At 30.8% G+C, this 67,607-nt stretch overlaps 2 protein-coding genes, 2 long non-coding RNA genes and 1 other non-coding gene across 5 annotated transcripts; all 5 read left to right on the forward strand.

Annotated features, from left to right (window-relative positions):
- Positions 1 to 12,419: 12,419 nt before the first annotated feature.
- LOC131177283 (uncharacterized) lies at positions 12,420 to 13,230 on the forward strand. The gene is made up of 2 exons (XR_009146862.1): positions 12,420 to 12,645; positions 12,865 to 13,230. It is a non-coding gene; the product is annotated as an uncharacterized LOC131177283 (long non-coding RNA).
- Positions 13,231 to 34,034: 20,804 nt separating this feature from the next.
- On the forward strand, positions 34,035 to 34,141 carry LOC131177285 (small nucleolar RNA R71). The gene has a single exon (XR_009146864.1). It is a non-coding gene; the product is annotated as a small nucleolar RNA R71 (small nucleolar RNA).
- Positions 34,142 to 38,910: 4,769 nt separating this feature from the next.
- Positions 38,911 to 40,041, forward strand: LOC131177279 (putative receptor-like protein kinase At3g47110). The gene has a single exon (XM_058142246.1). The coding sequence runs from the start codon at positions 38,911 to 38,913 to the stop codon at positions 40,039 to 40,041; it is 1,131 nt and encodes a 376-aa protein (XP_057998229.1).
- A 78-nt stretch (positions 40,042 to 40,119) lies between these two features.
- Positions 40,120 to 42,066, forward strand: LOC131177280 (probable LRR receptor-like serine/threonine-protein kinase At3g47570). Its single transcript, XM_058142247.1, has 3 exons — positions 40,120 to 41,066; positions 41,183 to 41,532; positions 41,627 to 42,066. Exons 1-3 carry the CDS (start codon positions 40,120 to 40,122, stop codon positions 42,064 to 42,066), a joined length of 1,737 nt encoding a protein of 578 aa, XP_057998230.1.
- A 17,763-nt stretch (positions 42,067 to 59,829) lies between these two features.
- On the forward strand, positions 59,830 to 60,521 carry LOC131177281 (uncharacterized). Its single transcript, XR_009146861.1, has 2 exons — positions 59,830 to 60,055; positions 60,275 to 60,521. It is a non-coding gene; the product is annotated as an uncharacterized LOC131177281 (long non-coding RNA).
- The last annotated feature ends 7,086 nt before the right edge of the window (positions 60,522 to 67,607 follow it).

A 67,607-nucleotide genomic window follows, 5' to 3' on the forward strand; every position in this document is an offset into this window, starting at 1 on the left:
TTTAATTGAAAAATCAAATTAAAAAACTAAACTAAAATAATTTAATTCAATTTTTTTATTATAATCAATTTTTACTCACTTCTATTAAAAAAAATGTGTGATGTATTATAATTGTATACTATGTATGAGTGTATAATAATTAAAGTATGTGATAATTATTTATTAATTTAATATAATATAATAGATTAAATGTAAAATATTTGATAATTATTTGTTAATTCAATATAATATTCTTAACGCTGTAATTGAAAACCAAATAAACAACTCAACAAAGGGACGTAAGCTTCAATGAACATAAAACATATAAACTAATTATAATTATTAATAAACTTAGCCTCTGAATCTGCCAAGTAATTAAATCAAGTTAAACATAAGCAATCTGCATATTTGTAGATTTGAAAATTCTTTTGTGAAGAAATTGGGTGGTCCAGAGTACACAAATTTTCCTTATTGTCCATTATTGCTTAGATTTGTTGACCTTCAAAGATTCCTGACGATATTTTTTTATTATGTCTCTATCGTGAATTACGATATTGCATTGCGAAAAGGGTAGCAAGGGATGTTGACAAAAATTGACCTGATCATGATTCACTAGTAACTATTGAGACGACAAGTTGATATGTAATTAATAAATTTAATTTAATACTATTAAAATTATTTTTAAAATTGAAAACCAAATAAACAACTCAACAAAGGGACGTAAGCTTCAAGGAACATAAAACATATAAACTAATTATAATTATTAATAAACTTAGCCTCTGAATCGCCAAGTAATTAAATCAAGTTAAACAAAAGCAATCTGCATATTTGTAGATTTGAAAATTCTTTTGTGGAGAAATTGGGTGGTCAGAGTACACAAATTTTCCTTATTGTCCATTATTGCTTAGATTTGTTGACCTTCAAAGATTCCTGACGATATTTTTTCATTATGTCTCTATCGTGAATTACGATATTGCATTGCGAAAAGGGTAGCAAGGGATGTTGACAAAAATTGACCTGATCATGATTCACTAGTAACTATTGAGACGACAAGTTGATATGTAATTAATAAATTTAATTTAATACTATTAAAATTATTTTTAAAATTGAAAACCAAATAAACAACTCAACAAAGGGACGTAAGCTTCAAGGAACATAAAACATATAAACTAATTATAATTATTAATAAACTTAGCCTCTGAATCTGCCAAGTAATTAAATCAAGTTAAACATAAGCAATCTGCATATTTGTAGATTTGAAAATTCTTTTGTGGAGAAATTGGGTGGTCCAGAGTACACAAATTTTCCTTATTGTCCATTATTGCTTAGATTTGTTGACCTTCAAAGATTCCTGACGATATTTTTTCATTATGTCTCTATCGTGAATTACGATATTGCATTGCGAAAAGGGTAGCAAGGGATGATATTGCATTGCGAAAAGGGTAGCAAGGGATGTTGACAAAAATTGACCTGATCATGATTCACTAGTAACTATTGAGACGACAAGTTGATATGTAATTAATAAATTTAATTTAATACTATTAAAATTATTTTTAAAATTGAAAACCAAATAAACAACTCAACAAAGGGACGTAAGCTTCAAGGAACATAAAACATATAAACTAATTATAATTATTAATAAACTTAGCCTCTGAATCTGCCAAGTAATTAAATCAAGTTAAACATAAGCAATCTGCATATTTGTAGATTTGAAAATTCTTTTGTGGAGAAATTGGGTGGTCAGTACACAAATTTTCCTTATTGTCCATTATTGCTTAGATTTGTTGACCTTCAAAGATTTGACGATATTTTTCATTATGTCTCTATCGTGAATTACGATATTGCATTGCGAAAAGGGTAGCAAGGGATGTTGACAAAAATTGACCTGATCATGATTCACTAGTAACTATTGAGACGACAAGTTGATATGTAATTAATAAATTTAATTTAATACTATTAAAATTATTTTTAAAATAATATAATTTTAAGTTTAAATTTTAAATTATTTAATTTATTTATTAAATTTTCTGTTAATTAATATTTATTAAATTATTATTAAATTTTTTATTTTAATAAAATTAATTAATTAAATTTAATATTTTAAAAATATTATTATTTAATCTCTTTATTTTAATAAAATTAATTAGTTAATTTCTATACTTTCAAAAAATAATATTTGAAAAAAAGTATTTCTTGATAAAAATAAAAATAAATTTTTTTTTTAATTATTGAAGTATTTTCATTCAATTCCCCTAAGTATTATTTTTATATTTTATCTATAATTTTTTTAGATTGTTACCTTGATTGCATGTAATTTAGAGGATTTGATTTAGAAATTAATTTCTATTAAAAAATTAAAAAAAAAAGAAAGAGAGAGAGAGAATGGCGTTTAGAGAGGAAGAAATATGATGAGCGATACACAGAAGGTAAGAGAGAAATAAGATAAGAGAGTCATGCTAATTTAGATATAAAAAAATAATAAAATAGACCAAAAGATTAATTGAACAAAATTATGGACTACCTAATAGGTTTTTTGAAATAAATGGATTAATTAATTATTTTTATTAAAATAAGAGATTAAATAATTATTTGACTAGTATTGAAATCATTTAACTAATAAAAAATTTAATAGAGGATTTAAATAACTTAATAAAAATAAAATACACAATAAAGATTAAATAGTTAATTTCACTAAAATCTATAGACTAAATAATAATTTCCTTTTTCATAAATGGTATCTCGCGGCTAAGTCTATCAACAAATAAATTCAACTCCGCCATTGCTAAGCTTCTGGCATAATGCTTGTTGGTGATGCTTTAGAATTCTTGCTGAACTTGCATGGAGTTTCAAAATAGTTGAATAATATTTTGACCATGGCAAGTCTCATCAAAAGATGAAGGTTCTCTTTTAAAAAGGTTACTGAAAAGGGAGGGAGGAGAGCGAATGGGTAGGTTTTTTTTTTTTTTTTAATTATTACATGGAAAATGAATCTTATAGGTTAATATTAAAATATAGCACATATGAAATTTCACGTAAGCTATGTAAACTCTCTCAAATTAAATTTAATTTGGATTATATCATAATTAATATAAAAGATTTAATTTTTAGTGTAATTAGAAAAAAAAAATAGAAAGAAAAAGAAAAACCCATATAGTAACCCGAAAGTTACATATCAGTGAGAAATGTGATGTCGAAGCCTGGCAATTCACTAGTTTGGAGGTTGAAAGCAAAGAATTATGTGGGAGACGTGCGTTGACGGGAGGCTTCTACAAGTCTTCCATAACTGCCAAATAATTCGGAGTCCACTCAGCTTGATGTTGATGGGCAAGAGTGGAGCAGTATAGCATTTGGCTGGGAGGTCCATTTCTCCATTCCAATGACAGCCAATGTTCCCAATATTCTGTCCCGTATTAGGACTTCGTCAAAAATCGTAATTTATCACAGGTTTCCGTCGCGAAGGATACAAAGAGAATCGAAGACTTTTCAAGTCTTTCCAGTGCCCCATATGCCATTTTTCCACACCATCCTTGTCCAAAAATATATATAAAGATTTTTCCAGAGCATTTAATGACGACTAACGAATCCGTGGGCATACTTCCTTCGGCTCAAGTCTCTATTCAACACCATCCTTGTCACATTGATGATACATCTCTTTGTCAAAATATTATTCAACTATTTTGAAACTCCATGCAAGTTCAGCAAGAATTCTAAAGCATCACCAACGAGCATTATGCCAGAAGCTTAGCAATGGCGGAGTGGAATTTTTTTATTGATAGACTTAGCCGCAAGATACCATTTATGAAAAAGAAAATTATTATTTAGTCTATAGATTTTAGTGAAATTAACTATTTAATCTTTATTATATATTTTATTTTAATTAAGTTATTTAAATCCTCCATTAAATTTTTTATTAGTTAAATGATTTCAATACTAGTCAAATAATTATTTAATTTTTTATTTTAATAAAAATAATTAATTAATCCATTTATTTCAAAAAACTTATTAGGTAGTTCATAATTTTGTTAAATTAACCTTTTGGTCTATTTTGTTATTTTTTTATATCTAAATTAGCATGACTCTTTTATCTTATTTCTCTCTTACCTCCTGTGTATCCTTCGTCATATTTCTTCCCCTCTAAACGCCCTTCTCTCTCTCTTTTTTTTTTTTTTAATTTTTTAATAGAAATTAATTTCTAAATCAAATCCTCTAAATTACATGCAATCAAGGTAACGATCTAAAAAAACTATAGATAAAATATAAAAATAATACTTAGGGGAATTGAATGAAAATACTTTAATAATTAAAAAAAATTTAAATTTTCATTTTTATCAAGAAATACTTTTTTTCAAATATTATTTTTTGAAAATATAAAAATTAACTAATTAATTTTATTAAAATAAAGAAATTAAATAATAATATTTTTAAAATATAAAAATTAATTAATTAATTTTATTAAAATAAAAAATTTAACAATAATTTAATAAATATTAATTAACAGAAAATTTAATAAATGAATTAAATAATTTAAAATTTAAACTTAAAATTATATTATTTTAAAAATAATTTTAATAGTATTAAATTAAATTTATTAATTACATATAACATGTCGTCTCAATTGTTGCTAGTGAATCATGATCAGTCAATTTTTGTCAACATCCCTTGCTACCCTTTTTCGCAATGCAATATCATAATTCACGATAGAGACATAATGGAAAAATATCTTCAGGAATCTTTGAAGGTCAACAAATCTAAGCAATAATGGACAATAAGGAAAATTTGTGTACTCTGGACCACCCAATTTCTCCACAAAAGAATTTTCAAATCTATAAATATGCAGATTGCTTATGTTTAACTTAATTTAATTACTTGGCAGATTCAGAGGCTAAGTTTATTAATAAAATCCTGAGGATAGCCAGTAGCTAAAAAGCAAATTATTATTTGGCATATTTTTATTTGAATCATCGCTTCCTCAATTTCCTGCTGACAAAAAAAAAAAATACAAGCAGGCCAAGAATTCCTTTGGTTGTTAATTGTAATATACTGAATTTTATATTTTATTATATATTTCGATGTATAAAAATTTTGAAAAGTTATTAAAATTACAATGTTAAGGACAACAGAAAATATTAACTACAATTAAATGGCTGTTAATGAATATTTTTTTGACATAAAAGAGTTTAGGCACTTGGGTTGGGATTGATGGGTGAAGGTGAATTGAAATGAGCTAGCCCAGAAGGGCACTGTGACGAGTGTTCTAAGCTTGAGGATATTTCTGTAGCTTGAGCAATACAATTGTGTTTTTTGTAAGAGGATAAGTCCTAAGTATATGAAAAACTCTACTAAATTTTTAACATTACCTTAAGACATCTTTTTATTTCTATTAATTTATTTATAAGTTATTCTTGATATTTGCCTTATACTAGACTATTATTTTTATTATTATTATTATTATTATTATCGAGAAAACTTCCATTGGAATTGTACTATAAATAGGCTGACTAAGGATTTTAGTGGCCTTAGCTTTTTTAAAGTTGTAGTATTGATTTAACCTGAGATGGTGGCGATAAATTCGGAATTAAAGCTTAGGTTATGGAGTCCTAAAAATCAAATTAATGAGAGGATAGAAACAAATGCAGAATTTAAGATGCATATATGTATATTTAAACATGCTTTCAACTATTTTTTTTTAATTTCTTTTCAAGAAAACGTGATGATAGAAAATAAGATAAAAAATGAATAAAAAATGTCATTATTCTAGTAGAGGAACAAATTTATGACACGGCTTTAAGTCATTTGAAAAGATCTTGAAACCAAAAGCATTTATGATAGAAGCAACCACAAAGGGAAGCAAGAGGTGAAAGGCCTTAATTGCCACAAGAAGAACAACAACCACAACCACAGCAGTCAATACCACATCAACCACATTCATATGGTGTCTCCTTAATGGATCCCACTTTTTAGTTTAATTCGATGAAAAACATTTTCTTGCGCAATTATACAGCCATTCAAAATAGAGTTGTATATAGTTTCTAGGTCCCGAACCGTGCCATATATAACGTATAGGAATACAAAAGATTCGTTACTTTAAGAAGCATACCAAATCGAATTTATATTGATTGTATTGATTCAATTTTGATTTATCGAAGACCTAATCGGAATCATACTAAACTGAAAAATCGATTTTATGTATATATTTTTTTTAATATTTTTTTAGATATATGTTATAATTTCAATAAAATTATATATATATAAAGGAAGATTTAGTAAGCAGAGGAATAACACAGTCATGAGCTCAACACTTATATATCTCTCAGTCATCCTATATTTTTTCGATGTAGAAATTCCATACTTGTATATTCCTAACATATCTTTTATTTTTCTAACTTTTTAAAATAATTTTAATCTTAAATACATTAAATCATCTTATTATAATCTTAATTATATGATTAAATCATATATTAGTTATATAATATATTTTTTAATTCTTAATTATATGATTAAATCACATGTTAGGTACTATTGTTTGGAAAGCTCTGTGGAATTGGTTGAATTATCAACTTGAATCCAATTACCATTGTTATTTTTATATCTAAATTAGCATGACTCTTTTATCTTATTTCTCTCTTACCTCCTGTGTATCCTTCGTCATATTTCTTCCTCTAAACGCCCTTCTCTCTCTCTTTTTTTTTTTAATTTTTAATAGAAATTAATTTCTAAATCAAATCCTCTAAATTACATGCAATCAAGGTAACGATCTAAAAAAACTATAGATAAAATATAAAAATAATACTTAGGGGAATTGAATGAAAATACTTTAATAATTAAAAAAAATTTAAATTTTCATTTTTATCAAGAAATACTTTTTTTCAAATATTATTTTTTGAAAATATAAAAATTAACTAATTAATTTTATTAAAATAAAGAAATTAAATAATAATATTTTTAAAATATAAAAATTAATTAATTAATTTTATTAAAATAAAAAATTTAACAATAATTTAATAAATATTAATTAACAGAAAATTTAATAAATGAATTAAATAATTTAAAATTTAAACTTAAAATTATATTATTTTAAAAATAATTTTAATAGTATTAAATTAAATTTATTAATTACATATCAACTGTCGTCTCAATAGTTGCTAGTGAATCATGATCAGGTCAATTTTTGTCAACATCCCTTGCTACCCTTTTTCGCAATGCAATATCATAATTCACGATAGAGACATAATGGAAAAATATCTTCAGGAATCTTTGAAGGTCAACAAATCTAAGCAATAATGGACAATAAGGAAAATTTGTGTACTCTGGACCACCCAATTTCTCCACAAAAGAATTTTCAAATCTATAAATATGCAGATTGCTTATGTTTAACTTAATTTAATTACTTGGCAGATTCAGAGGCTAAGTTTATTAATAAAATCCTGAGGATAGCCAGTAGCTAAAAAGCAAATTATTATTTGGCATATTTTTATTTGAATCATCGCTTCCTCAATTTCCTGCTGACAAAAAAAAAAAATACAAGCAGGCCAAGAATTCCTTTGGTTGTTAATTGTAATATACTGAATTTTATATTTTATTATATATTTCGATGTATAAAAATTTTGAAAAGTTATTAAAATTACAATGTTAAGGACAACAGAAAATATTAACTACAATTAAATGGCTGTTAATGAATATTTTTTTGACATAAAAGAGTTTAGGCACTTGGGTTGGGATTGATGGGTGAAGGTGAATTGAAATGAGCTAGCCAGAAGGGCACTGTGACGAGTGTTCTAAGCTTGAGGATATTTCTGTGTAGCTTGAGCAATACAATTGTGTTTTTTGTAAGAGGATAAGTCCTAAGTATATGAAAAACTCTACTAAATTTTTAACATTACCTTAAGACATCTTTTTATTTCTATTAATTTATTTATAAGTTATTCTTGATATTTGCCTTATACTAGACTATTATTATTATTATTATTATTATTATTATTATCGAGAAAACTTCCATTGGAATTGTACTATAAATAGGCTGACTAAGGATTTTAGTGGCCTTAGCTTTTTTAAAGTTGTAGTATTGATTTAACCTGAGATGGTGGCGATAAATTCGGAATTAAAGCTTAGGTTATGGAGTCCTAAAAATCAAATTAATGAGAGGATAGAAACAAATGCAGAATTTAAGATGCATATATGTATATTTAAACATGCTTTCAACTATTTTTTTTTAATTTCTTTTCAAGAAAACGTGATGATAGAAAATAAGATAAAAAATGAATAAAAAAATGTCATTATTCTAGTAGAGGAACAAATTTATGACACGGCTTTAAGTCATTTGAAAAGATCTTGAAACCAAAAGCATTTATGATAGAAGCAACCACAAAGGGAAGCAAGAGGTGAAAGGCCTTAATTGCCACAAGAAGAACAACAACCACAACCACAGCAGTCAATACCACATCAACCACATTCATATGGTGTCTCCTTAATGGATCCCACTTTTTAGTTTAATTCGATGAAAAACATTTTCTTGCGCAATTATACAGCCATTCAAAATAGAGTTGTATATAGTTTCTAGGTCCCGAACCGTGCCATATATAACGTATAGGAATACAAAAAGATTCGTTACTTTAAGAAGCATACCAAATCGAATTTATATTGATTGTATTGATTCAATTTTGATTTATCGAAGACCTAATCGGAATCATACTAAACTGAAAAATCGATTTTATGTATATATTTTTTTTAATATTTTTTTAGATATATGTTATAATTTCAATAAAATTATATATATATAAAGAGAAGATTTAGTAAGCAGAGGAATAACACAATCATGAGCTCAACACTTATATATCTCTCAGTCATCCTATATTTTTTCGATGTAGAAATTCCATACTTGTATATTCCTAACATATCTTTTATTTTTCTAACTTTTTAAAATAATTTTAATCTTAAATACATTAAATCATCTTATTATAATCTTAATTATATGATTAAATCATATATTAGTTATATAATATATTTTTTAATTCTTAATTATATGATTAAATCACATGTTAGGTACTATTGTTTGGAAAGCTCTGTGGAATTGGTTGAATTATCAACTTGAATCCAATTACCATTGTTATTTTTTTATATCTAAATTAGCATGACTCTTTTATCTTATTTCTCTCTTACCTCCTGTGTATCCTTCGTCATATTTCTTCCCCTCTAAACGCCCTTCTCTCTCTCTCTTTTTTTTTTTTTTAATTTTTTAATAGAAATTAATTTCTAAATCAAATCCTCTAAATTACATGCAATCAAGGTAACGATCTAAAAAAACTATAGATAAAATATAAAAATAATACTTAGGGGAATTGAATGAAAATACTTTAATAATTAAAAAAAATTTAAATTTTCATTTTTATCAAGAAATACTTTTTTTCAAATATTATTTTTTGAAAATATAAAAATTAACTAATTAATTTTATTAAAATAAAGAAATTAAATAATAATATTTTTAAAATATAAAAATTAATTAATTAATTTTATTAAAATAAAAAATTTAACAATAATTTAATAAATATTAATTAACAGAAAATTTAATAAATGAATTAAATAATTTAAAATTTAAACTTAAAATTATATTATTTTAAAAATAATTTTAATAGTATTAAATTAAATTTATTAATTACATATCAACTGTCGTCTCAATAGTTGCTAGTGAATCATGATCAGGTCAATTTTTGTCAACATCCCTTGCTACCCTTTTTCGCAATGCAATATCATAATTCACGATAGAGACATAATGGAAAAATATCTTCAGGAGTCTTTGAAGGTCAACAAATCTAAGCAATAATGGACAATAAGGAAAATTTGTGTACTCTGGACCACCCAATTTCTCCACAAAAGAATTTTCAAATCTATAAATATGCAGATTGCTTATGTTTAACTTAATTTAATTACTTGGCGATTCAGAGGCTAAGTTTATTAATAAAATCTGAGGATAGCCAGTAGCTAAAAAGCAAATTATTATTTGGCATATTTTTATTTGAATCATCGCTTCCTCAATTTCCTGCTGACAAAAAAAAAAAATACAAGCAGGCCAAGAATTCCTTTGGTTGTTAATTGTAATATACTGAATTTTATATTTTATTATATATTTCGATGTATAAAAATTTTGAAAAGTTATTAAAATTACAATGTTAAGGACAACAGAAAATATTAACTACAATTAAATGGCTGTTAATGAATATTTTTTTGACATAAAAGAGTTTAGGCACTTGGGTTGGGATTGATGGGTGAAGGTGAATTGAAATGAGCTAGCCCAGAAGGGCACTGTGACGAGTGTTCTAAGCTTGAGGATATTTCTGTGTAGCTGGAGCAATCAATTTGTGTTTTTTGTAAGAGGATAAGTCCTAAGTATATGAAAAACTCTACTAAATTTTTAACATTACCTTAAGACATCTTTTTATTTCTATTAATTTATTTATAAGTTATTCTTGATATTTGCCTTATACTAGACTATTATTATTATTATTATTATTATTATTATTATTATTATCGAGAAAACTTCCATTGGAATTGTACTATAAATAGGCTGACTAAGGATTTTAGTGGCCTTAGCTTTTTTAAAGTTGTAGTATTGATTTAACCTGAGATGGTGGCGATAAATTCGGAATTAAAGCTTAGGTTATGGAGTCCTAAAAATCAAATTAATGAGAGGATAGAAACAAATGCAGAATTTAAGATGCATATATGTATATTTAAACATGCTTTCAACTATTTTTTTTTAATTTCTTTTCAAGAAAACGTGATGATAGAAAATAAGATAAAAAATGAATAAAAAAATGTCATTATTCTAGTAGAGGAACAAATTTATGACACGGCTTTAAGTCATTTGAAAAGATCTTGAAACCAAAAGCATTTATGATAGAAGCAACCACAAAGGGAAGCAAGAGGTGAAAGGCCTTAATTGCCACAAGAAGAACAACAACCACAACCACAGCAGTCAATACCACATCAACCACATTCATATGGTGTCTCCTTAATGGATCCCACTTTTAGTTTAATTCGATGAAAAACATTTTCTTGCGCAATTATACAGCCATTCAAAATAGAGTTGTATATAGTTTCTAGGTCCCGAACCGTGCCATATATAACGTATAGGAATACAAAAGATTCGTTACTTTAAGAATCATACCAAATCTAATTTATTTTGATTTTATTTATTCAATTTTGATTTATCTAATACATAATCTGAATCTTACTAATCTGAAAAATCGATTTTATGTATATATTTTTTTTAATATTTTTTTATATATATGTTATAATTTCAATAAAATTATATATATATAAAGGGAAGATTTAGTAAGCAGAGGAATAACACAATCATTAGCTCAACACTTATATATCTCTCAGTCATCCTATATTTTTTCGATGTAGAAATTCCATACTTGTATATTCATAACATATCATTTATTATTCTAACTTATTAAAATAATTTTAATCTTAAATACATTAAATCATCTTATTATAATAATAATTATATGATTAAATCAAATATTAATTATATAATATATTTTTTAATTCTTAATTATATGATTAAATCACATGTTATGTACTATTGTTTGGAAAGTTCTGTGGAATTGGTTGAATTATCAACTTGAATCCAATTACCATTGCTTGGACAATTCTGACTACCAACAACATAGACTTTACTCCTCACTTGTTTTTCTTTCTTTTTTCTTTTGAACGTTTCCTTGTTCAATCTGTAATTAATTACAAGTTAGGTTTACAATAAAATGCCAGGCTGACCTTCCTTGACTTTGTCAACTTATCATATTATTTTTCTTTTCTTTTTATTTATAAAGAAGTGACAATTTTTTTCATATAATTTATTAAATTAAAGATCGAACTCAAAATTTTATAACTATATAACTGATTATAATATTTACTGAGTTAAAATTTATTAATAAAAATTAAAAACATTTCATTTTCTTTTGTTCATTAGATTTTAAAACATAAAAAATGATAAAATTAAATTTTTATAAAATTTTAATTTTAACGGAAAAAATTTGAAGAGGTATTGGCTAATTTACATTTTTGACTTTGAAGAATATGCTTCCAGGTGGTCAGAAGTCACAACAAAATGTTATTAAAGATAGAAAAGGAAATGACTTGGCTTGCTTCTCTTCACCGACACCTTTGTTTATCATGCTGTTGGAAAAGTATTAGAGGCAAGGTACTCAATATTGGAATTGAAACGAAGAAAAAGAAAATAGTAAAATATTTAATTTAGCTCTGTATTTATTAAATAAGTTTAATTTAATTTATTTTTAATTTCTTATTTAATTTAATTCTAAAATTTTAATTTAAGATTAATTTAGCTAAAAACTTAAACTTTATGGGCTAAATTTTTTATTTTTTGATTTAAATAAAAAATTATGAAATTTAGTTTTTTAATTTTAGGACTAGTTCTTATCCTAGCGGCCAGTGGTGTCTATAAATAGGAAGAATGATCAACACCGAGTACCATCCTCATTATTCTTTGGTCTTTCTTTCTTCTAATTAGCATACTTATAATGGGCGTTTCAAAGAATTTGCAGGTCATGGCTATGGTGGTTTTCATAACAATCAGCTTGGTTCTTCCAGAGGTCGCTTCATCAACTGCACTTGTCACTGATGCAATCCCAAAAACCATTCTTGGTTCGTCATCTAGCTATATTATTTCTGGCCATTTTTTTCTATTCTCATGAATTAGTGAATGATTTATTTTTCATTTATAAATTTTAGGCATGATGAATACTTAAGCTACTACTTAGCTTGTGTATTTTTTATTTTTCATTTTTAAATTTTAAGATTTATTTATTACAAAAAATCCATTATTATGTTAAAAATTAAGATAAGCTTTGTTAATTGGCACAGGAAGGAAGCTTCTTGATGATCCATCGCTTCCTCCTACATATGAAGCCTGGCCAGGAACTGGAGGACGTCCATGTTGCGGAACTCCCCCATAAGGCGGTGGCGGCTGCATGGGATGCTGCTGCACTAGCTCCATTAATTATGATTGGAAATTTAGATCACCTAGAATCACCGTAATATATGAGAAAAGAAGGGTTTATCTAAAAAATGATTAATAAAAAAAAAGCCCTTAATCTCTTTTCCTATTAAGACACACTTATTTACTTGGGTATTAGTCCATTGATTTTTAGTGTACTAGCAAAGAAAATAAAATGCAGTCATAATTCATTGTAATCGATGATTCTGATTATATAATAAATTTTATCTTAACATTAAAATTTAGAGAGTAAAAATTTATTGATATCTAAAATTATAAAATTAAAAAAAAATAGAGATGAATATTTGAATCGTCCCTAACAAGTTAATCAAAATATTTTAAGCAGATGATTAAATGTTTTTTTCATATACAATCCTAAATACTTCCAATTATTTTCATAACCTCTACATCCATAATTTGCCATTTACACCAACACAATTATACATGAAGCATATTAAAAAAAAAATTAGGGAACTTGGTTAACTCCTCGAATCAGAAGACTAAAGCTGCAAGGAGTTCACAAGGTCTAAATTTCTGGAGCAGTCTGCTAATACGTTTTATCATCAAAGCTTCAAACTTAAGAATTCATAGGAATTGAAGATCTGCCGGTGCTTCCACGAACTAGATTTTTTTTTTTTTTTAATTTCCATGGTTGATCCAAGTACCCACGTCAATGAAGTAACAGACTAGCTTAAGGTTTTTAGCCAATGGATTTAATAGTCGGTAGAAGTCAGGAGCTGTGGTTCATCCAAAAGGACAATAACAGTTCAACAAAATTTTATTTGGTAAAATGTTCAATTTAGTGTCTATACTTATTGAAAAAAGTTTAATTTAGTTCATTTTAAATTTTTTGTCTCAGTTAGCTCAAAAGTTTCAATTTAAGTTTAATTTAGTTTAAAAATTAAATTTATGAAAAAATTAAAATTTATAGACTAAATTTTTTAATTTATTGATTTAAATAAAAAATTAAATTAATTTTTTTAATTTTGGGATTAAATTTCTTGATTTTCATGACTTTTGAGCTAAATTGAACTTAAATTGAAACTTTGAATTAAATTAGACAAAAAATTCAAAATAAGCTAAATTAATATAAAAGTATAATTGAATTTTAAGTCAAAATTATTTTATCCTTTATGACAAATGACTCTCTTGTAATACAAACAATCGGCCTTTAATTCAAGAAAAAAAAAAAAAAAGGGGGAATATACATAGTCTAGTTCAGCTATAAGGGACTCATGAGAACATTTAATCAAAGTTGATTGAGGGTTTAATCTTCCTGGCAAGTTAGTTAATTCTTAAATTTCAGCTTTCTTTGTTATTTATTTTTTCGGTAAAAAGAGAGAAAAAAAACTATTTAATTTTTATATTTGAACAAAATTAACTACTTAATATTCGCATTTTTAAAATACATTATTAATCTTTGTATTTTATTTCTATTAAACTGTTTAATTTCTCTATTAATTTTTCTTTGGTAAACAGATTTTAATATTAGTTAAACTATTATTTAGTTTCTTTATTTTGGTGAAACTAATTAGTTGATCCATATATTTTGAAAAATATTAATATTTAGTCTATTTTAGTAAAATTAATTAGTTAGTCTATTTATTTTAAAAAACACTAACATTTAGTCTTTTTTAATGAAACTAATTAGTTAATTCATGTATTTTGAAAAGTACAATATTTTGCAAACATATTTCTGTATAAAAAAAATGAAAATTTTGCTATGTGGAGACTAAATATAATGCTGTGTATTTTTTAAAATTGTTCATGCATTTTTATTCAATTTTTTGACATCATTTTTGTATTTTCTTTATTGTAAAACAATTTTCCTTTATTATTTTCTTGATTACAAGGAGATTTACAGGACTTATTAACTTTTTTACACAGATATTTTATACCAATTTTTATCAAAAGATGAAAAATATAGAGAAAATGAAGGGATAAGGGAGTGGGTAAAACTAATATGTTTTTCAAAATATATGAATCAACTAATTAGTTTTACTAAACTAAAGGGATTAAATAATAGTTTGATTGGCACTTAAATCTATTGACTAACTTAAAAAATTGATGAAAAAATTAAATGGTTTAACAAAAGTAAAATATGTGGTAATTACAATTTTTTGAAACCCACTCGTACATATTGGTTTGCTATTCTGTATAGGTTTTATCTTCAGCTGCACAAGGACTAATAACATTTTCTTTTGACTCCCCTTGGTTTATATTTACTTTCTTTTTGTTAATTTTTCCTGATGTGAGATTTACTCTCTCATTATTCAATCTCTCCTTTTAAGCGCAATTAGATTGAGTTAAGATTGACAAGTTCAATCGTTTCACAGTACATGTGATGGTCTTTTTACTTGAATCTGACTTCTCCTTTTTAATTTAATTCTACTGTTCTTGATCATGAGTCCACTGTATAATTTCTGATGAATCCCATTACTCACTGCAACTCTATTTAAACTACACTGAATTAGGGTTTGAATCAATACTTGAAGGAGCCTATTATTATATTAAAAAAATATAATCTATCTCTTTTTTTTCTCTTTTCCAAACTTTGGATTAGGAAGAGGACATTGCCCTAGTTTGCCTCCTCCTTCATGCAAGGGTCGCTAAGTTTAATTAAGCAATGGTTGATCTAAGTGGAAAAGTGAAGGTCCTCATCTAATTATCCTAATGGTTGAAACCAATATGACCCAAGGACATAGCAACACGACTGGTTTCAGTCACTCTCTCTCCATTAGGGTACATTCACCTACCAAAAGACATGCATCGAAAGTTCTGAGATGACCCAAGAGCATAAATGATTAATCAGTTCCTTCAGAATTGGTGGACAAGTTCTTACATGGGAGCAAAACACTGCAGGAGACAAGAAAGGAAGGCTTTCCCCTACTGACGTCCATGAGGTCAATGACAGCTATTGGTTATTAATTTACATATACAATGAAAACTATTTTCTGCCACAATTTTACTTCATTGCATCTCTTATGCAGTATCTTCTATGCAGCATAAGTGACAACAAGGGTCTCCTAAGCAGTTTGAAGATCAAGCAAGCGTGTGTGGACATCTCTACTTACTATTTTCCTCTTTACAACATCAATATGTTTCTTATTTTCTTGTTTGCACTCACAGACTTTGTTATTCTTCATTTCAGTATTTTGGGGCTTTTTTCCTTCTATTTACAGCCATGTTCACATTCTCACAAGAAAGAGAAATTCTTGCTAAAGAGAGAGTAGTTGGCAAGTATAGATTCAATGCATACTTTGCTGCCAGAAACATAGGCGATCTTCCTTCAGATTTAAAAGGCCTACAGTATTCCTTGTGATATATAGCTTATTTTATGGTGGGGTTGAAGTCGAGCTTTCCTGCATTTTCCTTGACAATGCTTTTTGTTTCCTCAGCATTGTGGCTTCTCAGGTGCTACCTGAATTTGCTGCTTGAGAACTTAAATGCATGTCTTTCCTAATATATATATGCAGGGTCTTGGACTTACTATAGGCGCAGCATTCATGGATATAAAGAAAGCCACAGCACTGGCTTCCATTATTATTATGACCTTCATGTTATCTGGTGGATTCTTTCTTCTGGGAAGATGCGCAAACCCTGTAATTTCTTCAGATGAAGTTGAAAGCCATTGGCTGTTGAAGAATGATTAGTTGTTGTTGCCAACTAACAGATTGTAATTTGCAATATTTATATAACACCCCTAATTTTTAAATTTATTATTTTTGGGTAAATATTGATATTTTTATTTTATTTGAATTTTAGGAAATTATTCGAAATTTTTCGGATTTTCGAAATCGGATTTGATTTCCTGAAAATATAAAACTTTGATGATTTTTAAAAATTAATTTAAAGACCACGTGGTAAAATTAAAAATATATTTGGAGTCTACAAATTTTTCTGAGTTTTCTAGAATTTTTTCGAAATTTTTGGGCCTTGTTTTCGGTCCCAAGGTAGAGAAAAAAATTTAAAATTTTGTATCCTAAATCGAACCGGCCGAATCGAACCTAACCGGATCGGACCGGCTCCTTCTTCCTTTTTCTTTCCCCCGCGCGCGTCCCGACCTCTCTCTTCCTCTCTCCCGTTTTCTCTCTCCTCCCTCCTCCCCTCGCCGGCCAACCGCCTCCCCAACCTCTCCACCTCGCCGGTGCTCCTCCCTAGCCACCCCAGCTCGCCGGCCACCTCCTAGAATCACCAGGAAACGTCGTGCGAAGCGATGCGACGCGGAGCGCGTCGCTTCGTCTTCCCGGTAGATCTAGCCACCATTTGGGCCAGGTCTTGTGTCTAAACCTATCTACACCTCGAGAGCTTTCCATAAACACCAAGAACACCAAAATCTATCGAGCGGTTTGTCCGATTTTTGTCCGGAAAGTTTTAGCCCATTTTGAATTTTGGGCTAGATTTCTCGCAAACCGTGAACCCCACGAGAAAAGCGAGAGTACCAGAGCGCTCCACTGGTTGAGAGCTTCAAGGCAATATAAATTTCAAAATTTTCCGACACCGTTTTTTGGTGGGCCCATTGAACTTCACAGTGTTTTTCCGAGCATTAAATGAGCTTAGAAAATTCCGTAAAATTTATGTACTAACCCCCGTGTTATAGGCTTCGTGTAGGTATCTTCAATTTGCGGAAATTTGACAGTTGTCCGGGTTTGTGAATTTCCGGCCAGACAGACCGGCTACCGAAAAAGTCTCCGAATTGGATCGAGGTTTTGGCTACCCCACCATTGTCAGACGTCCCGAGCGCATCCCGAGCAAAAGTAAACCCGAACCTTACTTTTTCGTAATTTTCTAGTACTTAAATGGGATTAAAAATTCATAAAATATTCATGGTAGCTCAGAAAATTATGATTCTTTTTGCAATAGCCTAGTAATATTGCTAAGGATCGCAGGGCAAAGTTTTAGAATTTTTAGAGCTTATTTGGGCAGTTTTTCAAAAATGATCAATTATAAGGACTAAACTGTAAATTTACATATTGTGATTGAGGACTGTTTGGATGGGCCCAGGAGGGGCTGTGTGATGTGATTGAGTTGTGAATGTATAATTTGTAAATATAGAAGTGCGTTTTGAGCCCTTTTGCAGGTTGGGTAGGTCCTAGGTATAGGGGAGACTCTGCCGGATTTTCGGCACGACTTAGGACGTATTTAGTCTTTTCTTAGTTTGTATTGAGTCAATTGTATTAAATAATTGTAATGTAATTATCAGGTGAGCCGGGACAGCCTTCTTCCTCCGCCCAGCCGCCACAGTGACTGCTGTCAAGTCTGTGAGTAAAATATTAATTTTAATTGTAATTTCACTATTATTATATGTTCGAGCATGCCCATGCACACATATATGTATATATCTATGTAGTTAAACTCTAGGCACGTTTTATGTTGCATTCACAACTGTTAAATGCCATGGATGTTGTTGTGGTAATTTAGAGTAGTGTGCGTGCGTTGGCGTGCGTGTGATGTGGTGTTGGCTATGGATAGAACGGGTAGTCACGGCTTGAGATTTTCACTGGAACCCAGTCCTTCGGGGTACACTACAAGAAATTAAAAAAATAGCGACAAAAATTACTAACTACATTTACTTCTATTTCGTAGGTAATTAAGATTACCAACGAATTACCGACGAAATTTTTTTCGTCCACAAATTTATGCGTAGGTGATTTTTATCGACGAAATAGAATTCGTAGGTAATTTTACCGACGACAAGGCGTTCGTAGGTAATTATGCTGACAAAAATTTTGTAGCGAAATTGAGATTTTTTCGTAGGTAATTTCGTGGAGGTTGTAGGCTTAAAAATGAATTACCAACTATTTTACCGACGAAAGTTTTTGTCCCCAATTACCGACAAAAGAAATATGGTAGGTAAAATGAATTTAGAAATCTAAGAATTACCAACCAATTTTTTGGTCGGTAATAATTTTTAAAAAATTTTACCAACCATTTTATTTCATAGGTAAATTTTTTAATATTTTTTAAAAATATTTACCTACTACTTTATTTCGTTGGTAAGTTTTTAATATTTTTTTAAAAATATTTGCCTACCAAAAAGTTTTCGTAGGTAATTTTTTTTAATAATTTTAATAATTTTTACCTACCACATTGTTTCGTAGGTAAAATTTTTAAAAATAATTTTGCGCATTAAATTTTAATTATTAATGGCTTAAAAATAAATAATGCATAACAAATGCAAATAATAATAATAATAATAATAATAATAATAATAATAAAATCCAATAATAATATTAATAATAATACTCCATACATGTTATAAAATAAACATAAACTAAACAATAATATAAAAATATTAAAGTTTAATAAGTTAAAGTTAAGATACAAAACCATCAATCCTGATCTGGTGGAGGTGAAGTTGGAGGTAGAGGTATTGGTAAGCCTCTGACTAATCTCATCATCTCCTCCATCATTGTTTTTCTCATGTCTTCCAAACGTGTCTCAAATTGCTCTGTAATAGCTTGTTTCTCTGCTTGCCTCTGTTGCCTCTCTTCTTCAAGTTGCTTCTTCAAATGTTCTACTTCTTGTTGTAAAACAGCAGATTGAGGATCATGTGATGAGGACCCCCTAGAAGAAGATGCTCGATGTGAATGGTAAATGACAGATGCTAGGGTGGCAGGGGAGGCGGCGACGCGGCAAGGGGAGAAGGGAGGAGAGAGAAAAGAGAGAGAGAAGGGGAGGGAGGTCGGACGGGCGTGGGAAGGAGGAAGAAAAAGAAGAAGACTGGTCCGATTCGACCGGTCCGATTCGGTCAAGTTCGATTCGGCCGGTTCGATTTGGGATACAAAATTTTGAATTTTTACTCTGCCTCGGGACCGAAAACGAAGTCCAAAAATTCCAAAAAAATTCCAGAAAACTTAGAAAAATTCGTAGACTCCAAATATATTTTTAGTTTTGCCACGTGGTCTTTAAATTAATTTTTAAAAATCATCAAAGTTTATATTTTTGGAAAATCGAACCCGATTTTTAAAATCCGAAAAATCTCAAATAATTTCTTAAAATTTAAATAAAATTAAAATATCAATAATGCTCATAAAATAATAAAATTTAAAATTTTGGGGTGTTACATTCTTCCCCCCTTATAGAAAATTCGTCCTCGAATTTTACACAAGGCAGAATAAAGTACATGATTACACATTGAACAGATAAGGGTACTTGTTACGCATGTCCCGTTCTGACTCCCAGGTGCACTCTTCCACTGACTAGCTCCTCCACAAAACCTTAACCATAGGGATCTGTTTTGATCTCAGTTGTCTCACTTGGTAGTCCACTATGGCTACAGGTTGCTCCTCAAACGTCAAGTTCTCTTTTAGCTCTATTACATCCGGCTGTAGTATATGAGAGGGATCTGGAATGTATTTCCTGAGCATGGAGATGTGAAACACAGGATGAACGTGAGAAAGGTTGGGTTGTAGCTCCAACCGGTAGGCAACTGCTCCAACTCTATCAGTGACCTCAAAAGGTCCAGTATACCGAGGCGCCAACTTGCCCTTCTTTCCAAATCTCATGACTCCCTCCATTGGAGAAACCTTCAGGAATACGTAGTTGCCCACTGCAAACTCCACATCCCTCCGTCTGGGGTCTGCATAACTCTTCTGCCTACTGAAAGCTGTTTTCAATCGTTCCCTGATTAAAGGAACTATCTCTGAAGTGTACTGCACTAGGTCTACATCATGCAATTTCGCTTCCCCCATTTCTGTCCAACACAAAGGAGACCTACACTTTCTTCCATATAGTGCCTCATAGGGTGCTACTCCTATGCTGGAATGGTAACTGTTGTTGCAGGCAAACTCCACCAAAGCTAGCTGATCATCCCATTGACCTCCAAAATCCAAAACACTCATGCGAAGCATGTCCTCCAGTGTTTGGATTGTCCTTTCGGACTGTCCATCTGTCTGAGGGTGGAAAGCAGTACTAAAGTTCAACTGTGTGCCAAGTGCCTCCTGCAACTTTCTCCAAAACCGAGAAGTGAACTGGGGCCCTCTGTCAGATATTATGGAAGCTAGAACTCCATGCAATTTGACTATTTCTCGAATGTAGAGTCGGGCGTACTGTACCACAGAATATGTAGTCTTCACAGGCAAAAAGTGAGCTGATTTAGTTAGACGGTCTACAATTACCCATATCGAATCATATCCTCGCGTGGTACGAGGCAACCCAGTCACAAAATCCATAGTGATCATTTCCCACTTCCATTCTGGGATAGGAAGCTCTTGCAGCTTCCCTGACGGTCTCTGATGTTCAAACTTCACCTTCTGACAAGTCAAGCACTTGGACACAAAATCTGCTATGTCTCTCTTCATGCCATTCCACCAATAGCTATCTTTCACATCATGGTACATTTTGGTGGAGCCTGGGTGGACATTGTACAGTGTATAGTGTGCCTCTCGCATGATTTCATTTCTGAGATTGTCCACATCGGGCACACATATCCTAGAACCTTGCACTAGGGCGCCATCATTGGCAAATCCAAACTCACCACCTTCACCTTGCTGTACCCTTTCTATGATCTTCATCAATTGTTGGTCTCTGTGCTAGGAAACTCTGACCCTATCTCGCAAGTCTGGCCTCACTGAAAAATGAGCCAATAATACCCCCTCATCTGACAGATCTAGGATTAAACCTTGATCCATCAACTCATGTACTTCCTGAATCAACGGTCTCTTTTCTGCTGAAATGTGCGCCAAGCTACCAGAAGATTTTCTGCTCAAAGCATCTGCTATTACATTAGCCTTCCCAGGGTGGTACTGGATGGTGCAATCATAGTCTTTCAGAAGCTCCATCCATCTCCTCTGTCTCAAGTTTAAATCCCTCTGTTGGAAGATGTACTTCAAACTTTTATGGTCGGTGTATATCTCGCACACTTCACCATACAGGTAGTGTCTCCAGATTTTTAGTGCAAAGATTACAGCCGCCATTTCCAAGTCATGGGTGGGGTAGTTCTGCTCATGCCTCTTCAGCTGCCTTGAAGCATAAGCCACTACCTTTCCATTCTGCATCAAAACACACCCTAGGCCAACTCTGGAAGCTTCACAGTACACGATGTATCCTTTACCACTCATAGGTAGTGTCAACACAGGGGCGGTGGTTAGATACTCCTTAAGTGTTTGGAAACTCTTCTCACAGTCATCTGTCCAGATGAATGGAACATTCTTCCGAGTTAACTTAGTTAGGGGAGCCGCTATCCTGGAAAAATCTTGCACAAAACTCCTATAGTAGCCAGCTAGACCCAGAAAACTTTGCACCTCAGTGACTGTTGTAGGCCTAAGCCAATCAATTACAGCTTTAATTTTCTTGGGATCCACTTGAATGCCATCACTAGAAACCACGTGTCCCAAGAATGAGATGCTTTCTAGCCAAAATTCACATTTTGAAAATTTGACATATAGCTGGTGCTCCCTCAAAGTCTGCAACACCATTCTCAAGTGCCACACGTGTTCTTCCTCGGTCCGAGAGTATACCAAAATGTCATCTATGAATACGATGACAAAACGGTCTATAAATGGCTTGAACACCCGGTTCATCAAGTCCATGAAGGCTGCTGGTGCATTAGTGAGTCCAAAAGACATCACCAAGAACTCATAATGACCATATCTTGTCCTGAATGCCGTTTTGGACATGTCCTCATTCCTGATTCTCAACTGATGGTAGCCTGATCGCAGGTCTATCTTGGAAAAGAATCTAGCCCCTTGGAGCTGATCAAACAGATCGTCGATCCGAGGAAGTGGATACTTGTTCTTCACAGTCACCTTGTTCAGCTATCTATAGTCAATACACAACCTCAATGACCCATCTTTCTTTCTCACAAATAGTACAGGAGCACCCCAGGGTGAAGTGCTCGGACGTATGAAACCCTTGTCCAAAAGCTCCTGTAGTTGGTCATTTAACTCTTTCAATTCGGCTGGTGCCATCCTGTAAGGCGCCATCCTGTAAGGCGGCAAAAATCGGACAAACCGCTCGACGGATTTCGGTGTTCTTGGTGTCTATAGAAAGCTCTCGACGAGTAGATGAGTTTAGACACAAGACCCGGTCCGATTGGTGGCCAGATCGGCCGAATTTCGGCCGGGAAGTCGAAAAGTCGCGCGCGTAGGGGAGGGGCGTTCGCGCGCGTTTTCCTGCCGTTTGGGGCGGCGGCCGGTGGGCTGGGACTGCTGGGGGACGGCGTCGGCGAGCTGGGGTGGCAGGGGAGGCGGCGGCGCGGCAAGGGGAGAAGGGAGGAGAGAGAAAAAGAGAGAGAAGGGGAGGGAGGTCGGACGCGCTCGGGAAGGAGGAAGAAAAAGAAGAAGACCGGTCTGATTCGACCGGTCCGATCCGGTCAGGTTCGATTCGGCCGGTTCGATTTGGGATATAAAATTTTGAATTTTTACTCTGCCTCGGGACCAAAAACGAGGTCCAAAAATTCCGAAAAAATTCCAGAAAACTCAGAAAAATTCGTAGACTCCAAATATATATTTAGTTTTGCCAAGTGGTCTTTAAATTAATTTTTAAAAATCATCAAAGTTTATATTTTCGAAAAATCGAACCCGATTTTTAAAATCCGAAAAATCTCAAATAATTTCTTAAAATTTAAATAAAATTAAAATATCAATAATGCTCATAAAATAATAAAATTTAAAATTTTGGGGTGTTACAAATGGGAATATGTTCCATTGAGTCAAAGAAAGCAGGAGGAAATATACGCTCTAACTTGCAAATAATAATAGGAATTTCTGCTTCCAGACGTTCCATATCTTGCACCTTAATATTTGTAGCAGTAAGATTTTTGAAAAACAAGCTCAACTCAGTCAATGCTTGCCAAACTGTATTTGGAAGGAACTCACGAAATGCAATTAGTAATAATCTCTGCATAAACACATGACAACCGTGGCTCTTCATACCAAAAAGCTTGTACTTCTGCATGTTAACACACCTTCCCATGTTGGACACATAGCCGTCTGGAAACTTAAGTCTTTTCACCCATTCACATAATTTCTGCTTTTGCTGTTTATCAAGAGTATAGCAAGCCTTAGGGTATTTACCTGTTCGCACATCCTTCTCTAACTCTTTTCTACGACATAAATGTGTCATATCTTCTCTTGCTTTTGCATTATCCTTTGTTTTCCCTTCAATATTCATCACTGTGTTAAAAGTATTCTCAAAGATATTTTTCTCAATGTGCATGACATCTAAGTTATGTCGAATGAGATTGGAAGACCAATATGGTAAATCCTAAAATATGCTCCTTTTTCGCCAACCAGTGTTTCTGGCTATGGCAGCATTGATGGCTTCACCATCACTATCCGTTACCCTCCTAAGTCCTAAATCCTCTATCTGCAAAAAAGTGTCTTCACTGCTTAGAATTGGAGGAGACTCATTTGTGCATGCTTTTCCTTTAAGGAAATTTACTCATTTGCCTAAATGGATGGTTTTGTGGAAGAAACTTACGGTGATTATCAAACCAACTAATTTTCCCCCCGTGACTCAATGAAAATGCATCTGAATAATCCACACAATATGGACATGCTAATCTCCCAGCAGTGCTCCACCCGGACAACATTGAATAAGCAGGGAAATCACTAATTGTCCACATAAGAGCAGCATACATTTGGAAATTTTGCTTTTTAGATGCATCATATGTCTGCACCCCCACATGCCATAATTGAGTTAATTCAACAATTAATGGTTGTAAATAGACATCTAATCGATGCTTGGGATTCTGTGGCCCAGGTACTATTATCGATAAAAATAAATACGGCTCCTTCATACACATACCGGGTGGCAAGTTATATGGGGTAATTATTACTGGCCAACACGAGTATTGCTGCCCTGATTGTCCAAATGGTTGAAATCCATCAGTACACAATCCCAGCCTGACATTCCGAATTTCAGCTGCAAACATTGGGTGGGTGCGATTAAAGTGCTTCCATGCCTCAGAATCAGACGGATGAGAATGAAGATATTTAACCCTATGAAGCATAAATCATGAAAAATTATCATAAAAAACACATCAATATATGCAGAATCCATCTCAATTGCACCATATAAGTTTGTAAAAGCAAGTTCTACATAAGAGATATTTGTGAACAGTACCATTTCAACTCAAACCCTGCAAATTAACATTCTAGCACATTAAAGCTCAATAAAGATCTGCACAAAGTTGCACTTATCCACCAAAGAAAATAGGCACTTCAAATTATGCTAATTAAATGTAGCATGTCCACATTGAATCCCACAACCCAATTAAGTTCAAAACCACAAAAATGACCCACTTACCATAATATCAACATGATAAACACAGATATATAAAAGAAATACACTCAACCTCAATAAAGAAGCAAATAGCATATACTGCAGAACCTTTTGCTGAAGAATTTTTCTGCATAAGCTAAGAAGGGATCCTGCATAGAAAGCAATGAGAATAAATCAATCTTGAAAGAGTTAATAGATGAAATATCAGATTAAGAGTAACTCCCTAGCAGTGCAACAACCTTCATCCATTGAAATATATCTACAAAAGACAAAATTCAACAATGTCAAAAATTGAATTTGGGGAGATTTAAGACAAAAACAAAAGTCATGCAAATAAAAGTAAATCAACAAAAGCAAAATAAGAGAACTTGGGGTGCCTCCCAAGAGCGCTAATTTATAGTCCTTAGCTGGACTCTTAGTGCATTTTACTAAATAGAAGGTGTGGGATCAGAGAGCTTGTAATAGCTTGCTCTCTTTATTGATTCTCCAGTTATATAATGTTTCAATCTATGCCCATTGACCTTAAAATTCCTAGATTTTTCACTCCAAATTTCAATTGCTTCATAAGGGAAAACTTTAGAAACTCTATATGGATCAGTCCATTTTGATTTAAGTTTCCCTGGGAACAATTTCAATCTTGAGTTGAACAAGAAAACTGAATCACCTTCTTTAAATTCCTTTTTCCTGAGATGCTTATCATGCCAAACTTTAGTTCTTTCTTTATAAATATGGGCATTTTCATAGGCATCCATCCTTAATTCTTCAAGCTCATTAAGTTGCAATAGCCTCTTCTCACCAACTTGCTTGAGATCAAAATTCAAGGTCTGAATGGCCCAATATGCTATATGCTCTAGCTCTACAGGTAAATGACAAGACTTACCATATACCAACCTAAAGGGAGTAGTTCCTATAGGGGTTTTATAAATAGTCCTATATGCCCATAAAGCATCATCTATTTTGATAGACCAATCTTTCCTAGAATTGTTCACTGTTTTCTCCAAGATATGTTTGAGTTTCCTATTAGAAATTTTAACTTGCCCTGAAGTTTGAGGATGGTATGGGGTAGCTATCTTGTGCACTACACCATACTTCCCCATTAAGCTCTCAAATTGCTTATTATAAAAATATGAACCCCCATCACTAATTACAGCCCTTAGAGCTCCAAATCTACTCAAGACAAATTTCTTCAAGAATTTCACTACCACCTTAGCATCATTAGTTGGAGTTGCAACAGCTTCTACCCACTTTGACACATAGTCAACTCCAACTAGAATGTATTTATTACCATATGAAGGAGGAAATAGGCCCATAAAATCTATTCCCCATACATCAAATAATTCCACCTCAAGAATACCATTTAGGGGCATTTCATCTCTTTTTAATAAATTTCCACTCCTTTGACATTTATCACATCCTAAAACAAATTTCCTCACATCCTTGAAAAGGTTTAGCCAAAAGAAACCAGCCTGAAGAATTTTACTAGCTGTTTTAGAGATTCCAAAGTGTCCTCCATAATCAAAAGCATGATAACGATGTATAACACTCTCTATCTCCTCATCAGGACTATATCTTCTCATTAAACCATCACAACAACTCCTAAAGAGTAAATGATCATCCCATCTATAAAATTTTGCCTCATACAAAAACTTTTTCTTTTGTTGCCATGTCATTCCTAGAGGTAAAACTCCATAAGATAGATAATTCACAAAGTCTGCATACCAAGGTAATTTAGCAACAAGAGAGAAAAGTTGTTCATCCATGAAAAACTCATCAATAGGGACTGCATCCATTTCTTCATCATCAAATTTCAACCTACTAAGATTATCTGCAACTACATTTTCAACTCCCTTCTTATCTCTAATTTCTAAATCAAACTTTTGTAGCATCAAAATCCACCTAATTAGCCTAGGTTTAGCCTCTTTTTTACAGAGCAAATACCTAATAGCAGCATGATCTGAAAATACAATCACCTTTGAATCAACAATGTAAGGTCTGAACTTTTCCAATGCAAAGACAATTGCTAAGAATTCCTTTTCGGTTGTTACATAATTTTTCTGAGCCTCATCCAGCGTTCTACTAGCATAAGCCCTTTTGTCTTTTCTTTGTCGAAGAACAGCTTCAATTGCATAGTTGCTAGCATCACACATAATTTCAAAAGGTAAACTCCAATCAGGCGATTATATGATTGGTGCAGTAATAAGAGCTTGCTTCAACCTGCAAAAGGCATCCAAACACTCTTGGTCAAATACAAATGGTGTGTTATGACTTAATAAATTAGACAAAGGTTTAGCTATTTTAGAAAAATCCTTAATAAAGCGTCTGTAGAACCCTGCATGCCCTAAAAAACTTCAAATTCCTTTGACATTGGTAAGAAGGGGCATCTTTTCTATCACTTCAACCTTGGCTTTATCAACCTCTATTCCTCTGTTAGACACCAAATGTCCAAGCACTATCCCTTCCTGAACCATGAAATGACACTTTTCCTAGTTTAACACAAGGTCAGTGTCTGCACATCGCTGTAAAACTTTAGAAAGATTAGCCAAGCATATGTCAAATGAAGATCCATAAACAGAAAAGTCATCCATAAAAACCTCCATTATATCTTCAATGAAATCTGAGAAGATTGCCATCATGCACCTTTGAAATGTGGCTGGTGCATTACACAACCCAAATGGCATCCTCCAATAGGCAAAGGTTCCATATGGACAAGTAAAAGTGGTTTTCTCTTGATCATTTGGATGGATACGGATTTGAAAAAATCCCAAATACCCATCTAAATAGCAAAAATAAGAATGTCTAGCCAGTCTTTCTAACATTTGATCAATAAAGGGAAGTGAAAAATGATCTTTTCCTGTGGCAATATTTAATTTTCTATAATCTATGCACATTCACCAACTAGTCACTGTTCTAGTGGAAATTAATTCATTATTTTCATTTTTAACTACTGTCATTCCACCTTTTTTAGGGACAACATGTACTGGACTCACCCAAGTACTGTCCGAGATAGGGTATATGATCCCTGCATCAAGCAACTTCAAAATTTCCTTTTTAACAACTTCTTTCATATTTGGGTTCAACCTCCTCTAATGTTCAATAAATGGCTTACAATTTTCTTCCAAAATAATTCTGTGCATGCAAAAGTGTGGACTTATTCCCTTAATGTCATCTATGGTGTATCCTAAAACCTTCCTAAATTGCCTCAACACTCTTAACAACTTATCAACCTCTAAAGTGCTCAAATTTGCATTTGCATTTGCAATTACTGGATAAGTATCATTGGGGCCAAGAAATTCATACCTAAGCTGAGAAGGAAGTTGCTTAAGTTCTACCTTTGGTGCATCATCTTCCTTGAATGATGGTTGCTTAGTTTCAACTTTTTCCTTCTGTGTGAGTTGAAGAACTGGAGCAGAAATGAATGGTGGACTATCATCTAAATGTTGAGCATATGCAGCCACATGAGGGTTTTCATTGTTTATGCTTCCTCCATGAACCAAGCAATTTTCAAGTGGATCTTCTGGATATCTCTTTCTGAAGTGTTCTTCAACAAGCTCATCAATGATATCAATTCTCAAACAATTATCAGCTTCAGATTGATGCTTCTTCATGGTGTTATTAATATTGAAAACCAATTGGTCTTCACCAACTCTAAGAGTCAATTTTTCTCCCTTAACATCAATCAATGCTCCTGCTGTAGCTAGAAAGGGCCTTCCCAAGATAATTGGGATATTAGAATCCTCTTCCATGTCCAAGATGACAAAGTCAACAGGTATATAGAACTTCCCAACCTTCAGAGGCACATTCTCCAAAATCCCTTCAGGATACTTAATTTATCTGTCAGCTAACTGAAGGGAAATGTGGGTTGGCTTAAGATCTCCCATATTGAGCTTCTCATAAATGGAGAGGGGCATAAGGCTAACACTAGCCCCTAGATCACATAAAGCTTTTGTAGAACATGACTCTCCAATATGACATGGAATTGAAAAGCTTTCGGGGTCTTTGAGCTTAGGAGGAAGTTTGTAACACCCCTATTTACATAGTCTGGTATATGTTACTGTTCCGGTGACCAGTATCAGTCTGGACAAGTAAGAGAAGTAGAACCACGTCTAAGACCCCTAGATAAGCCCTGAACGCAAATAATTAGTAATTGCCAAATAGTTAAGTATAAAGAAGAAAAACAAAGTATAAAAAGTTAAATGAGTCGGGAGTTACAGCGATGGGTGACCTTCTCGGGAATGACTGCGAGGTCAGTCTAAACTCAAATTTTGAACCGTAAAATGTGACGCCGCGGTCCTGAGGACCATTGGGAACACAGTGAAAAAGAGAAAATCACGAAAAAGAGTTGTTAAGCAGGTCAAATAATTAGGTTAGAGATTCGGAAGAAATATCGAATAACTTGCAAACCGGATTGAACCAGCGAGGGGCGATTTAGTCAATTCACCCCTAGAGCTGACTCCTGACCTAATTTTCCAATAAAGTAGGAGAAATGAATCTTTGGGAATCAAGAATTAAATTAAAGAACTAATGAAAAAATAAAGAAAAAAGAAAAAAGAAAAAGGAAAAAGTTTATTACATCATGCTTACCTTATTGGATGACATCATCATGATGTCAAAATTCATTTTAATTTCCCTACCATAATTGACCAAGTCAATTAAGTAAAAAAAAACACATAAAATGCCTAAGAAAGAAAAGAAAAACTATTTTTAGTTTTCTTCTTCTTCATTGCCACCCCACCTCTCTCACTAGCCACCATTGTTGCACCATAAAGCTTGAATCCAAGCTTTGAAACAATCACCTAACCCTACTTTGACCCCAAACTAGTCCACAAAAACTTGTTAGACCAACTTAAGAAAACATTTGAAGAAGAAAGAAAGAAGAGACAAGGAGCGAAATTGAAAAATTGAAAGTTAAGTGGAGGTAAGTGATTTAATTTGAAAATCTTAGTTTATTTATAGTGTATGTAGCTCACCTAACTTAGAAATTGTGTAAAATCAAACAAAAATAACTGTTGAGGGACCAAACATGAATTTTGGCCAGCTAGGGTTAGGGTTTGAAATGAATGAGTTTGAGGTGTTTGAATAGTTATTTGAGGTGAAATAAGTGTATGGATTATGAATGTGCACTTTGAATTGCATTAGAGTTGAAATTTATGTAATTAGGTTTTGAGCTTGTGAAAAATTGGAAATAAATTTGAGAATTGGTCAATTGATGTAGTTGACCTTATTTGAGTTGAGAAATGGTTAATTGTGACCATTTATGGTGTGTATGATTTGTTGGAAACAAGTTTAAATTGATTGGTGAGGGTCAATCACAGTAACTTGACCTTGGTCCCTTTCAGGGACCAAAACTGAAAATTTACCAACCTAATTGGTGTGAGGCCAATTGGGAATAAAACTAGACACAAAATGGCACATTTTTCATTCAGGAATCATGCTCAGAAATGACTATAACTTAGTGAACAATTAGGCCAAATCTGGAATTAGGCACATTGCCTGCAAAAATGACCAAATGAACAGTAGTTACGTAAATGACCATAACTTGGTCTAGGAAGGTCCAAATAACCTGAATTTTATACCGATAGAAATCTGAGACAGAGCCCTACAACTTTCATGAAGAAAACAAACCCAAAATTTGACCATAACCTGTCCAAAAACTTACCTGCAATCAATGTACAAAAATTGCCAAAATCCAGAAAATGCCCAGAATTCTAGGTAACACCAAATCTAACCAGCTATGTTCAAATGGCTATAATTAGGGCTACAAAACTCCAAATGGAGTGATTAAAAAAGGGAAATAAAGTTAAGACAATAAGGAACAACTTCTATGAAGAAAACTTAGCCAAATTCTAACAGCAACATAACCAATGGAACAGTACAATACAGGACACCAAATCTGAAAAATTTGAAATTGTGCCTAGAAAATCTAAAAATCTAAGGAGCAACCAAAACTAACAAAATTGGTAACCAAAATGTGGTATGTGGGTGAAATTGAAATCCCTATACCTATTAAGCATGAGAAAGTCAACAAATTAACTTGAATAGTATCGTGAATTGTAACTTCGAAATGAAAATTTCCAAGAACGTTTGTTTAAGTATATTGGGGCTAGAATTATGTATATATGAATTAATTATTAGATTTATTATGAGATAAAATACTAAAACACTATAAATTGCGTGTTTCAGCTGAAAAAAACCTAGATAAGGATAGGGCAAACTGAGTCAAAGCCTAGAGGCGACTCACATTAGGTTTGTGCACAATGAACTTTAATTTATCATTTTCTAATTGAAAATTTATTTATTTATGCATTGTGAATTAGTTGTGCTAATTATAGTTTCGAGAAATGCTGTGTTGCCATTTTATGAAAGGAAATTTGAATAGGAAATTGATTTGTATTTTGTGTGAAATGTTTGAATAACTTGATTTAAATTATTTTTTATTCACACTTGGCATGGCAATATCACTATGTTCCTCCTCCATTTATGAGGTGAATTTGACTATATTCATCCCTCTCTCGCTTATCAGTCTGAGGTGAGTTTGGATGAGTACTCATTAGCTAGCTAGCCATCTCCCTCATTGATTTCGATTAGTTGGGTGAGTTTGCCTTGTCGTGATGTACACACGGCATGTTCAGAAATTTTGTGTCATGACCTAAGTTGTGTTAGTGATTGGCAACACTGTGTTTATTAAATTGTTTGATCAAATTGTGTTATATTAAGCTTTGAAAATTGTGAAATATTTAAATTGTGATTTATTATAAAGGTGATTTGAAAAATTGTGAAATGTGATTGTGAAATATTTGAACTGTGAATTGATAACAAATGTTTTATATTTTTCATTTTTCATTTTATTATGCACCACTGAGTATTTTTATACTCAGCGATAGCTTTCTTTGCTGTTGCAGATAGAGACAAGGTAAAAGCAGTAGAGTGAGCTACTGATTATTGGGACTACACGGAGGCTTTTGTACGGGTATTTAGTTATACCCTTGTAGTTTATTTTGATGTAAATAGTTTAGTATCATATGTGTTAATATAAAATTGAGCAGTTGTACATTAAAGTTGTAATAATATTATTTTTTATTTTTCTTTTGTAAATTAAGATTTGTGTATGTAAATTTAATTTAATGCAATGTTTATGAATTATCAAATTGTTTTGAACAATTTTTAAGTTGTGAAATTTGAGTTGAAATTTGGTTGAATTGAATTGATTGTAATGAATGAGGATATGAAAATGAATGTATTGGAGTTGTGGTTGTTTTGAAAACATTGGAAGTGTTTTTTTTTTTAGGTGTTTGAAGAACTATTTTTCCTAAATATAGGCGGCACTCTGCCGAAAATTTTTCAAAATTTGCGTAAAAATAAAAAAAATATACAAAAATTTTAATTAGTCTTTAAACTTCAAGTAAAAGTTTTTAATTCCTATTAAAAGAGCTCACCACTTTCAAAAAGTAATTAAATTATTTTAAAATCCCTTGTAGTATATTTAATGGGTTACTAGTAGGCGAAGTACGGTAATTCATTAGATGTACTACATGATCATGTTACATCTTACTGAGGGGTAGGGTGTGACAAAGTTTCCTCTAGAGTATGGCACTACATTCTTCTGTCAAAACTACAGTTTCATGGTCTTCAAGTCTCATCTTGTTTGAGAGAATTTCTTTTAAGAATTTTGCATAAGAGGGCATTTATGAAAGAGCATCAATAAAAGGCACATTTATGTATAGCTTCTTCAAAACCTCTAAGAACTTCCCAAATTGCTTATTAAGATTAGCTTTTTGAAATCTTTATGGAAAGGGAAGTTGTGGCTTGTAAGGCTCTGGAGGTATATATTTCTCTTCCTTCTCTTCAACTTTCTCTTTACCTTTTTCTGCACTTTCTTTCTCACTTTCTTATTTTTCACTCTCATCAATTTCTTTCTCTTTTTCTCTCTTCTCACTTTTTTCACTCTTCTCATTGTTTACAACCTTCCCACTTCTTAAAGTGATGGCTTGACACTGCTCTCTTGGGTTTTTTGGCTGACTTAGAAGTTTTCCAAAAGACTTGGTACCTGAGGAAGATGCTTGTTGTGCAATCTAGTTTTCCAATATTCTGTTATGTGTTTGTATTTGTTCTAGCCTTGCTTTCATCTCTCTCATCTCTTCATCATGCTTGGTTTGGTTAGCAAGGATCTATTGTAATAAAACTTCTATGGTGGAACCTTGCTCTTGCTGTTTTGGTGGAGGATTCATGTTTCTCTGCTAAAAATTAGGCAATAGTTGCCTATTTTGCTGATATGGAATTCCTATTATTGTTGTGGTTGAAGATTTTGATTTGGGACTTGATTTTGCTGATTTCCCCATGAAAAGTTGGGATGATTCCTCCAAGCTAGATTATATGTGTGAGAGTAAGGATTCCCCATCTGTTTGTTCCCATAATTACCAACATATGTAGCTTGCTCTCCATATCTACTCCATAGCTGGTAGTTCCTTTTGCATAAGCAACTTGTTGTGAACTTCCAGATGATGACGATGAACTAACCAACATACTTAAATCTTTCATCTTCTTTGCCAAAATATTTGTAAGTGCATCAAACTTTGCATTAATAATGTTGAATGGATCAAGGTCACACATTCCAGCAGCTTGCCTCTTTTGAGTTGGAGCTGGTCCTCTTGGACTATTCCAAAGATGAGTATTCTTTGCAATTTTCTCTAACAGTTCATAAGCTTCATCTTCTTGCTTCATAATAAATTCTCCTCCTGTTTGAGCATCAATAATCCCTCTAATTACAGGAGTAACATTGGTGTAAAAATTCTGGTTTATTATTCATTTTGGAATGGCATGATGTGGACATTGTCTCTCTAATTCCTTCCATCTCATCCATGATTCATAGAGATTTTCATTTTCTCTTGGTCTGAAAGCTGTCATTTGATTCCTCAATTCTTGAGTTTCTTCAGGTAGAAAATATTGTGCAAGAAATGCATCAGTAAGTTGCTCCCAATTTGTAATAGAGTTGTGAGGTAAAGAATCAAGCCAATCCAATGCTCTATCCTTCAAAGAGAATGGGAATAACTTCAATCTTGTTGCATCATCAGATACTCTAGGTTGTTTTTGCATATCACAAATCATAGCAAACTTCTTAAGATGTGTGTGTGGATTTTTTGAAGGAAGTCCCCCAAATTGGGAATTTTGAATCATTTGAAGTACCTCAAAATCTATTTTGTAGCTATTTGTATCAATTCTTGGTCTTGCTATACGCTCTCTCAAATCATCAAAATGAGAGAATGCATGATCCATCATATTTCTCCAAGGCACAATAACATTTACAACCTCTTCACCTTGGGCTGCATTTTCATTATTTCGATCATTTTCAGCATTACCACTATCAATTCTAATTCTTTCATCAGCCATTTTTGCTTCAATTTCATTTGCTCTCAAGGCTTCTTTCTTTTTTCTGGTTTCTTTCTTGTTGGCTCTACAAAATTTCTCAATTTCAAGATTAAACAATAAGGATGTGTCACTTGTGCTTCTAGCTCTTCTCATAAAAGATTAACAGTACCTAAAAAGAAAAAACAAACACAAAATGAAAAGATAACAAAGATAAAAACTATAAACAACTAAAATAATAAAGAATTCAATCTTAAACAAATAACTCCCAGGCAACGGCGCCAAAACTTGATGTGGCCTAACCGCAAGTGCATGGGTCGTACAAGTAATATAGAAAAGATATCGTTCCCACGAAGAGTTATGTTAATGATTGAATTTTTGATATAAAAATTGATTAATTTGAATTATTTTTGAAATTCAAGCAATAGATTGATAGTTATTGAAGTGTGAAATCTATATAAGCAAAATTATTAATCTAATTAACAATGTGAAGATTCAACTAAATTTGCAGTAAATTAAAATAAGCAAATTGAAACATGGCAAGATTTAAAATGGTAAGCAATTAAATTTGATTAGAAATTAACAATGATAAAAGGGGCGATTCCGGAGTTTGGGAGTTCATATTCAAGCTATTTTAGGATTTTTAAATTGGTTATCCAATCTTATGGAAATTATGGGTTTTAAGGAGATTAATTCTTAAATCTTTTGAATACTCTTTCGAGTGAGACAAAGAGTGCCTCAATCAATCTAATCCTACTTTCGTAGAGTTAAGACCCATTAAGTTCCTTAATTAATCTGTAAATCCTCTTAATCCCTAGTCTATTTCTAGATCTAAGTTAATTAAGTCCAATTTCTTGATTATCTATCATAAGGTTTTCTCATTTTGGTGCTTCAACCATGGATTAAAAACAATACTTAATGGGATCCTACACTAAGCATGTCATTGAGCACACAAGAAATGGATGAAACTTCATTAAAATCACAAAATATGGATTACCCAATCAAAATCCACAAAATATCTCAAATATTACATCCTAACTCCAGAATCTAATAAAAAACTACTCACTATCCATAATATTACACGAAATTATGAGTAAATATGAAAATAAAACTTAAATCTATGCTAAGAACTAAGAATCCCAATACAAGAAAGGTAGAAAATAGGGAAGAAAAGAAGAAAGCTCCAAATCTAGTTCAGAAATGGAGAAGTGATGCCTATGCTTTGTTTTTCTGACTCTTCCTCTGCTGCTGCACTTTCCTTCCTTTTTTTCTCCTTTCTGAAATGAGATAAGGACATATTTATATCTTTCTGACAATAGCCCTAAAATGGTGTGTTTGAGGTGAAGTTCACGTGAGGGAATCTTCCGCCAGCTCATTATGAAAAGTTACACAAGTTGTGCAAGTTTTTTATGCAGGTTCCATGAAAAATTGGTGGTTCCATGTACTTCCCATGATGTTGCATAAGCTATGCAGTTGGTTGTGCAGTTTTTTTAAAGCTTTGGAGTCTTCTATGAAACTGCATAAGTGGACTGCATAAGTTATGCAGGCTCTTATGCAGTTTTCGGCAGGTTTAAGAGCTCTCTCCGTGAAGCTGTATAAGCAAGGAATGGATCTGCATAAGTTATGTAGTAGCTTATGCAAATTTCGGCCAAGATGATTGTCTCCTCTGTGAAGCTGCATAAGCAGAGTGCGAGAATGCATAAGTTATGCATTTTTCCGGGAAGCTGCATAAGCAAGGCGTGAACTTGCATAAGTCATGCAGATTTCGGTAGGTTTGGGAATTTGCTTCTTCTTCCTATGTAGAACTGCACAACTTGTGCAGCAGGTTATGCACATTTCTGCCATTTTGCATTCTTCAACTTTCAAGCTTTATTTTTTATATCTTTGGCTATAGGAATCATTTCTCATTGGCATAATTTCTTTTCAGTTCCTCAAAAATACTATTTTACTTACAAAACAAAGCAAAATTACAAATTAACCCAAAAATTGACAATTATGAAAAACTATCTAAATAACTAATAAAATTAGCTAAAAGTGACAAACAAGTGAATGAAATTGCCATGAAATCTAACCTAAATGACTATGCAAAATGCATGTATCATAAATCCCTCAAATTTTAGTAATATTGCTATTTAGTCTTTTACATTTTCAAAAATATAACTATTTAGTATCTATATTTTAATAAATATATACTATTTTGTCCCAATCATTATGATTTAAAAACAAAGCATCGTTCTCAAACCCAAAACATAGTGCATACATTCTGGAAAAAAAAAAATAGAGCATGCACGATGCACCCGTAACAATCCCACAAAATCATGGCTCATTTTTCACCAAATCTACTCATTCTATACTTGCTTTTCAATACAGTAAAAACTAACAATACTATGAAAATAAACAACACACTTGTCTTGCAGAATCCTAGGAGCAAATCCTTCTCTCTATTAACTTGTGATCTTCTTTCAGCTTCATAACTCTTCCTTCAGCACATTTTCCAGCTTCATATGTAACCTTTTTCCTGAGCACATTCACCTACAAATACTTGACAATCTTCCTTGTTGAAGAGTTTTGACTCTGTCCACTTGAATCTATGATGGCAGTGCAACATACCATCCCTAAAATGGTCCACAAACGTTGTCTATGCAATAGTAGTATGGACGGTTAGGATTTTTTACAGATTGGGAATTTCTTACTCCACATCTGTAATTTACAACCATGAATCTTGCATCCCTTCCAACCACATTGCCATTGCTACTTGAATGAAACTGTTAGAATTATGACTCAAAATCCTAATGGGATTTGGAGAGAGATCTTTTCCTAATTTGAGTATGAGAAATATTCCTCAGTAGAACTCTTATTTTAGTGTTATTCCTAAATTGAGTGAGACTCCTAATCATATAAGAATTGAAGGAATTAATACTATAAATAGTAGAATGATAGAAAAGGTTATTTGGCTTTTGCCCATTGAAGAGAGTGACTTTCAGCTCATGGAGTGAAGTTGTCGCCCATTGTAGAGAGAGGCATTGCCAATTGCTGTGGATTTGGTTCTGCCCTTTGATGAGAGGCTTTTGCCCATTGCAGTGAAGAGATGTTTCGGTCTAAGGTGGAGAAAGGACATAGAATTCAAGATGAAGAGATTCTTGTCCATTGGTGAGAGGGCTCTTGCCCATATAGTTGAAGACACCCTTTTGTGGTGTAGTGTTATAATAATAAATATATCGGGTTATGTCTAGAGGAGACTGAGATGGACTAACTAATATATTTACTATGAGCAGTTTGATATAGTATTGATTCTTTTGGGTGTAATTGGGTTGATGGGTAGTATAGCTATGAGATTGTAATGATGATTTATTTATTATTGATAGGGAAAGATGGCATGCCCATGGATGCAGCCCTATATTGAGATGGTGAACTATGTAAATATTAGTGTTTTGTGTGTTTGCTTTATTTCTTTGCAGTTTACATACTTTCGCGATGCACAACAGAAACATTGCGAAGGAAACGAGTGACGAAACGAAGATGGGAGGAAGAAGGATAGGTGAAGAAACAAAGAAGGAAGAAAAATGGCATTCAGCATCGACTAAAGGAGGAAGAGAAAGTTGGTTTGCTTTAAAGGCTGCTGAGAGTATTTTAGAAGTCGGTCTGTTTTAAGGGCTACTGAGAATATTTTAGAAGTCGGTCTACTTTAAGAGTACTGAGAGTATTTTAGTCATTTCACACGCTCCTCTCTCTTATGATCGAGCCTTCTCCCATTTAACAAATGATTTTTCTCATGAAATGAAAACAAAAGTACTAAGTAGTCCTATTTTGAAATAAGCAAGAATGTTTTACAGAGGTGTCATTTTAGTTCATTCACCAGATATTTTTGGTTACTAAACATCAGACGAGGAAAAAAAATAAATTGAAGAAAATATACTTAAAGCCAAGAAATTTGACAAAGTAGCAATGTGGAAGATGAAGACTCCAAAGGGAACCATAAAGTCATTTGAAGTGAGTTCCCCGCACTTGCCATCAATGAAGGATACGACTTTGAGTCATAGTAAAAGCCAAATAAATAAAAAATAATAATAAAGGAACGATTTTTTTTTTTTTCATTTGTTTTGGTTAGGACTCCAAGTGGGACTTTTAGCACCACTAAACGACGAGAAATTATCAAACTACAACTGGTCAATTTTGTTGACTATAAAATGAAAAGAAGTCACTAATCACTAAGCACCTGCTCTCATCGTGGTTGCTTCCAAACTTTAAGTGTCTGTTTTGCTATGGAGCATCTTCGTTTCTTTCTGCTCTCTATCTTCCAAATTTATCTATGTTGCTTCGTGAGCATGGCGGAAGGCCTCAGTGCCAGCACCGACAGAGCAGCCCTTCTGTCTTTCAAGGCCTCAGTTTCTGACCCTCAAACCTTTCTTGGCGGATGGACTCATCAAAATATTTCTCACTGTACATGGTACGGTGTCACTTGCTCCATCAAAGGAGCTCGAGTCCGGTCACTTAGCCTTTCTGGCCTCGGCCTTTCTGGTCCCATACCCTCTCATCTCTCAAACCTTAGTTCCCTCTTTATGCTTGACCTTGCCAATAATTCATTTTATGGCCAGATTCCATCTGAGCTTGGTCGTCTCTCCCACCTTCAATATGTTTTCCTTGAAATGAATTCCATCAATGGCACCATCCCTGTTCTTCTTTCTCAGTGTCATAACCTTAAGACGATCCGTTTAAATGAGAACCAACTCACTGGTAACATTCCTTCTCAACTAGGTTATCTGCAAAGACTTGAAGTTCTCCACTTGTCTATCAATAACCTCACTGGTGCTATCCCGGCAACATTTGGAAATCTAACTTCTCTCACGAACCTTTCCATCTCAAGAAATCAGCTTCTTGGTGAAATTCCTAGTGAGCTGGGTCGTCTTCGTAACATTCGTGAGTTTCATGTATCCGAGAATCAGCTTAGTGGAGAGATTCCATATTCTATTTGGAATATTTCTTCTATGGTCTTCTTGTCTCTAACACACAACAACCTTACAGGAAAGCTACCGAGTGATATGGGTTCTGCTCTTCCAAATCTCAGGATGCTTTACTTGGCACGAAACAGGCTTGAAGGAATATTGCCCAGTTCCTTATCCAATGCCTCACGTATTCAATTTCTGGATCTCTCTTCCAATGGTTTTCATGGGCCAATTCCCCTGTTTGGAGGGATGAAAGATCTTCTTCGTTTAATTATTGGGAATAATTTTTTTCATTCTACTACAAAGCTTAATTTCCAGCTAATTGATTCTCTCAAAAACTGTACTCGGCTGCAGTATCTCTTGATCTTTTCCAACCAGTTGGCTGGTCAACTTCCAAGTTCCGTAGCAAATCTGTCGACCCATCTGCAACAGTTTTGTTTTTCTGATAATTTATTGACTGGAAGCTTCCTCAAGGTATCGAAAGGTTTCAAGAACTCGTGTCCCTATCGATAGAAAAATTCTTTTGTTGGTGATATACCAGAAACCATAGGTAGGCTTAAGAAAATACAGAATTTTGCAGCATACGACAATATGTTCTCAGGAGAAATTCCGGATATATTTGGCAATTTTACGCAACTCGCTTCTCTAAGGATAGGAGGAAACCAGTTTTTTGGTAGAATACCCACTAGCATCAGATCTTGCCAGCAATTGAATACACTAGATCTAGCTGCGAATATGCTCAATGCAAGCATACCAAAGGAGATTTATGGGCTTTCCACATTAGTCAGGTTGAATTTGCGACAAAATGCTTTATCCGGTCCTTTACCTGCAGAAGTTGGTAACTTGATACATATGCAATTCATGGATGTTTCTGACAACCAGTTGTCAGGAAACATTGCCTCAACAATTGGTAGCTGTTCAAGCTTGCAACGTCTCTTCATGGCTGGAAACAATTTCACAGGTTCCATCCCAAGCACAATCGGACAATTAGCATATCTCAAGGCCTTGGATCTCTCTTCAAATAGACTCACTGGTACAATCCCTGAAGAGCTAGGACAACTTCAGTATTTAGTCCAGCTTAACCTGTCCTTCAATCATTTGGAAGGTGCAGTTCCAATGACCGGTGTCTTCATGAACATCAGCCAGGATAATCTCAAAGGAAACGACAGGCTTTGCCATGATAATCAAACAACAGCAGAAAAATTGGGACTCCCTCAATGCATTGCGAAGAGAAGAACCAGGCATCTTCTGTTGAAGGTCATACTTCCTGTTGCTATTGTCGCTTGCTTAATGATTATGTTTTTGTGCTTTGCATGCAAAGTTATATACTGGAAAAAGCAAAAGACGAAGAGAGGCAAAGGAAGGTTGTCCTCTCCTTCAAAGGGGTTGCCTCCAAAGATATCTTACTCTGATATCCGGCTAGCGACAGACAACTTTTCAATGGAAAATTTGATAGGGAAGGGTGGATTTGGTTCCGTTTACAAAGGCGTCATCAGAAATGTTGAAGATGGATCCTGCACTGAGAAACCATCGTTGCTGTAAAAGTCCTGGACTTACAACAAAGTAAAGCTGCACGGAGTTTTGCAGCAGAATGTGAAGCACTGAGGAGTGTAAGGCACAGGAACCTTGTGAAGGTTATCACTTCTTGCTCTAGCATTGACCATAATGGAGAAGAATTCAAAGCTTTGGTTATGGAGTTCATGTCCCATGGTAACTTAGATAAGTGGTTGTATCAAGAAGATGATGAAGAATCTGGTTTATACCTAACGTTATCGCAAAGACTGAATATTGCAGTAGATGTGGCTTCTGCCATTGATTACTTGCACCATGACTGTGATCCGCCAGTAGTTCATTGTGATCTGAAACCTGGAAATGTGCTATTAGACGATGATATGGTGGCTCATGTTGGTGATTTTGGATTGGCAAGGTTGCTTCCTCAAAATCCATCAGGGAATGACAGTAGCACAATAGGACTCAAGGGCTCAATTGGTTACATAGCTCCAGGTACAATGACGAGTCACTCTTCCATAAGTTAAATCACTAATCATGATTATATAACATATGTATTAACTCGTATCTGTTAATTAATTTGTTTTAGAGTACGGTCTGGGTGGCAAACCTTCAACCTCCGGGGATGTCTACAGTTTTGGGATCCTGCTACTCGAGATGTTTATAGCAAAGAAGCCCACTAACGAAATGTTCAAAGAAGGTTTAAGCTTGAATAATTTTGCGACGGCAGTAAATGAGAATCATGTCATGGAGATTGCCGATCCAAGGCTTTTCAAGAACAATTGGGACAATTCATTGCAAAGAACAGACATTGGTTATTCTAATGATGGCTCCAGCGGAAATAGCAATACAAGTAGTGGCAGTACTATTTATTCGCTAGACAAAAGCCGAGAGTTGGTAGCTGCTGCTATAAGAGTTGGTTTGTCATGTGCAGCTTCTTCGGCGAGAGATCGTTTATCCATGAGAGAAGCCTTAGCGATGCTGGAAAAGATCAAGAAAGCAATGCCCCAGACTAATAAATTGTATTAATCGAATCCAACCGAAGTAGGAATTGAACCCAGTTGAAGTGAAAGTTTAGTTTGATTATTTATATTCTTTTTTTTTTTTTTTGAAAACTTTGATTTTTTATATTCTTATTCTTTGGGCTTACTAAATTTCATAAATTATGCATTGTAAAATTGATAAAATCAACAAAAATTAGTTATAAATTTGACAAATTGATCCGTTCAATTTTTTTTTTCTTTGAAAATAACTGAATAGAAAATCAAACTTTTTAAAAAATATTAACCGAATTAAACCTATTTAATTGAAAAATCAAATTAAAAAACTAAACTAAAATAATTTAATTCAATTTTTTTATTATAATCAATTTTTACTCACTTCTATTAAAAAAAATGTGTGATGTATTATAATTGTATACTATGTATGAGTGTATAATAATTAAAGTATGTGATAATTATTTATTAATTTAATATAATATAATAGATTAAATGTAAAATATTTGATAATTATTTGTTAATTCAATATAATATTCTTAACGCTGTAATTGAAAACCAAATAAACAACTCAACAAAGGGACGTAAGCTTCAATGAACATAAAACATATAAACTAATTATAATTATTAATAAACTTAGCCTCTGAATCTGCCAAGTAATTAAATCAAGTTAAACATAAGCAATCTGCATATTTGTAGATTTGAAAATTCTTTTGTGAAGAAATTGGGTGGTCCAGAGTACACAAATTTTCCTTATTGTCCATTATTGCTTAGATTTGTTGACCTTCAAAGATTCCTGACTATATTTTTTTATTATGTCTCTATCGTGAATTACGATATTGCATTGCGAAAAGGGTAGCAAGGGATGTTGACAAAAATTGACCTGATCATGATTCACTAGTAACTATTGAGACGACAAGTTGATATGTAATTAATAAATTTAATTTAATACTATTAAAATTATTTTTAAAATTGAAAACCAAATAAACAACTCAACAAAGGGACGTAAGCTTCAAGGAACATAAAACATATAAACTAATTATAATTATTAATAAACTTAGCCTCTGAATCTGCCAAGTAATTAAATCAAGTTAAACATAAGCAATCTGCATATTTGTAGATTTGAAAATTCTTTTGTGGAGAAATTGGGTGGTCCAGAGTACACAAATTTTCCTTATTGTCCATTATTGCTTAGATTTGTTGACCTTCAAAGATTCCTGACGATATTTTTTCATTATGTCTCTATCGTGAATTACGATATTGCATTGCGAAAAGGGTAGCAAGGGATGTTGACAAAAATTGACCTAATCATGATTCACTAGTAACTATTGAGACGACAAGTTGATATGTAATTAATAAATTTAATTTAATACTATTAAAATTATTTTTAAAATTGAAAACCAAATAAACAACTCAACAAAGGGACGTAAGCTTCAAGGAACATAAAACATATAAACTAATTATAATTATTAATAAACTTAGCCTCTGAATCTGCCAAGTAATTAAATCAAGTTAAACATAAGCAATCTGCATATTTGTAGATTTGAAAATTCTTTTGTGGAGAAATTGGGTGGTCCAGAGTACACAAATTTTCCTTATTGTCCATTATTGCTTAGATTTGTTGACCTTCAAAGATTCCTGACGATATTTTTTCATTATGTCTCTATCGTGAATTACGATATTGCATTGCGAAAAGGGTAGCAAGGGATGATATTGCATTGCGAAAAGGGTAGCAAGGGATGTTGACAAAAATTGACCTGATCATGATTCACTAGTAACTATTGAGACGACAAGTTGATATGTAATTAATAAATTTAATTTAATACTATTAAAATTATTTTTAAAATTGAAAACCAAATAAACAACTCAACAAAGGGACGTAAGCTTCAAGGAACATAAAACATATAAACTAATTATAATTATTAATAAACTTAGCCTCTGAATCTGCCAAGTAATTAAATCAAGTTAAACATAAGCAATCTGCATATTTGTAGATTTGAAAATTCTTTTGTGGAGAAATTGGGTGGTCCAGAGTACACAAATTTTCCTTATTGTCCATTATTGCTTAGATTTGTTGACCTTCAAAGATTTCTGACGATATTTTTTCATTATGTCTCTATCGTGAATTACGATATTGCATTGCGAAAAGGGTAGCAAGGGATGTTGACAAAAATTGACCTGATCATGATTCACTAGTAACTATTGAGACGACAAGTTGATATGTAATTAATAAATTTAATTTAATACTATTAAAATTATTTTTAAAATAATATAATTTTAAGTTTAAATTTTAAATTATTTAATTTATTTATTAAATTTTCTGTTAATTAATATTTATTAAATTATTATTAAATTTTTTATTTTAATAAAATTAATTAATTAAATTTAATATTTTAAAAATATTATTATTTAATCTCTTTATTTTAATAAAATTAATTAGTTAATTTCTATACTTTCAAAAAATAATATTTGAAAAAAAGTATTTCTTGATAAAAATAAAAATAAATTTTTTTTTTAATTATTGAAGTATTTTCATTCAATTCCCCTAAGTATTATTTTTATATTTTATCTATAATTTTTTTAGATTGTTACCTTGATTGCATGTAATTTAGAGGATTTGATTTAGAAATTAATTTCTATTAAAAAATTAAAAAAAAAAGAAAGAGAGAGAGAGATTGGCGTTTAGAGAGGAAGAAATATGATGAGCGATACACAGAAGGTAAAAGAGAAATAAGATAAGAGAGTCATGCTAATTTAGATATAAACAAATAATAAAATAGACCAAAAGATTAATTGAACAAAATTATGGACTACCTAATAGGTTTTTTGAAATAAATGGATTAATTAATTATTTTTATTAAAATAAGAGATTAAATAATTATTTGACTAGTATTGAAATCATTTAACTAATAAAAAATTTAATAGAGGATTTAAATAACTTAATAAAAATAAAATACACAATAAAGATTAAATAGTTAATTTCACTAAAATCTATAGACTAAATAATAATTTCCTTTTTCATAAATGGTATCTCGCGGCTAAGTCTATCAACAAATAAATTCAACTCCGCCATTGCTAAGCTTCTGGCATAATGCTTGTTGGTGATGCTTTAGAATTCTTGCTGAACTTGCATGGAGTTTCAAAATAGTTGAATAATATTTTGACCATGGCAAGTCTCATCAAAAGATGAAGGTTCTCTTTTAAAAAGGTTACTGAAAAGGGAGGGAGGAGAGCGAATGGGTAGGTTTTTTTTTTTTTTTTAATTATTACATGGAAAATGAATCTTATAGGTTAATATTAAAATATAGCACATATGAAATTTCACGTAAGCTATGTAAACTCTCTCAAATTAAATTTAATTTGGATTATATCATAATTAATATAAAAGATTTAATTTTTAGTGTAATTAGAAAAAAAAAATAGAAAGAAAAAGAAAAACCCATATAGTAACCCGAAAGTTACATATCAGTGAGAAATGTGATGTCGAAGCTTGGCAATTCACTAGTTTGGAGGTTGAAAGCAAAGAATTATGTGGGAGACGTGCGTTGACGGGAGGCTTCTACAAGTCTTCCATAACTGCCAAATAATTCGGAGTCCACTCAGCTTGATGTTGATGGGCAAGAGTGGAGCAGTATAGCATTTGGCTGGGAGGTCCATTTCTCCATTCCAATGACAGCCAATGTTCCCAATATTCTGTCCCGTATTAGGACTTCGTCAAAAATCGTAATTTATCACAGGTTTCCGTCGCGAAGGATACAAAGAGAATCGAAGACTTTTCAAGTCTTTCCAGTGCCCCATATGCCATTTTTCCACACCATCCTTGTCCAAAAATATATATAAAGATTTTTCCAGAGCATTTAATGACGACTAACGAATCCGTGGGCATACTTCCTTCGGCTCAAGTCTCTATTCAACACCATCCTTGTCACATTGATGATACATCTCTTTGTCAAAATATTATTCAACTATTTTGAAACTCCATGCAAGTTCAGCAAGAATTCTAAAGCATCACCAACGAGCATTATGCCAGAAGCTTAGCAATGGCGGAGTGGAATTTTTTTATTGATAGACTTAGCCGCAAGATACCATTTATGAAAAAGAAAATTATTATTTAGTCTATAGATTTTAGTGAAATTAACTATTTAATCTTTATTATATATTTTATTTTAATTAAGTTATTTAAATCCTCCATTAAATTTTTTATTAGTTAAATGATTTCAATACTAGTCAAATAATTATTTAATTTTTTATTTTAATAAAAATAATTAATTAATCCATTTATTTCAAAAAACTTATTAGGTAGTTCATAATTTTGTTAAATTAACCTTTTGGTCTATTTTGTTATTTTTTTATATCTAAATTAGCATGACTCTTTTATCTTATTTCTCTCTTACCTCCTGTGTATCCTTCGTCATATTTCTTCACCTCTAAACGCCCTTCTCTCTCTCTTTTTTTTTTTAATTTTTAATAGAAATTAATTTCTAAATCAAATCCTCTAAATTACATGCAATCAAGGTAACGATCTAAAAAAACTATAGATAAAATATAAAAATAATACTTAGGGGAATTGAATGAAAATACTTTAATAATTAAAAAAAATTTAAATTTTCATTTTTATCAAGAAATACTTTTTTTCAAATATTATTTTTTGAAAATATAAAAATTAACTAATTAATTTTATTAAAATAAAGAAATTAAATAATAATATTTTTAAAATATAAAAATTAATTAATTAATTTTATTAAAATAAAAAATTTAACAATAATTTAATAAATATTAATTAACAGAAAATTTAATAAATGAATTAAATAATTTAAAATTTAAACTTAAAATTATATTATTTTAAAAATAATTTTAATAGTATTAAATTAAATTTATTAATTACATATCAACTGTCGTCTCAATAGTTGCTAGTGAATCATGATCAGTCAATTTTTGTCAACATCCTTGCTACCCTTTTTCGCAATGCAATATCATAATTCACGATAGAGACATAATGGAAAAATATCTTCGGAATCTGTGAAGGTCAACAAATCTAAGCAATAATGGACAATAAGGAAAATTTGTGTACTCTGGACCACCCAATTTCTCCACAAAAGAATTTTCAAATCTATAAATATGCAGATTGCTTATGTTTAACTTAATTTAATTACTTGGCGATTCAGAGGCTAAGTTTATTAATAAAATCCTGAGGATAGCCAGTAGCTAAAAAGCAAATTATTATTTGGCATATTTTTATTTGAATCATCGCTTCCTCAATTTCCTGCTGACAAAAAAAAATACAAGCAGGCCAAGAATTCCTTTGGTTGTTAATTGTAATATACTGAATTTTATATTTTATTATATATTTCGATGTATAAAAATTTTGAAAAGTTATTAAAATTACAATGTTAAGGACAACAGAAAATATTAACTACAATTAAATGGCTGTTAATGAATATTTTTTTGACATAAAAGAGTTTAGGCACTTGGGTTGGGATTGATGGGTGAAGGTGAATTGAAATGAGCTAGCCAGAAGGGCACTGTGACGAGTGTTCTAAGCTTGAGGATATTTCTGTGTAGCTTGAGCAATACAATTGTGTTTTTTGTAAGAGGATAAGTCCTAAGTATATGAAAAACTCTACTAAATTTTTAACATTACCTTAAGACATCTTTTTATTTCTATTAATTTATTTATAAGTTATTCTTGATATTTGCCTTATACTAGACTATTATTATTATTATTATTATTATTATTATTATCGAGAAAACTTCCATTGGAATTGTACTATAAATAGGCTGACTAAGGATTTTAGTGGCCTTAGCTTTTTTAAAGTTGTAGTATTGATTTAACCTGAGATGGTGGCGATAAATTCGGAATTAAAGCTTAGGTTATGGAGTCCTAAAAATCAAATTAATGAGAGGATAGAAACAAATGCAGAATTTAAGATGCATATATGTATATTTAAACATGCTTTCAACTATTTTTTTTTAATTTCTTTTCAAGAAAACGTGATGATAGAAAATAAGATAAAAAATGAATAAAAAATGTCATTATTCTAGTAGAGGAACAAATTTATGACACGGCTTTAAGTCATTTGAAAAGATCTTGAAACCAAAAGCATTTATGATAGAAGCAACCACAAAGGGAAGCAAGAGGTGAAAGGCCTTAATTGCCACAAGAAGAACAACAACCACAACCACAGCAGTCAATACCACATCAACCACATTCATATGGTGTCTCCTTAATGGATCCCACTTTTAGTTTAATTCGATGAAAAACATTTTCTTGCGCAATTATACAGCCATTCAAAATAGAGTTGTATATAGTTTCTAGGTCCCGAACCGTGCCATATATAACGTATAGGAATACAAAAGATTCGTTACTTTAAGAAGCATACCAAATCGAATTTATATTGATTGTATTGATTCAATTTTGATTTATCGAAGACCTAATCGGAATCATACTAAACTGAAAAATCGATTTTATGTATATATTTTTTTTAATATTTTTTTAGATATATGTTATAATTTCAATAAAATTATATATATATAAAGGGAAGATTTAGTAAGCAGAGGAATAGCACAGTCTTGAGCTCAACACTTATATGTCTCTTAGTCATCCTATATTTTTTTGATGTGGAAATTCCATACTTGCATATTCCTAATATATCTTTTATTTTTCTAACTTTTTAAAATAATTTTAATCTTAAATACATTAAATCATCTTATCATAATCTTAATTATATGATTAAATCACATGTTAGTTATATAATATATTTTTTAATTCTTAATTATATGATTAAATCACATGTTAGGTACTATTGTTTGGAAAGCTCTGTGGAATTGGTTGAATTATCAACTTGAATCCAATTACCATTGTTATTTTTTTATATCTAAATTAGCATGACTCTTTTATCTTATTTCTCTCTTACCTCCATTGTATCCTTCTGTCATATTTCTTCCTCTAAACGCCCTTCTCTCTCTCTTTTTTTTTTAATTTTTTAATAGAAATTAATTTCTAAATCAAATCCTCTAAATTACATGCAATCAAGGTAACGATCTAAAAAAACTATAGATAAAATATAAAAATAATACTTAGGGGAATTGAATGAAAATACTTTAATAATTAAAAAAAATTTAAATTTTCATTTTTATCAAGAAATACTTTTTCAAATATTATTTTTAAAAATTTAAAAATTAAATAATTAAATTTATAAAGATAAATAAATTAAATAGTAATATTTTTTAAAATATAAAAATAATTAATTAATTTTATTAAAATAAAAAATTGAACAATAATTTAATAAATATTAATTAACAGAAAATTTAATAAATGAATTAAATAATTTAAAATTTAAACTTAAAATTATATTATTTTAAAAATAATTTTAATAGTATTAAATTCAATTTATTAATTACATATCAACTGTCGTCTCAATAGTTGATAGTGAATCCTGATCGGTCAATTTTTGTCAACATCCCCTGCTACCCTTTTTCGCAATGCAATATCATAATTCACGATAGAGACATAATGGAAAAATATCTTCAGGAGTCTTTGAAGGTCAACAAATCTAAGCAATAATGGACAATAAGTAAAATTTGTTTACTATCGACCACCCAATTTCTCCAAAAAAGAATTTTCAAATATATAAATATGCATATTTCTTATGTTTAACTTAATTTAATTACTTGGCAGATTCAGATGCTAAGTTTATTAATAAAATCATGTTGATAGCCAGTAGCTAAAAAGCAAATTATTATTTGGCATATTTTTATTTGAATCATCGCTTCCTCAATTTCCTGCTGACAAAAAAAAAAAATACAAGCAGGCCAAGAATTCCTTTGGTTGTTAATTGTAATATACTGAATTTTATATTTTATTATATATTTCGATGTATAAAAATTTTGAAAAGTTATTAAAATTACAATGTTAAGGACAACAGAAAATATTAACTACAATTAAATGGCTGTTAATGAATATTTTTTTGACATAAAAGAGTTTAGGCACTTGGGTTGGGATTGATGGGTGAAGGTGAATTGAAATGAGCTAGCCCAGAAGGGCACTGTGACGAGTGTTCTAAGCTTGAGGATATTTCTGTGTAGCTTGAGCAATACAATTGTGTTTTTTGTAAGAGGATAAGTCCTAAGTATATGAAAAACTCTACTAAATTTTTAACATTACCTTAAGACATCTTTTTATTTCTATTAATTTATTTATAAGTTATTCTTGATATTTGCCTTATACTAGACTATTATTATTATTATTATTATTATTATTATCGAGAAAACTTCCATTGGAATTGTACTATAAATAGGCTGACTAAGGATTTTAGTGGCCTTAGCTTTTTTAAAGTTGTAGTATTGATTTAACCTGAGATGGTGGCGATAAATTCGGAATTAAAGCTTAGGTTATGGAGTCCTAAAAATCAAATTAATGAGAGGATAGAAACAAATGCAGAATTTAAGATGCATATATGTATATTTAAACATGCTTTCAACTATTTTTTTTTAATTTCTTTTCAAGAAAACGTGATGATAGAAAATAAGATAAAAAATGAATAAAAAAATGTCATTATTCTAGTAGAGGAACAAATTTATGACACGGCTTTAAGTCATTTGAAAAGATCTTGAAACCAAAAGCATTTATGATAGAAGCAACCACAAAGGGAAGCAAGAGGTGAAAGGCCTTAATTGCCACAAGAAGAACAACAACCACAACCACAGCAGTCAATACCACATCAACCACATTCATATGGTGTCTCCTTAATGGATCCCACTTTTTAGTTTAATTCGATGAAAAACATTTTCTTGCGCAATTATACAGCCATTCAAAATAGAGTTGTATATAGTTTCTAGGTCCCGAACCGTGCCATATATAACGTATAGGAATACAAAAGATTCGTTACTTTAAGAAGCATACCAAATCGAATTTATATTGATTGTATTGATTCAATTTTGATTTATCGAAGACCTAATCGGAATCATACTAAACTGAAAAATCGATTTTATGTATATATTTTTTTTAATATTTTTTTAGATATATGTTATAATTTCAATAAAATTATATATATATAAAGGGAAGATTTAGTAAGCAGAGGAATAACACAGTCATGAGCTCAACACTTATATATCTCTCAGTCATCCTATATTTTTTCGATGTAGAAATTCCATACTTGTATATTCCTAACATATCTTTTATTTTTCTAACTTTTTAAAATAATTTTAATCTTAAATACATTAAATCATCTTATTATAATCTTAATTATATGATTAAATCATATATTAGTTATATAATATATTTTTTAATTCTTAATTATATGATTAAATCACATGTTAGGTACTATTGTTTGGAAAGCTCTGTGGAATTGGTTGAATTATCAACTTGAATCCAATTACCATTGTTATTTTTTTATATCTAAATTAGCATGACTCTTTTATCTTATTTCTCTCTTACCTCCTGTGTATCCTTCGTCATATTTCTTCCCCTCTAAACGCCCTTCTCTCTCTCTTTTTTTTTTTTAATTTTTTAATAGAAATTAATTTCTAAATCAAATCCTCTAAATTACATGCAATCAAGGTAACGATCTAAAAAAACTATAGATAAAATATAAAAATAATACTTAGGGGAATTGAATGAAAATACTTTAATAATTAAAAAAAATTTAAATTTTCATTTTTATCAAGAAATACTTTTTTTCAAATATTATTTTTTGAAAATATAAAAATTAACTAATTAATTTTATTAAAATAAAGAAATTAAATAATAATATTTTTAAAATATAAAAATTAATTAATTAATTTTATTAAAATAAAAAATTTAACAATAATTTAATAAATATTAATTAACAGAAAATTTAATAAATGAATTAAATAATTTAAAATTTAAACTTAAAATTATATTATTTTAAAAATAATTTTAATAGTATTAAATTAAATTTATTAATTACATATCAACTGTCGTCTCAATAGTTGCTAGTGAATCATGATCAGGTCAATTTTTGTCAACATCCCTTGCTACCCTTTTTCGCAATGCAATATCATAATTCACGATAGAGACATAATGGAAAAATATCTTCAGGAATCTTTGAAGGTCAACAAATCTAAGCAATAATGGACAATAAGGAAAATTTGTGTACTCTGAACCACCCAATTTCTCCACAAAAGAATTTTCAAATCTATAAATATGCAGATTGCTTATGTTTAACTTAATTTAATTACTTGGCAGATTCAGAGGCTAAGTTTATTAATAAAATCCTGAGGATAGCCAGTAGCTAAAAAGCAAATTATTATTTGGCATATTTTTATTTGAATCATCGCTTCCTCAATTTCCTGCTGACAAAAAAAAAAAATACAAGCAGGCCAAGAATTCCTTTGGTTGTTAATTGTAATATACTGAATTTTATATTTTATTATATATTTCGATGTATAAAAATTTTGAAAAGTTATTAAAATTACAATGTTAAGGACAACAGAAAATATTAACTACAATTAAATGGCTGTTAATGAATATTTTTTTGACATAAAAGAGTTTAGGCACTTGGGTTGGGATTGATGGGTGAAGGTGAATTGAAATGAGCTAGCCCAGAAGGGCACTGTGACGAGTGTTCTAAGCTTGAGGATATTTCTGTGTAGCTTGAGCAATACAATTGTGTTTTTTGTAAGAGGATAAGTCCTAAGTATATGAAAACTCTACTAAATTTTTAACATTACCTTAAGACATCTTTTTATTTCTATTAATTTATTTATAAGTTATTCTTGATATTTGCCTTATACTAGACTATTATTATTATTATTATTATTATTATTATTATCGAGAAAACTTCCATTGGAATTGTACTATAAATAGGCTGACTAAGGATTTTAGTGGCCTTAGCTTTTTTAAAGTTGTAGTATTGATTTAACCTGAGATGGTGGCGATAAATTCGGAATTAAAGCTTAGGTTATGGAGTCCTAAAAATCAAATTAATGAGAGGATAGAAACAAATGCAGAATTTAAGATGCATATATGTATATTTAAACATGCTTTCAACTATTTTTTTTTAATTTCTTTTCAAGAAAACGTGATGATAGAAAATAAGATAAAAAATGAATAAAAAATGTCATTATTCTAGTAGAGGAACAAATTTATGACACGGCTTTAAGTCATTTGAAAAGATCTTGAAACCAAAAGCATTTATGATAGAAGCAACCACAAAGGGAAGCAAGAGGTGAAAGGCCTTAATTGCCACAAGAAGAACAACAACCACAACCACAGCAGTCAATACCACATCAACCACATTCATATGGTGTCTCCTTAATGGATCCCACTTTTTAGTTTAATTCGATGAAAAACATTTTCTTGCGCAATTATACAGCCATTCAAAATAGAGTTGTATATAGTTTCTAGGTCCCGAACCGTGCCATATATAACGTATAGGAATACAAAAAGATTCGTTACTTTAAGAAGCATACCAAATCGAATTTATATTGATTGTATTGATTCAATTTTGATTTATCGAAGACCTAATCGGAATCATACTAAACTGAAAAATCGATTTTATGTATATATTTTTTTTAATATTTTTTTAGATATATGTTATAATTTCAATAAAATTATATATATATAAAGGGAAGATTTAGTAAGCAGAGGAATAACACAGTCATGAGCTCAACACTTATATATCTCTCAGTCATCCTATATTTTTTCGATGTAGAAATTCCATACTTGTATATTCCTAACATATCTTTTATTTTTCTAACTTTTTAAAATAATTTTAATCTTAAATACATTAAATCATCTTATTATAATCTTAATTATATGATTAAATCATATATTAGTTATATAATATATTTTTTAATTCTTAATTATATGATTAAATCACATGTTAGGTACTATTGTTTGGAAAGCTCTGTGGAATTGGTTGAATTATCAACTTGAATCCAATTACCATTGTTATTTTTTTATATCTAAATTAGCATGACTCTTTTATCTTATTTCTCTCTTACCTCCTGTGTATCCTTCGTCATATTTCTTCCCCTCTAAACGCCCTTCTCTCTCTCTTTTTTTTTTTTTTAATTTTTTAATAGAAATTAATTTCTAAATCAAATCCTCTAAATTACATGCAATCAAGGTAACGATCTAAAAAAACTATAGATAAAATATAAAAATAATACTTAGGGGAATTGAATGAAAATACTTTAATAATTAAAAAAAATTTAAATTTTCATTTTTATCAAGAAATACTTTTTTTCAAATATTATTTTTTGAAAATATAAAAATTAACTAATTAATTTTATTAAAATAAAGAAATTAAATAATAATATTTTTAAAATATAAAAATTAATTAATTAATTTTATTAAAATAAAAAATTTAACAATAATTTAATAAATATTAATTAACAGAAAATTTAATAAATGAATTAAATAATTTAAAATTTAAACTTAAAATTATATTATTTTAAAAATAATTTTAATAGTATTAAATTAAATTTATTAATTACATATCAACTGTCGTCTCAATAGTTGCTAGTGAATCATGATCAGGTCAATTTTTGTCAACATCCCTTGCTACCCTTTTTCGCAATGCAATATCATAATTCACGATAGAGACATAATGGAAAAATATCTTCAGGAGTCTTTGAAGGTCAACAAATCTAAGCAATAATGGACAATAAGGAAAATTTGTGTACTCTGGACCACCCAATTTCTCCACAAAAGAATTTTCAAATCTATAAATATGCAGATTGCTTATGTTTAACTTAATTTAATTACTTGGCAGATTCAGAGGCTAAGTTTATTAATAAAATCCTGAGGATAGCCAGTAGCTAAAAAGCAAATTATTATTTGGCATATTTTTATTTGAATCATCGCTTCCTCAATTTCCTGCTGACAAAAAAAAAAAATACAAGCAGGCCAAGAATTCCTTTGGTTGTTAATTGTAATATACTGAATTTTATATTTTATTATATATTTCGATGTATAAAAATTTTGAAAAGTTATTAAAATTACAATGTTAAGGACAACAGAAAATATTAACTACAATTAAATGGCTGTTAATGAATATTTTTTTGACATAAAAGAGTTTAGGCACTTGGGTTGGGATTGATGGGTGAAGGTGAATTGAAATGAGCTAGCCCAGAAGGGCACTGTGACGAGTGTTCTAAGCTTGAGGATATTTCTGTGTAGCTTGAGCAATACAATTGTGTTTTTTGTAAGAGGATAAGTCCTAAGTATATGAAAAACTCTACTAAATTTTTAACATTACCTTAAGACATCTTTTTATTTCTATTAATTTATTTATAAGTTATTCTTGATATTTGCCTTATACTAGACTATTATTTTTATTATTATTATTATTATTATTATCGAGAAAACTTCCATTGGAATTGTACTATAAATAGGCTGACTAAGGATTTTAGTGGCCTTAGCTTTTTTAAAGTTGTAGTATTGATTTAACCTGAGATGGTGGCGATAAATTCGGAATTAAAGCTTAGGTTATGGAGTCCTAAAAATCAAATTAATGAGAGGATAGAAACAAATGCAGAATTTAAGATGCATATATGTATATTTAAACATGCTTTCAACTATTTTTTTTTAATTTCTTTTCAAGAAAACGTGATGATAGAAAATAAGATAAAAAATGAATAAAAAAATGTCATTATTCTAGTAGAGGAACAAATTTATGACACGGCTTTAAGTCATTTGAAAAGATCTTGAAACCAAAAGCATTTATGATAGAAGCGACCACAAAGGGAAGCAAGAGGTGAAAGGCCTTAATTGCCACAAGAAGAACAACAACCACAACCACAGCAGTCAATACCACATCAACCACATTCATATGGTGTCTCCTTAATGGATCCCACTTTTTAGTTTAATTCGATGAAAAACATTTTCTTGCGCAATTATACAGCCATTCAAAATAGAGTTGTATATAGTTTCTAGGTCCCGAACCGTGCCATATATAACGTATAGGAATACAAAAAGATTCGTTACTTTAAGAAGCATACCAAATCGAATTTATATTGATTGTATTGATTCACTTTTGATTTATCGAAGACCTAATCGGAATCATACTAAACTGAAAAATCGATTTTATGTATATATTTTTTTTAATATTTTTTTAGATATATGTTATAATTTCAATAAAATTATATATATATAAAGGGAAGATTTAGTAAGCAGAGGAATAACACAGTCATGAGCTCAACACTTATATATCTCTCAGTCATCCTATATTTTTTCGATGTAGAAATTCCATACTTGTATATTCCTAACATATCTTTTATTTTTCTAACTTTTTAAAATAATTTTAATCTTAAATACATTAAATCATCTTATTATAATCTTAATTATATGATTAAATCATATATTAGTTATATAATATATTTTTTAATTCTTAATTATATGATTAAATCACATGTTAGGTACTATTGTTTGGAAAGCTCTGTGGAATTGGTTGAATTATCAACTTGAATCCAATTACCATTGTTATTTTTTTATATCTAAATTAGCATGACTCTTTTATCTTATTTCTCTCTTACCTCCTGTGTATCCTTCGTCATATTTCTTCCCCTCTAAACGCCCTTCTCTCTCTCTTTTTTTTTTTTTAATTTTTTAATAGAAATTAATTTCTAAATCAAATCCTCTAAATTACATGCAATCAAGGTAACGATCTAAAAAAACTATAGATAAAATATAAAAATAATACTTAGGGGAATTGAATGAAAATACTTTAATAATTAAAAAAAATTTAAATTTTCATTTTTATCAAGAAATACTTTTTTTCAAATATTATTTTTTGAAAATATAAAAATTAACTAATTAATTTTATTAAAATAAAGAAATTAAATAATAATATTTTTAAAATATAAAAATTAATTAATTAATTTTATTAAAATAAAAAATTTAACAATAATTTAATAAATATTAATTAACAGAAAATTTAATAAATGAATTAAATAATTTAAAATTTAAACTTAAAATTATATTATTTTAAAAATAATTTTAATAGTATTAAATTAAATTTATTAATTACATATCAACTGTCGTCTCAATAGTTGCTAGTGAATCATGATCAGGTCAATTTTTGTCAACATCCCTTGCTACCCTTTTTCGCAATGCAATATCATAATTCACGATAGAGACATAATGGAAAAATATCTTCAGGAGTCTTTGAAGGTCAACAAATCTAAGCAATAATGGACAATAAGGAAAATTTGTGTACTCTGGACCACCCAATTTCTCCACAAAAGAATTTTCAAATCTATAAATATGCAGATTGCTTATGTTTAACTTAATTTAATTACTTGGCAGATTCAGAGGCTAAGTTTATTAATAAAATCCTGAGGATAGCCAGTAGCTAAAAAGCAAATTATTATTTGGCATATTTTTATTTGAATCATCGCTTCCTCAATTGCCTGCGGACACAAAAAAAAATACAAGCAGGCCAAGAATTCCTTTGGTTGTTAATTGTAATATACTGAATTTTATATTTTATTATATATTTCGATGTATAAAAATTTTGAAAAGTTATTAAAATTACAATGTTAAGGACAACAGAAAATATTAACTACAATTAAATGGCTGTTAATGAATATTTTTTTGACATAAAAGAGTTTAGGCACTTGGGTTGGGATTGATGGGTGAAGGTGAATTGAAATGAGCTAGCCCAGAAGGGCACTGTGACGAGTGTTCTAAGCTTGAGGATATTTCTGTGTAGCTTGAGCAATACAATTGTGTTTTTTGTAAGAGGATAAGTCCTAAGTATATGAAAAACTCTACTAAATTTTTAACATTACCTTAAGACATCTTTTTATTTCTATTAATTTATTTATAAGTTATTCTTGATATTTGCCTTATACTAGACTATTATTATTATTATTATTATTATTATTATTATTATCGAGAAAACTTCCATTGGAATTGTACTATAAATAGGCTGACTAAGGATTTTAGTGGCCTTAGCTTTTTTAAAGTTGTAGTATTGATTTAACCTGAGATGGTGGCGATAAATTCGGAATTAAAGCTTAGGTTATGGAGTCCTAAAAATCAAATTAATGAGAGGATAGAAACAAATGCAGAATTTAAGATGCATATATGTATATTTAAACATGCTTTCAACTATTTTTTTTTAATTTCTTTTCAAGAAAACGTGATGATAGAAAATAAGATAAAAAATGAATAAAAAAATGTCATTATTCTAGTAGAGGAACAAATTTATGACACGGCTTTAAGTCATTTGAAAAGATCTTGAAACCAAAAGCATTTATGATAGAAGCAACCACAAAGGGAAGCAAGAGGTGAAAGGCCTTAATTGCCACAAGAAGAACAACAACCACAACCACAGCAGTCAATACCACATCAACCACATTCATATGGTGTCTCCTTAATGGATCCCACTTTTTAGTTTAATTCGATGAAAAACATTTTCTTGCGCAATTATACAGCCATTCAAAATAGAGTTGTATATAGTTTCTAGGTCCCGAACCGTGCCATATATAACGTATAGGAATACAAAAAGATTCGTTACTTTAAGAAGCATACCAAATCGAATTTATATTGATTGTATTGATTCAATTTTGATTTATCGAAGACCTAATCGGAATCATACTAAACTGAAAAATCGATTTTATGTATATATTTTTTTTAATATTTTTTTAGATATATGTTATAATTTCAATAAAATTATATATATATAAAGGGAAGATTTAGTAAGCAGAGGAATAACACAATCATGAGCTCAACACTTATATATCTCTCAGTCATCCTATATTTTTTCGATGTAGAAATTCCATACTTGTATATTCCTAACATATCTTTTATTTTTCTAACTTTTTAAAATAATTTTAATCTTAAATACATTAAATCATCTTATTATAATCTTAATTATATGATTAAATCATATATTAGTTATATAATATATTTTTTAATTCTTAATTATATGATTAAATCACATGTTAGGTACTATTGTTTGGAAAGCTCTGTGGAATTGGTTGAATTATCAACTTGAATCCAATTACCATTGTTTGGACAATTCTGACTACCAACAACAGAGACTTTACTCCTCACTTGTTTTTCTTTCTTTTTTCTTCTGAACGCTTCCTTGTTCAATCTGTAATTAATTACAAGTTAGGTTTACAATAAAATGCCAGGCTGACCTTCCTTGACTTTGTCAACTTATCATATTATTTCTCTTTTCTTTTTATTTATAAAGAAGTGACAATTTTTTTTATATAATTTATTAGATTAAAATTCAAACTCAAAATTTTATAACTATACAAGTGATTATAATATTTATTGAATTAAAATTCATTAATAAAAATTAAAAATATTTCATTTTCTTTTGTTCATTAGATTTTTAAATATAAAAAATGATAAAAAAAAATGATTAAATTACATTTTTATAAAATTTTAATTTTTAACGGAAAAATTTTGAAGAGGTATTGGTTAATTTACATTTTTGACTTTGAAGAATATGCTTACAGGTGGTCAGAAGTCAGAACAAAATGTTATTAAAGATAGAAAAGGAAATGACTTGGCTTACTTCTCTTCACCGACACCTTTGTTTATCATGCTGTGGGAAAAGTATTAGAGGCAGGGTACTCAATATTGGAATTGAAACGAAGAAAAATAAAATAGTAAAATATTTAATTTAGCTCTGTATTTATTAAATAAGTTTAATTTAATTTATTTTTAATTTTTTATTTAATTTAATTCTAAAATTTTAATTTAAGATTAATTTAGCTAAAAACTTAAACTTTATGGGCTAAATTTCTTATTTTTTGATTTAAATTAAAAATTATGAAATTTAGTTTTTTAATTTTAGGACTAGTTCTTATCCTAGCGGCCAGTGGTGTCTATAAATAGGAAGAATGATCAACACCGAGTACCATCCTCATTATTCTTTGGTCTTTCTTTCTTCTAATTAGCATACTTATAATGGGCGTTTCAAAGAATTTGCAGGTCATGGCTATGGTGGTTTTCATAACAATCAGCTTGGTTCTTCCAGAGGTCGCTTCATCAACTGCACTTGTCACTGATGCAATCCCAAAAACCATTCTTGGTTCGTCATCTAGCTATATTATTTCTGGCCATTTTTTTCTATTCTCATGAATTAGTGAATGATTTATTTTTCATTTATAAATTTTAGGCATGATGAATACTTAAGCTACTACTTAGCTTGTGTATTTTTTATTTTTCATTTTTAAATTTTAAGATTTATTTATTACAAAAAATCCATTATTATGTTAAAAATTAAGATAAGCTTTGTTAATTGGCACAGGAAGGAAGCTTCTTGATGATCCATCGCTTCCTCCTACATATGAAGCCTGGCCAGGAACTGGAGGACGTCCATGTTGCGGAACTCCCCCATAAGGCGGTGGCGGCTGCATGGGATGCTGCTGCACTAGCTCCATTAATTATGATTGGAAATTTAGATCACCTAGAATCACCGTAATATATGAGAAAAGAAGGGTTTATCTAAAAAATGATTAATAAAAAAAAAAGCCCTTAATCTCTTTTCCTATTAAGACACACTTATTTACTTGGGTATTAGTCCATTGATTTTTAGTGTACTAGCAAAGAAAATAAAATGCAGTCATAATTCATTGTAATCGATGATTCTGATTATATAATAAATTTTATCTTAACATTAAAATTTAGAGAGTAAAAATTTATTGATATCTAAAATTATAAAATTAAAAAAAAATAGAGATGAATATTTGAATCGTCCCTAACAAGTTAATCAAAATATTTTAAGCAGATGATTAAATGTTTTTTTCATATACAATCCTAAATACTTCCAATTATTTTCATAACCTCTACATCCATAATTTGCCATTTACACCAACACAATTATACATGAAGCATATTAAAAAAAAAATTAGGGAACTTGGTTAACTCCTCGAATCAGAAGACTAAAGCTGCAAGGAGTTCACAAGGTCTAAATTTCTGGAGCAGTCTGCTAATACGTTTTATCATCAAAGCTTCAAACTTAAGAATTCATAGGAATTGAAGATCTGCCGGTGCTTCCACGAACTAGATTTTTTTTTTTTTTTTAATTTCCATGGTTGATCCAAGTACCCACGTCAATGAAGTAACAGACTAGCTTAAGGTTTTTAGTCAATGGATTTAATAGTCGGTAGAAGTTAGGAGCTGTGGTTCATCCAAAAGGACAATAACAGTTCAACAAAATTTTATTTTGTAAAATGTTCAATTTAGTGCCTATGCTTATTGAAAAAAGTTTCATTTAGTTCCTTTTAAATTTTTTGTCTCAGTTAGCTCAAAAGTTTCAATTTAAGTTTAATTTAATCTAAAAATTAAAATTTATGAAAAAATTAAAATTTATGGACTAAATTTTTTAATTTCTTGATTTAAATAAAAATTAAATTTAGTTTGTTAATTTTGGGACTAAATTTCTGGATTTTCTTGATTTTTGAGCTAAATTGAACTTAAATTGAAACTTTGAATTAAATTAGACAAAAAATTCAAAATAAGCTAAATTAATATAAAAGTATAATTGAATTTTAAGTCAAAATTATTTTATCCTTTATGACAAATGACTCTCTTGTAATACAAACAATCGGCCTTTAATTCAAGAAAAAAAAAAAAAAAGGGGGAATATACATAGTCTAGTTCAGCTATAAGGGACTCATGAGAACATTTAATCAAAGTTGATTGAGGGTTTAATCTTCCTGGCAAGTTAGTTAATTCTTAAATTTCAGCTTTCTTTGTGATTTATATTTTCGGTAAAAAGAGAGAAAAAAAACTATTTAATTTTTATATTTAAACAAAATTAACTACTTAATATTCATATTTTTAAAATGCATTATTAATCTTTGTATTTTATTTCTATTAAACTGTTTAATTTCTCTATCAATTTTCTCCTTTAGTAAACAGATTTTAATGTTAGTTAAACTATTATTTAGTCCCTTTATTTTAGTGAAACTAATTAGTTGATCCATATATTTTGAAAAATATTAATATTTAGTCTATTTTAGTAAAATTAATTAGTTAGTATATTTATTTTAAAAAAACACTAACAATTAGTCTTTTTTAATGAAACTAATTAATTAGTTCATGTATTTTGAAAAGTACAATATTTTGCAAATATATTTCTGTATAAAAAAAATGAAAATTTTGCTATGTGGAGACTAAATATAAAGCTGTATATTTTTTAAAATTGTTCATGCATTTTTATTCAATTTTTTGACATCATTTTTGTATTTTCTTTATTGTAAAACAATTTTCCTTTATTATTTTCTTGATTACAAGGAGATTTACAGGACTTATTAACTTTTTTACACAGATATTTTATACCAATTTTTATCAAAAGATGAAAAATATAGAGAAAATGAAGGGATAAGGGTGTGGGTAAAACTAATATGTTTTTCAAAATATATGAATCAACTAATTAGTTTTACTAAACTAAAGGGATTAAATAATAGTTTGATTGGCACTGAAATCTATTGACTAACTTAAAAAATTGATGAAAAAATTAAATGGTTTAACAAAAGTAAAATATGTGGTAATTACAATTTTTTGAAACCCACTCGTACATATTGGTTTGCTATTCTGTATAGGTTTTATCTTCAGCTGCACAAGGACTAATAACATTTTCTTTTGACTCCCCTTGGTTTATATTTACTTTCTTTTTGTTAATTTTTCCTGATGTGAGATTTACTCTCTCATTATTCAATCTCTCCTTTTAAGCGCAATTAGATTGAGTTAAGATTGACAAGTTCAATCGTTTCACAGTACATGTGATGGTCTTTTACTTGAATCTGACTTCTCCTTTTAATTTAATTATACTGTTCTTGATCATGAGTCCACTGTATAATTTCTGATGAATCCCATTACTCACTGCAACTCTATTTAAACTACACTGAATTAGGGTTTGAATCAATACTTGAAGGAGCCTATTATTATATTAAAAAAATATAATCTATCTCTTTTTTTCTCTTTCCAAACTTTGGATTAGGAAGAGGACATTGCCCTAGTTTGCCTCCTCCTTCATGCAAGGGTCGCTAAGTTTAATTAAGCAATGGTTGATCTAAGTGGAAAAGTGAAGGTCCTCATCTAATTATCCTAATGGTTGAAACCAATATGACCCAAGGACATAGCAACACGACTGGTTTCAGTCACTCTCTCCATGAGGGTACATTCACCTACCAAAAGACATGCATCGAAAGTTCTGAGATGACCCAAGAGCATAAATGATTAATCAGTTCCTTCAGAATTGGTGGACAAGTTCTTACATGGGAGCAAAACACTGCAGGAGACAAGAAAGGAAGGCTTTCCCTACTGACGTCCATGAGGTCAATGACAGCTATTGGTTATTAATTTACATATACAATGAAAACTATTTTCTGCCACAATTTTACTTCATTGCATCTCTTATGCAGTATCTTCTATGCAGCATAAGTGACAACAAGGGTCTCCTAAGCAGTTTGAAGATCAAGCAAGCGTGTGTGGACATCTCTACTTACTATTTTCCTCTTTACAACATCAATATGTTTCTTATTTTCTTGTTTGCACTCACAGACTTTGTTATTCTTCATTTCAGTATTTTGGGGCTTTTTTCCTTCTATTTACAGCCATGTTCACATTCTCACAAGAAAGAGAAATTCTTGCTAAAGAGAGAGTAGTTGGCAAGTATAGATTCAATGCATACTTTGCTGCCAGAAACATAGGCGATCTTCCTTCAGATTTAAAAGGCCTACAGTATTCCTTGTGATATATAGCTTATTTTATGGTGGGGTTGAAGTCGAGCTTTCCTGCATTTTCCTTGACAATGCTTTTTGTTTCCTCAGCATTGTGGCTTCTCAGGTGCTACCTGAATTTGCTGCTTGAGAACTTAAATGCATGTCTTTCCTAATATATATATGCAGGGTCTTGGACTTACTATAGGCGCAGCATTCATGGATATAAAGAAAGCCACAGCACTGGCTTCCATTATTATTATGACCTTCATGTTATCTGGTGGATTCTTTCTTCTGGGAAGATGCGCAAACCCTGTAATTTCTTCAGATGAAGTTGAAAGCCATTGGCTGTTGAAGAATGATTAGTTGTTGTTGCCAACTAACAGATTGTAATTTGCAATATTTATATAACACCCCTAATTTTTAAATTTATTATTTTGGGTAAATATTGATATTTTTATTTTATTTGAATTTTAGGAAATTATTCGAAATTTTTCGGATTTTCGAAATCGGATTTGATTTCCTGAAAATATAAAACTTTGATGATTTTTAAAAATTAATTTAAAGACCACGTGGTAAAATTAAAAATATATTTGGAGTCTACAAATTTTTCTGAGTTTTCTAGAATTTTTTCGAAATTTTTGGGCCTTGTTTTCGGTCCCAAGGTAGAGAAAAAAATTTAAAATTTTGTATCCTAAATCGAACCGGCCGAATCGAACCTAACCGGATCGGACCGGCTCCTTCTTCCTTTTTCTTTCCTCGCGTCCCGACCTCTCTCTTCCTCTCTCCTGTTTTCTCTCTCCTCCTCCTCCTCGCCGGCCAACCGCCTCCCCAACCTCTCCACCTCGCCGGTGCTCCTCCCTAGCCACCCCAGCTCGCCGGCCACCTCCTAGAATCACCAGGAAACGTCGTGCGAAGCGATGCGACGCGGAGCGCGTCGCTTCGTCTTCCCGGTAGATCTAGCCACCATTTGGGCCAGGTCTTGTGTCTAAACCTATCTACACCTCGAGAGCTTTCCATAAACACCAAGAACACCAAAATCTATCGAGCGGTTTGTCCGATTTTTGTCCGGAAAGTTTTAGCCCATTTTGAATTTTGGGCTAGATTTCTCGCAAACCGTGAACCCCACGAGAAAAGCGAGAGTACCAGAGCGCTCCACTGGTTGAGAGCTTCAAGGCAATATAAATTTCAAAATTTTCCGACACCGTTTTTTGGTGGGCCCATTGAACTTCAGGTTTTTTCCGAGCATTAAATGAGCTTAGAAAATTCGTAAAATTTATGTACTAACCCCGTGTTATAGGCTTCGTAGGTATCTTCAATTTGCGGAAATTTGACAGCTTGTCCGGTTTAGAATTTCCGCCGACATCGGCCATCAAAAGTCTCCGAATTGGATCGAGGTTTTGGCTACCCCACCATTGTCAGACGTCCCGAGCGCATCCCGAGCAAAAGTAAACCCGAACCTTACTTTTTCGTAATTTTCTAGTACTTAAATGGGATTAAAAATTCATAAAATATTCATGGTAGCTCAGAAAATTATGATTCTTTTTGCAATAGCCTAGTAATATTGCTAAGGACCGCAGGGCAAAGTTTTAGAATTTTTAGAGCTTATTTGGGCAGTTTTTGCAAAAATGATCAATTATAAGGACTAAACTGTAAATTTACATATTGTGATTGAGGACTGTTTGGATGGGCCCAGGAGGGGCTGTGTGATGTGATTGAGTTGTGAGTGTATGATTTGTGAATATAGAAGTGCGTTTTGAGCCCTTTTGCAGGTTGGGTAGGTCCTAGGTATAGGGAAGACTCACTGGATTTTCTACACGACTTAGGACGATTTAGTCTTTTCTTAGTTTGTATTGAGTCAATTGTATTAAATAATTGTAATGTAATTATCAGTGAGCCGATGCCTTCTTCCTCCGCCACGCCACAAAGGATCTTGCCAAGTCTGTGAGTAAAATATTAATTTTAATTGTAATTTCACTATTATTATATGTTCGAGCATGCCCATGCACACATATATGTATATATCTATGTAGTTAAACTCTAGGCACGCTTTATGTTGCATTCACAATCATAAATGCCATGGATGTTGTTGTGGTAATTTAGAGTAGTGTGGCGTTGGCGCATGCGTGTGATGTGGTGTTGGCTATGGATAGAACGGGTAGTCACGCTTGAGATTTTCATCGAACCAGTCCTTCGGGGTACACTACAAGAAATTAAAAAAAAATAGCGATAAAAATTACCGATCAAATTTACTTATATTTCGTAGGTAATTAAGATTACCAACGAATTACTCGATGAAATTTTTTCCATCTACAAATTTACGCGTAGGTGATTTTCATCGACGAAATAGAATTCGTAGGTAATTTTACCGACGACAAAGCATTCATAGGTAATTATGCCGACAAAAATTTTGTAGAGAAATTGAGATTTTTTTGTAGGTAATTTCGTGGGGGTTGTAGGCTAAAAATGAATTACCAACTATTTACCGAAAAAAAATTTTGTTCTCAATTACCGACAAAAGAAATATGGTAGGTAAAATGAATTTAGAAATCTAAGAATTACCAACCAATTTTTTGGTCGGTAATAATTTTTAAAAAATTTTACCAACCATTTTATTTCATAGGTAAATTTTTTAATATTTTTTAAAAATATTTACCTACTACTTTATTTCGTTGGTAAGTTTTTAATATTTTTTTAAAAATATTTGCCTACCAAAAAGTTTTCGTAGGTAATTTTTTTTAATAATTTTAATAATTTTTACCTACCACATTGTTTCGTAGGTAAAATTTTTAAAAATAATTTTGCGCATTAAATTTTAATTATTAATGGCTTAAAAATAAATAATGCATAACAAATGCAAATAATAATAATAATAATAATAATAATAATAATAATAATAATAATAAAATCCAATAATAATATTAATAATAATACTCCATACATGTTATAAAATAAACATAAACTAAACAATAATATAAAAATATTAAAGTTTAATAAGTTAAAGTTAAGATACAAAACCATCAATCCTGATCTGGTGGAGGTGAAGTTGGAGGTAGAGGTATTGGTAAGCCTCTGACTAATCTCATCATCTCCTCCATCATTGTTTTTCTCATGTCTTCCAAACGTGTCTCAAATTGCTCTGTAATAGCTTGTTTCTCTGCTTGCCTCTGTTGCCTCTCTTCTTCAAGTTGCTTCTTCAAATGTTCTACTTCTTGTTGTAAAACAGCAGATTGAGGATCATGTGATGAGGATCCCCTAGAAGAAGATGCTCGACGTGAAGGGTAAATGATGATGCTAGGGTGGCAGGGAGGCGCGACGGCAAGGGGAGAAGGGAGGAGAGAGAAAAGAGAGAGAGAAGGGGAGGGAGGCCTGACGGGCGTGGAAGGAGGAAGAAAAAGAAGAAGATCGTTCGATTCGACCGGTCCGATTCGGCCAAGTTCGATTCGCCGGTTCGATTTGGGATACAAAATTTTGAATTTTTACTCGCCTGACCAAAACGAGGTCCAAAAATTCCGAAAAAATTCCAGAAAACTCAGAAAAATTCGTAAACTCCAAATATATTTTTTAGTTTTGCCACTTGGTCTTTAAATTAATTTTTAAAAATCATCAAATTTTATATTTTTGGAAAATCGAACCCGATTTTTAAAATCCAAAAAATCTCAAATAATTTCTTAAAATTTAAATAAAATTAAAATACCAAAAATACTCATAAGATAATAAAATTTAAAATTTTGGGGTGTTACATTATTCCCCACTTACAGAAAATTCCCTCGAATTTTACACAAGGCGTAATAAAGTACATGATTACACATTGAATGTATATGGGTACTTGTTACGCATGTCCCGCTCGACTCTGTGTGCACTCTTCCACCGACTAGCTCCTCCACAAAACCTTAACCATAGGGATCTGCTTTG

This window comes from Hevea brasiliensis, unplaced genomic scaffold (assembly GCF_030052815.1).
Source record: "Hevea brasiliensis isolate MT/VB/25A 57/8 unplaced genomic scaffold, ASM3005281v1 Scaf392, whole genome shotgun sequence".
Lineage (NCBI taxonomy): Eukaryota > Viridiplantae > Streptophyta > Magnoliopsida > Malpighiales > Euphorbiaceae > Hevea > Hevea brasiliensis.

What these genes read in the sequence shown, in the direction of transcription:
- LOC131177279 (XM_058142246.1), top strand. Translation starts at nt 38,911, where the DNA reads ATGGCGGAAGGCCTCAGTGCCAGCACCGACAGAGCAGCCCTTCTGTCT.
- LOC131177280 (XM_058142247.1), top strand. Translation starts at nt 40,120, where the DNA reads ATGTTCTCAGGAGAAATTCCGGATATATTTGGCAATTTTACGCAACTC. An exon ending in ACTGAGAAACCATCGTTGCT is followed by an intron (nt 41,067 to 41,182) that starts GTAAAAGTCCTG and finishes TTCTTGCTCTAG; the next exon opens with CATTGACCATAATGGAGAAG. An exon ending in AATTGGTTACATAGCTCCAG is followed by an intron (nt 41,533 to 41,626) that starts GTACAATGACGA and finishes AATTTGTTTTAG; the next exon opens with AGTACGGTCTGGGTGGCAAA.